Source organism: Daucus carota, chromosome 5 (genome assembly GCF_001625215.2).
Source record: "Daucus carota subsp. sativus chromosome 5, DH1 v3.0, whole genome shotgun sequence".
NCBI classification, from domain to species: Eukaryota; Viridiplantae; Streptophyta; class Magnoliopsida; order Apiales; family Apiaceae; genus Daucus; species Daucus carota.
Window position 1 is genome coordinate 6,789,076 of NC_030385.2, and position 72,089 is coordinate 6,861,164.

Sequence of the window (72,089 nt, forward strand, 5' to 3'; positions counted from 1 at the left end):
TACTGCCGAGTATAACACTAAAAATTATTAATACAAGGACACTCCATTTTATTACTTCAACTTCCTTGCATTATATTACTCATTTATATATCAGTTTTTCATTACTTGTCAAGTATTTTAATATTTTTATAAAATATATTTAAATAAATTTATAAGAATTTCAAAATGCAGGCTAATCTCTCAGTTTCAAAGGCGTACATAAGAGAGAGAGTTTTGTTATATAACTACGGAAGGCCTAAAAAAATTTATTGTGATTTTTTTGAAACTCAACTATATTCTCACTTATCAATGCACTAATTAATGATACATGAGATAAGATACCATCTAACCAACTTTTTTCTTAATATGTGTGTTTATTCCAAAATGGACCTATAAATTGAGACGGAGGGAGTATATAACAAGCACTGATATTTGAAGAGTAATAAATAAATCATTTCGTTATTCTTACAAAAAGTTCATCTGTGCCATTGAAGACTCCTGCTCCTCCGGAAGCAAAACTAACGCCACTAATCAACGCATTCGTTTTATCGGATTTGGATTTCCTTATGGAGAGATATGGTGTGGCTGTTGGCAGTCCAAGTTTTTCAGCTGCATACAAGACAAATGATTAAGAAGTAAATGGACATGCGGTTTCCACAAATAGTCGACAGAAATAATAAAATTATTACCAATAAAATCAGCAGCATTTTTGCCGTTGCAAAAGCGTCCAGTAGCTTTGCCGGTTGGGTAGTCGACGCCGTTATGAGGAAAATTAGCTTTAGCAAGGGAGAGCTCGAGGTGGTTATTGTTTCCCACGTCGACTAAGGAATCACCAAACACGTACATGGCGGTGACTTTACGAGGACTCGTATCTTGAGCCTCGGATAAATATGTGATACTAGTGAAACTGACGAGGACGATGAATAAGAAATATGCGATATTACCTACCATGACTACTACTAGTAGCAGGGTCTAAGCTACAACCTGGTGTATCTCTTTACTTAATTGTGTGGGTTGTGACTAATAAATGCCGCACAACTGGGGTTTTTATAGTGAAATAACCGCGCAAATACACATGGAAAGGAAGTGTGTATGCGTGCCAAGGAGATCTGAGATACTACGTACGTACTACAGGGTGTAAAAGCAAAGTGTGAATGCTAGAAAACATGAAAGCTGAGTTTATGATGATATCTTTGTATATTTCAGCTCCTGTCAATTTGTTAATAAGAATGTGGCCATATGTATCTTACTATCTTACTACTAATATACTTTTGTTTGACCTTCCAGAAAAGAAAAGCTAATTAATCATCAAGGAGAGACTGTTAAACTGTCACTCAAATGTCTGTTGTGTGTTGCATAACCAATCTAAATTATTGGTCTCCTGATAATAATAATAAATAGTGAGGAACGAGTGTGTATGAGTAGCAAGGTTTATCTTACAATCTCCAAGTGCTCAAGTATATTATTAACTGATCTAAGTATGAACCCAGCTCCTAATTTCTTTTTAAAAGGCAAAAGAATATGGTACCTTTATCCTTTTAACTTTAAAACAACGCTGGCGGATGGAATGACGGACACATGCATGTCTTGAGCTGGAATCTTTTTCTTTGGTGTCATCGCATGTACTAGAATATACGGTTATCATGCTCCATGGTTTGATACTTCTGGAACTCCTTCTCTATTCCCAAGTGCTCCTTCATCTTATGGCTTGCCCTGCGAAATCGTTTGTGGACTAGAGACAGAATGATTCAGTGCCATATGAACACCCCTGCAAACTGCCTTCTTTGTAACTCTATGGAATCAATCAACCATCTTTTCTCTGATTGTTCATATTTTGATCTGATTCGCCGAGCCTGCCCCATAAAATTCTCTGAAGATTGGAACCAGTGTCGGAATGGTGACATCTTTAATGCCAACAGACAACAGTACTGATGCTAAACACAGAGCCGTTGGGAGCCTGTATCTTGCTACTGCTGTTTATTTGGTTTGGAAGGAGCGAAATTACCGTCTTCACAACCCTGGCGTGCAACATGCTTCTGGTTCTACTATTTTCAACCTCAAGCGCATTACTCGTGAGAAGTTATATTCATGTATTAAGTTTAAAAATTGGGTGCATCATGACCCATCTCTGATTTGTTATATTTATTGAATTTTCCTGGGATTTGTAGTGTTTTCTGCGTACTGATTTTGTAATGTTCTATCATCCTTGTAATGCCTCTGGTTTGTCAGGGCTTTCAGCTGCTGTTTATTTTCGCGGGGTATGCTAATGCCCCCAGAAGTGTAACTCTTTCTCTCTCTCTCTCTTATAAATACTTTACCTTAGCAAAAAAATTAAATATTTTTACTAAGGGGTTATTTGATAACTCCTGGATGATAGATTTTATGGGCTCATTCAGACATGTCTCGTAAGAGCACCCCCAGCGGGGGTCAGTTTATGTCTCGATGCACGACAAATGACTTGGCTGGTGAAAAATGTCCTTGGACACCACTGGATGAACATCACAGAAATGGTCCAGGGTCACTTCCGTGTCCCCGGCCACTTTACTTTCTTTATTGTTTTTTATTAACAAAAAAAATGTTAAAGCTGCTTTTGTGTGCACTGCTTTAGTAACTGAGTAGTATAGTTCAATGTATACGTTATGTTACCGTTATTAATATTAACGTTGTAATATAACGTATATATTAGCGGTAATATTTATTTCTCCTATAAATACCAATCCCCAAGCTCCTATCATTTTCCTTCTCTAGTTCTAAAAAAAAAAAATTAGCAAAAGATGAATCCAAACAATACCCCATCTTCAAACCAAAATCCAAATTCTCAAAATCTAAACCCCCAATTTCCATATCCATATCCAAATTCATATTTTCCAAACCCACAAAATTTTACCTTTAATTCTCAAAATCCAAATTCTCAATATCAATTTCCACATTCTCAAAATTCTCAATTTCCATTTTTATATCCTCAAAATTCTCCATACCAATTTCCTTTTCCTCCATTTTCAAATCCACAATTTGAAACACAACAAACACCTATCAATATTCAAAATTCTCCGGAAACACAATTCCGGCCTTTGGTCACGAAAATATTATTGATTTAAATGATGATTGTGAAGAAGCCGAAGAGACACGAGAAACGGTTGGTCAGTGGAAGTGGGTTGAAGATAAACTCTTAATAAGTGCATGGTTGAATGTGTCAATTGATCCACTAATCGGTACTGATCAAAAAGCAGAAGCATTTTGGGATCGAATCCGTCAATATTGTGAAGAAGATAATCCCGGTGTCATTAAGAGAGGAGTTATGGCAATGAAAAAAAGGTGGCAACGAATAAATGAAGGTGCTCAGAAATTTGGATCGTGTCATGATGAGGCTCAACGACTAGTCGGGAGCGGTTCAAACTTGGACGACATAATTGAGAAAGCTCATGCACTTCATTTAAAATATTACAAGAAGAAGTCTAACTTTGACAATTATTGGCGTGAGCTTCGTAGACAACTCAAGTGGAGAACTCCTACAACTAGTGCAAGTTCTAAAAGAACTAAATTAAGTAGTTCTGGAGCTTACTCATCGGAGGAAAATAATGATACACCAACATCTGATGAATTTGAACCGATTCGTCCTAAAGGTACAAAAGCAGCCAAAAGGAAAGGAAAGGGAAAGGCAACTAAAAGAGTTTTTCGATGACACTAAAAGAAATCGTCAACTCGAGCTCTTTCATAAAATACATGGACAGAGCTCAACATCCACACCTCGAAGAAATATATACAGAGATCGTGAAGGAGGTCATCACCGCCTAGTAAATGATTATTTTTCACCGAATCCTGTGTATCCAGAAAATATATTTTGACGAAGATTCCGTATGGGAAGACATGTCTTTCTTCGTATTGTGGATGCTGTTTCAAACTTTGATCCATACTTCCAACAGAGGATTGATGCAGTGGGAAGAAAAGGTTTATCACCTTTACAGAAATGTACTGCGGCAATGCGTATGTTGGCATATGGTGTATCTGCTGACGCTGTTGATGATTATGTTCGTATTGGAGAGAGTACTACGGTTGAAGGCTTGAAAAAATTCGTCACAAATGTAGTTACGATATTTGAGGGTGAATACCTACGAAAGCCGAACTCGAATGACATGCAACGTCTACTACAGATGGGTGACGCTCGTGGCTTTCCCGGCATGATGGGCAGCATTGATTGCATGCATTGGCAATGGAAAAATTGTCCAAAAGCATGGAAGGGAATGTTCATGAGTGGTCATAAAGGAGTTGCAACACTAATACTTGAAGCAGTTGCTTCATCCGATCTTTGGATATGGCATGCATTTTTTGGAGTTGCTGGATCAAATAATGACATAAATGTTTTAGATCGGTCACCAGTATTTGATGATGTGCTACAAGGTCGTGATCCAAAGGTAAATTATACTATCAATGGAAACAATTATAATATCGGATATTACTTAACAGATGGAATATATCCTGAGTGGGCAACGTTTGTTAAAACGATACCACGTCCACAAGGTGAGAAAAGAAAATTGTTTTCAAAATATCAAGAAAGCCAAAGAAAAGACGTTGCGCGCTACAGTCCCGTTTTGCAATTGTACGTGGTCCAGCACGCTTTTGGGACAAAGAAGATCTTGGGAGAATCATGAAAGCATGCATCATACTTCATAATATGATTGTTGAAGACGAAAAGGACACATATGCCACTCAATTTGGTCAATTACCAACTTATGATGATGCAACAAATGGCTTATCGGAACCAAATTTAGGCGAGGAACCTTCAATCCCGTATGAGACTTATATTCAAAATAATATGCAGATGCGTGATAGACGGGCACATCGTCAGCTACAAAATGACTTGGTTGAGCATATCTCGCAGTTCCACACCAATCGTTAATTTCTTTTATATTGTAACATTTAAATTTGATGTTTTTAGTGTGTTGTTTTTACTTCATGTTTTTTTAATAATATGATGCATTTTAATTATGAGTCATTTTTAATTTAATAATGTATTCAAATTTTTTAATCACTTTTATTTGATTATTACAATTTTAACACTAGTAACTTAAATTTAAAAATAAATTATATAATATTTTATAACATATATATTATAATAATAATTTATGGGGTACTACAAAATATGGGAAGTGGGCTTATAGCATTGGATGGGTGGGGGTCACTATTTTTAAAAACCCACTTGGGGCAGAGGTGGCAAAAGCGTGTCAGGCGGTAGCAGAGAAATGGCCCCCTGCGTTGTTGTTGCTCTTAAGATCATTTGATATCAATTTATTTGGATTGGACTGGCTGGACGACAAGTAAAAAACGGCTGGACGATACCAATCGTCCAGATAACAAGACCAGTTAGCTATTTGTATGCGTAGTCCCGTAGTTCACACTTTAATCCTAATAACAACTGATTAACTATTATATACACTAGTAATACTCAGATATAAACCTTGTCCAGGCATTAATTTTTGAGCTCGCAAACTTGTGATGGTCAAAAATATCTTTCAATATTCAACTAAATATGATAATATTTTATATTGATAAATAAATAATAAATTTTAATACCTTGATACAAGATAAATATTATTAATCAAATTATAATTTTATAATATTAATCATTTAACATGTTATATTAATTAGTAAATTATTATCGTCCAGATAAATCAGTAGAAACTCAAACAAACAGTATCATTGGTTCAGAAACTCAAATTCACTGACCATCCAGATCATCCAGATTTCCTCTCATTCAGGACCAGAGGTTCAGATTTGACAAATGACCCCTAAATCTTCGTAGCAATCTGATATAAATATGACAATATGAAGTCAACCCTAAACGTTAATTTGTTACAGTATGATGCATTGTGAGTATTTCCATAACAGTACAACAAACTGGGTTATTAACGACGGAAATTAAGCCTTCAACCCGTCGTAGGTTACAAATTTAAGACAGTCAATTTTTGTCATAAGTTGGACATCTTATTATAAAAACTTTCGATCGTATGTAGTTTGTGGACCCATAATTTTATATATTTGGTTTTTCGATATTGCGACCAAAAATTTACGATGGTAATTATCTTATGATTAAATCTACTAACAACATCCGTCGTAAATTATAGGAAATCCGGAACTTACGACATATATATATATATATGTAGTAAGTTTAGATTTATATTTTAAAGCCCCTGCCATTTTCTATATTCCTGCTATTTTATACATATATGGGTCTGAAATTAATCCTAATAATTATTGGATTATAGAAAGTCCAGGTGCGATAAAAGCCTAAGTAAGAAGGCATGGTTTCGTGATCTATCATCCAATATTCATGGCTAGTAAATCGAGGTTATAAAAAGCCCGCTGGACATCCAAGTTTGAGCAACATGGGCTGTCCAACTTCGGCACGAGCCCCCAGCCCCGTCGAGGCCCGAACCTCGAATCCTAGTCTGACTAGGAGTTGGATTGATGAGTCCAGGACTTCAATAATCCTACAGGACTCTGACTTTCAGAGATGACTATCTAGAGTTCTAGAAAACCTCCAACAACTCAAGATAAGGATCAAGGATTAGTCCTATCCTATCTCAAACTCAAACACTTACTTCTACTAGATCTCTAAAACCTGAGATCCGAATTCTAATCAGACTCTAAACCAGATATCAGAAGACAACAACCAAGAGATCCACCATATTACGCTCAGAAGTTCATCCTCCTTCGACCGGAGACAACACCACAACCCAAGATCCACCGTTTTCTCAAGTCAGCGCTGGAACCTCCACCTAGTCGATTTCGCTCTCCATCCATGGGGCAGGAACTTCAAATCCACTCACCACCACACCACCAGTCACGTTGACCCTTACTAACAGTGGCACAACCACCGCCGCTCAAACCTCAGTCCCATTGATCTTCGGCACTGTGCCCCCTGTGACTAGTCTTGCGGCGACAACTACTGATGCTAGGACTCATTCAACAGATGTGACGACCACGAAAGGACCAACGAATGAATACAATTCTTATCTAACGGATTATGACTCCTCTGAAGAGTCGTATAGGGATTATGATATTCCATCACGCAGACGGAGGGACGGAGACCAGGGCCGAGGCACCCAACACCGTTCTAGAAAGAATAACCCCGATCCTCGTGGACCTACAAACGAGGAAAATGAGAACAAGATTCGAGCTTTTAAAGAGCAGATTGCTCTGTTGAGGGGAGATATAGTGGTTGTTGGTCCTCGAATGTATTGTAGAAGGGGGGGTTGAATGCAATACTGATAAATTTAAATCTTAATTCAACAACCAATTAGAGATTTAATTATATCAGCAGAGTGAGATGCAAACTAAGTTATGAACACTTGTAGTTTAACTTCACAAAATAAATGTTTATTTATTTCGCTGTTTTTCTACAACCTCGAAGAATAAATCTCGAGCTTCGTTTCTCAAGGAATACACTTGTGTTTCACTCCCTTGGTGTTCGCTCTATTTGATCTACTCAAGTTGCATTCATTCACACTTGCTCAAGCTTTGGTTCCCATACTTATATCAAAGTTTAACCAAACTTGGGCACCACGGGTTTTGCAAATCTATAAAGTAGGTTTTTGCTTTTGCGGCTCCTTTACAGATTACATCCCATGCGACATTCCTAAAATGCTAATCAACAGTTGTTACCGTGTATGAAAAGCAACCTAGGAACATACTATTTTGAGTACAACAGGAGTGAATGAATAGTGACTTTTCTTCTTTCCAGGTAGCTATCCACGACTTTGTGTACTCTTGAGCTCCAAGTTGTAGACTTGGTAGTTCTGCTACAAAACATCTTTTCTGCAGCTTTCCTAAGGTTGAACATCTTTATCTGCCACATGATTGACTTGAGGTGGAATCACATCTAATCTAATATTTCCAGCGACAGTGACATATGGACATCAGAACTTGCTGTCAAACAATAATTGGAATGATAGTGGCTTCCTGAATATGCTTTAGGTAGGAACGCCATTGTTCTGCTGTCATGCAGACGGAAACTTGTTGTCTGCGGAGCTTCAGCCAATGTTGCTGTCAAATGCAAACTTGTTGTCGTGAACTTGCAACTGTCTGCCTTGTGTAGTACTGCTGTCAACCATCTTGACAGTAGCAGTCTTTCATTTTTGCTGTCATTTATCATCGCGCCTTGGGGCATGAACAATTGTGAATTGAGAGATTTTTATATTAAGAACCTTTCAAGTAAAAATTACTTGGCTGCTTACAAAAAAATGAAGAGCGGAAGCTTACAATATCTTGCTTGCGATCTCTACTGCTTTTCTCTTCAGTTCTCGGTGTTTGGATTCTTTGAAATGAAAATTACAAAGTGAATATATACTACTACAAACAAAACTAGTCTGCAAAAGTATTTTCCTACACAGTTTCTAGCTATTACAAATGTAGAATTTCTTGGACTTGATAGAACATTTGGCAGCTTGAAATTCTTGTTGCTTTGCCATAAATGGTAGGCTTCGAGGTTCTCAATATTTGACTAAACTGCTTTTGGTTTAGCTTCTAAAACTGGTGCAACATCTGTCACATCAACCCATGTGCTTCTTGTCCTTTACTTGACTTGTAACTTTCAACTACTAACCATCAATTGATAAGTTTATCGATTGATAGCATTCTTGAACTAGCGATTGATAGCCTTCCTTGATTAGTCATTGATGAGTTAATGTAGCGATTGATAGACTTGCTATTTTGCCATTAATACTTCATGACTAGCGATCGATCTTCACTTCAAATATTTACAATTATGTCACCCTATCTAATCATCCATTGACAGATCAACTGCTAATCTAAAAGTATGCATTATTAACATATCAACTGCTAAGATGTTCCAGCTTTGTTACAGTACCACATCATCCGTTGATGGGCTACATTTAATTTTATTTTAAGTAGGAATAAAATAATTTTGTATCATCAAGCATCACATATTCTTAACAATTCATATATTAACAATTTATTTAAAAAAAGTTCAAAATAAAATAACAATTTCAATATTTAATAAAACATTGATGTATTTTATAATATTAAATATGAAAATGTTACATAATTGTTAAATATAATATAATAATAAAAACGAATAATAATAAATTAATTTGTAAGCAAAATTATTCAATATGATTTTCAAAAATAATTTTTTTCATTCATATTTGTTTTAGTTTTAAATTTTGGGCTTTCTTATATGAGAAAGGGTACTAATATATTTAAAATATATAAATTTTTTATACTATATCATAATTAATTTATTATTCTAAATTTCAATTTCTTAAAATATTGTTATCACTAAACTTTGTAATATTTTAATAATTAAATTATTATTTTTAAAATTTAGTTCTTATTTTTAAAAAATTTAGAATAGTATTATCAACAATTACTTTGTTATAAATTTTTTTGAATGCAAATAAACTATTACACTTAGTTATTAGCATTAAATAACTATATATAAATAATTATACCTCTCTTTTAATTTTTAATATACACTTACGATTGGTAAATAATTTTGGTATAATAACAAGAAAAAAAAGGTATAAAAAAAAAATGATGAAGAAGCAGCAGCAATTGCATTTAAGCAGCAATGATTAAATTGCGATCCACATCCTGTAATCGGGTAGTGTTGTTAATCGCGGCTGACATTATTAGAACATAGTACAACAGTAGTGAAACCCTTGAATCCACAACTACCATCATCATCTAATTGGAGTTCCCCACAAACAGCGGTGGTGGGGTCCAGTAAATAATAGAGTAGCAGCAAATATTTTGGGCGAGGCGGCGGTGGGGCAAATGGAACCGCCGTCGCTGGTATCAAAAGCAAGGACGGCCTTTCATTCCGCTGCTGCGAAAGCGGAGAAAGTCCTTACGGATATTAATACTAAAAAATCCCATCTCACATCCACCGATCATCCAGGTCTTTTTTCTTTTTCATCTTACTAATTTTAATCTTTCACTATATTTCCTCCTCCTATTCATCTTTTCATATCCATGTCTCTTAGATTCTCATGCTCACTCCGATGATTCTCCTATTCCTCTTGGCACCTCTAAGGTACATGATCCATTCACCTTTTTTTAGGATCTTCGCATTCTTTTATTTTCGATTCTCATTTTATTGCCACATGGATCTCTAATCCATTTCGTCTTCTTTGAATTTTGATATTTGACTTTTTACGAATGCAATCCTATTAGATTAACCGCCAAGTCAAGGACTTGAAGTGGCGACCAGCTCCGATAAAGGCCAAACACGACTGGCAGGAGAGGTTTAAGAAGATAACAACACGAAACAAGGGAGTCGACGATAATTCACCTGACGATTCCGCCATGGCATTTGCCATTTTTGATCAGAATTTGTACCTAGAGAATCCTGGAGATTTTTCTCAACCAAAGGTACGGCATTTATACACTATTCGAGATATTTTCTTTGATGATTCCACTGTATGACGTTATATAAATGATTTGCATACAACTTATTGCTTATTGATAGGCACACAAATATTCAATGCTGATGGATTTATTCTCAAATCTAATTTCTCAACCACTCAGAGAATAAGGGTTTTGTACATTAACGGGGAATACTTATCTAGTAAAGGAAAAAGATATGTTTAATTAATTGTTGTCTTTATAGACTTCCTTTTGGAAACTTATTACATATGGCTGTATTTTTTCAAACGATACCCGGATTTATGAATGTTGCCTGTGTAGAATACTGCTGTTTTACTTTGCTTTGACATGTTGTATTATTTAGAAAATTTATGAGGCTGAAGCTAACCAGGAAGCTTTTAAATGATGAAACCCTCAAATTTCTGTAATAAGAAGTGAAGTCAAGGGCTTTAAAATTAATGAAACTAACTAGTTTTAAAGTCTTCGCCGAAAACCATCAAATTTGGGTAAAAACTGGAGCAGTGATGTTTGAATTACAGAAACTGACATGGGGCCATGAGTCCTTGAATTGACATTTTTGTTATGGTCAATTACATTAATTAGAAATTCCCGAACACATGACTCCACTCAGGCTTCACTCGTTCTCTTATTGCCAAGAGGGAAGGGGTATCTGCCAGGCTAAGTGCAAATTATCTTAATCCAACACTTTTAAGGCTGAATGAAGTATGAAACATAAAGTCTTTTTTAGGTCATGATGAAATTGGTCCTCAGGACTCAGTGTAGCAAAAGCCCACACAAGCCAACCATGTAGCTTTAGTTATTTCTTTTATTTAAACAGTCTACTTTGGAAATCGCCAAGTACGTTAGAACTTTGTGTGAAGGTACATTAGAACTTGGCAATGATATCATTTCAGTTTCAAACTTACCGGTTTGTGTTATAGAAAAGTGCTAGTTTTAGAATTACTCTGACCTATAAGGTAACAAAACTTATTATACCTTTTTTTTCCAGGTTTTAGAAAGTTGTTCCCTTACGGAGAATCCGAAAGTGGTGAATGTAGATATCATTCCCCCGGTTGCCTATATAAAGCAATTGGCTATTGCTATCGAGTAAGTTATTATTGACATTTGGTGTATCATCTCTTATTCTGTTTGTTTTTTTGATAGAATTACTAAATAATTCATTTCTTTTTATTCATTGAAAAGTATATATATACTTGTAATACTTGATCCTTGCAAGTAATCAGTGATGTCCCACTGATTTAAGAAGCTGTATGTAGCATCATTTAACATTTATTGTTTAAATACACCCCCCCTCCCCCGCTGATTTTGTTAGCAACTACCAATTTCCTTTACCCAAAATGTTTTGGCTGTACAATCCCGTTGATTGTGTTAGTCACGTATACGCTTCTGCTCCTAAACATTGCAATGTTTGTTAATCCTTCAGTATACTCTAATTTGATTTTTGGCATCTTCCCGTACTAGGGCTGGGAAGAATTATAAGACAATTAAGGATCTTATGGCATGTTCCACATCTTCGTCCCCTGTCAGAGAGAGGGCTAGTTTGAGCTTCTTGGCAATGAAATCATTAGTGTTAAGGGAAAAAGAAGAGAAGTTTGCCTCTGAGTTTAGTGCTGATACAAAAGCTTTGTCTCTGATCAATATGTTGGTTGATGCAGGTAGCTTTATAACTCAGGATTTGGTAAATTCATGTGGCCTAGTAAAGATTTTTCATTACAATTTTGTGCATTGCCCTTGATGATCTTTCACTTCCGTTGTAATCTCTACAAGACATTTGCAGAAGGACATCACGCGGAGACGGAGTCTGGTTCTGGACATGAAACTGCTGCAAACTCATCATTACCCAAAGAAATTCATGGTGCTCCTCCTGAAAGCTTCATTATTAAGCTTGCTGAGGCAGTCGGAAGCTTGAAAACCCTGAAGAAAATGGCTTTCTTTTGGCTGAGGGTTGTTGCCGAAGTAAGTTCCCTTGCAAAATTTAAACTCATCTGAACCGTGTTAATTACTCATTGTCCACCTATCCTCCAGTTATTGCTGATATGTGGTTTTTTGTAAGTTATATCTTATGATATAATAACAAGGCATCTTTCTGCATTAGTGTACCTCGTGAAAATAATGGCAAATATGGTGTTTGAACAACAGTGGCTATAACCCTGCTTCCAATTCTTAACAAAAAAAAAATTACTGAAGTTTTTTGTGAAAGTGTCCTTCAAAAATGCTTTACTAAAAGGTTGGAATATGAGTATTGATGGTTCTGTGTTTCTGGAAAAAGCTTGCCTAACCATAACTACAATGAAATTGAATTCATGTCCTACGAAGACTTAGTACTCCTTAAATTCCATGGTTTTTTTTATTATTATGAAGTTTGTGTTACAACAGGGTGCTTTTCCTGGATTTGAACTGGATCTGTATTGTTCACTTAAAATTCCTGAAAGTATCAGAAAATTGTAAAATCTGTTTAACTACAATAAAGATTTTGTTAACTCCATGACCTTATAGGATTAACTTATGGATGTGGCAATGCGAAGTTTGTTATTTTACTAGTGAGTCTATGCAGAAACCTTTTCACAATGATTCAGAAAATATGTTGAAGGTTCAATAACCATTCTCTAAGTCCTTCATTAAAGAATTTTCATAAATGTCTGTTCTAGTGCTAGAAATAAAATGTTTTCCTCCCATGAATGTCAGCTCGTTAATTTACTCTCATCTAAGAAGCAGTGATCCAGATCCTTCAATACTAATTTCTAATATGTAGATTGTTAATCAGATGTATTGCAAGGTGTTATCAAATATAATGTTAACCGATAGTTTCCCTATAATTGTCTGACATGCAGCTGAGAAGACTCTGGTCTGAAGGGCTATATATTCCTGGTATACCGGTTGACGAGATTCCGGACTTAAATTCCTGTCTTCTATATCAGCAGTTGCAGGTCATTAACTGTTGTATTTCAAGAAAAAGGCGTCAGTCTATTGCCGCCGAGTCCTTAGATTCTGTCTTATTAATGCAAGCCAGAATAAATGGTGAAGAGTCAACTACTCCCGCAGACGCACTTCCTCTAAACCCTGTTTTTTATGCAAAGATTAGCACTGGGGAACTTGTTCTTAGATTGGGAGCAGATAAACAGTGTGACAATTTAAAAATGCTGGAAACTGGTGAACCTATGTATACCCCTGTTACTCAGGTTTGGCCAAAGTATGCTTTATAACTTAATTAAGTATCACCTTTTTATTTACCCCTAACATCTTAAAAAACATATCTATAAATTGTGTTTGCTAGGAAGGACCTTTGCTCACCGAAGATCTGATTAAAGAAAACGAGGAGTTTGTGCTACGTACAGGCAGGTTTGTGCTATTAGTTAATTGCGGCCCGCATGGTTTCCTTCTGTGTCTATGATTTTTTTATTAGTATACATCAGTACTGATGGTTTTTTGACTTGGGGAATTTGACAACTATATATTGATCATTACTACGGTCAACTTGTGGACTTGTAATTCGCAAAAATAACACTGTCAACTAACTCGTATATTATTTCAGATAGTGTGTTACTGTGTTTCATTGGTTTTTACTTTCTTCTTCTGTGTTGATTAATTGGATGCATATATATATATATATATATATATATATATATATATATATATATATATATATCTGTGTGTGTGTGTGTATTCGTCAGACACACACATATTTAAATATATATAACTTTATATTTGTCATGCACTAAGCTGGGGGTCTTCACGGAAACAGCCTCCTTATTCTTTGTAGGGGTATGGCCTGTGTACAACTTACCCTCTCCAGACCCCGCTCTACGCGGGATATACTGGGTATGTTTGGTTTGTCTGTTTTATACTGTCAAGTAAGTTGTAGGTTGAGCAAAAGCAGTCAATTATTATATAATGATCCCTTTCCACAATGGGAAAATTATAGATTGCACATGCAAGCTTAACATCACATGCACTCAATTATTAAAGGGCTCTTACAAATGCCTATGTTCTGCATTACCTTCGATATGCGACCAGAAAATGATAATGGATCACTACTATACATATGAATGTAGATTCATGTATTCCTAATTTGGGAAGTTAGTATTAATGACGAGTACCAATGCCGTACCCTCAGCTTTCTAACAAATATCATTAATTATAAGAATGTAATTACTCATGCATGTATGTCTCCCAGCCTTTTATTACTATAGAATGTGAAGAAGAAAAGTGTTTGTACAAAATAAGAGATTAAACTTTTTGTCCGGTGTCAAAAAGGATAATTTATCCCTTAAAAAGTTGTGTAATTTATAGCTTCTCTTTGACCACTAGGAATTTTTAAGTATAATTTTGCTACCCCTTGAATACTTTTCTTGCTCTGCCACTTCACCTTACCATATTTAACCATTGTATGTATATGGTGGCATTGACCTAATATAGACGGTTGGAGTATTGATGGCGTACTTTATGACATTTCTTTGACCAATATGATAATGAATCAAATTTAAATCACATCGGTAGCTTCGCCCTGGTTTTTATACTCTGAATAAAGTCATTGCCACGCAAGTACTAAATTTCTCAAGGATAGAGCAAAACTAGAGTCATGGCTAGATTAGATTATAGTGTTGTACTAATAGTTTTAGTGATTTGTGTACTTAATGTTCATATACCTTTCTGTCTGTGCAGTGTCGGTGCTGGTTGTTCTCAACTCCTCTCTGACATGCAGGCATTTAAGGTAAAGTATTTCCAATATCTAAAGTCCATTTCTGCACTCTGCTGTGGTCTGAATGTTATGTTAAACGGATAAATATTAGATGAGGTATAGGGCTTAGTATCCTGTGTTAAAAGCTGGTTATTGTTAGACACGGTCCTGTCTCTAAGCTTTTAAGTCAGTTGTATCTCTATTTTTATTTTCTCTCCGGCGTTATCTTTTGTTAGTTCCTATTTCCTCTTATATATATCTAGTCTTCTTTTTCGCAAAAGATTCCAACAGCATTTCTCTTATTCTGTTTTAGGCAGCAAATCCAGGTTGTATTTTAGAAGATTTCGTAAGATGGCACTCCCCTCCTGATTGGATGGAACCAGAAATTTGTAATGAAGCTAAAGAGTCCCCGGCAGGCACTGATTTACATTCTACCAAGGGTCAACTAAGTGGGAGAATGCAGAAAGAAGGTACATCCTCCTACCCTATGATGTTATAATTATCATATTTTTCGGCTTAAAGCCCCGGTTAAAAAGTGGTTTTGGGTAACATCTAGGTAATTTGTGGCGTGAATTGTGGGAAACTTCAAAACCTGTACCAGCTATCAAACAATCTCCACTCTACGATGAGGATTTATCTGTGTAAGTTAACATATGTAATGTGCTACCGGTTAAATATCAAGTAGGTGACTGACTGCGTCCAAAAAACTCATGTAGGTCACTCATTGCAAATTTGGCTCAAACTGATCATCAATTAACTTAGTTTGATCATTCCTTTAAAGTCGAAAATTGAAATCATCCAAAATTGAATAATGGTAACATAGGAGGGTAGAGCTCGTTTTGGGTTTCAACATGGTTACTAAAACTTGCTATTTGGCTCACAAAATCATGATAAAATCTGGCCTTAATTCTCCTTATTTGAGATTTTGTAGAATCAAAGCCATCTTTTGCCATGATTCCGTGAGCCAAATAGCAAGTTTTAGTAACCATATTGAAGCCCAAAACAAGCTCTAGCCATCTATGTTACCATTTTCCAATTTTGGATAATTTTAATTTTGACTCTAATGGAACGATCGAATTGAGTTAATTGATGATCAGTTTGAGTCAAATTTGCAATTAGTGATCTACTTTTGTGTTTTGGATGCAGTCAGTCACTTACTTGATATTTAACTCAATGTGTGACTCAGCTTTTGTACTAAAATAGTGATCTGATAAAGCTTTCTTGATTCTTCGAGTCTGTAGGGAAGGTATTTTGAATGCATTTGAGGGGATCTCGCCTGCTGAGCTATTTGAACAGTTGTTTGTTTCTCTTGTAAGTTGTCTTGAGATTCTTTCCCTGTAAGGGTGTAACAATCTTCCATTTTTGTATTTTTTTTATTGTTGCTTCTTATGCACACTGAGTATTGTCTTATATATCATGTGTAACCCCAAAATTTTCTTCCACCAATATACTTGTTTTTTATTCTTTCTCTTATTAGCATACTAAATTAGTTTTGTGATTTCAATTTGCTAAGTTACAAATTCTACTTGCTGCTAATATACATGTTCCAATTGCAGCTAGGTGTAGGTTTTATAAATGCTGAGCCTAGACTTGCCGCAAACTCAAGTATCTCAAAGCTGTTCTCTGAGTGCAAAGACTACATTATAGCTGCTTGTCAAGGCAAAATCTGGGTTGAGAAAATTGATGATATATGCCAGGTATGCTTTTGCAGCTGACTAACATGTGTGTACTCATTTAGTTGAGCAGTTGACTGATGGTATCGTTCCTACTGCCTAGGATTAAAATGCATTTACCCTGTGTTAATTATGCAGTAGAGAAGGGTAGTTGGTACCAGTAATGGTCATTACATATGACTGTGTGGGAGGAAAATCTGTGGTGCTTTAACAATTGATATTTAATTCCGAAGAGTCGGTATAATTCCTTCGGGTTATATAGCAATTTGGTCATTGAACTGAAGCTCAATTTACGAGTCGGTCATCTATATTAACAAACTGTAGTCAAGTACCTAAAGCAAAAAGCTTCCATTCCGGTGCATAACGTCAAAAACGTTAACTCACTATGTGGACCAGTAACTCTGCAAAGACTAACGCACAACCCCAACCGGACCCGAACTTCATATTTTAATCCCCTTTTTAACTCGCTTTTTTCCCCCTTCATCTTTACTTAATACAGCTTGTCTATGCTTTTACCAAGATGTATCTATTCCAACTGTGTGTTTATATGTTCAGAATCTAAAATATCATAAAAATAAATGCAAAATTTCGAGTACAATTATGAGTCTAACCAATAAATAAATGCCAAGTTTGAGTACAGTTATGCAAAGTTTGACTATAACATGATAGATGCCAGTATATCTGATTAAAGGAATCTAATCAAAACCATCTGAATGTTAATGCTTTAATGTGTATATAATAATTGGAGAGGGATACATGGAGCTCATCACTATGAGGGTGATCTCTCAAAGATCAAGAATAACTACTCAATCTAAGATCTAATTTACAACATATGTACAAGTGTATCCCTAGACTTCTCATTAACTTTAATGTGGCTGGGGATAACTGGATCTATGATTTACTGAGAAAAGAGTAAGCTAGCCTGGTAGGTTTCTAGATTGGTTTGATTTTTTAAGTTAGAGTGGGTCAAGGGGAGTCAATGAAATTAGCAAAAAAAAAAGAAAAAAAAAAGGGGAGTCAATGTGGAGTTGAGGTGCACCTCATGCAAAGTGGCTGTGCTACATAGCGCTAGTGGGGACTCTAGCCCCCATTAGGGTAGAAAAGATTATGGCCATGTTTGGGAATTAGCTGTTAGCGTATTAAATCAAATGTTTTGACTAGCCGATTGAAGGAGATGTTTTGACTAGCGGATTGAATTAGCTGTTTCTCGTAAAACTGTTTGGTAAATAGCTGATTGGTTAGTTTTTTCTGACACAAACTAAAACCTCTAACCCAAAAAGCTCCTCAAAGTAGTTTTTTCAAATTTAGCTTTTTCGATCCAAACCTCTATTTCAAGCCGCTAACTACCAAACACTAGTTTTAGCAGATTCTAGTGGTCAAACCTCTAATTTTGCCCCAAACCTCTAACTTCCAAACAGGGCCTAGTATTTGATGCCAGATCTTTTTAGCTCCCACTATGGCAAAAGTTAATGGGAGTGTATTATCTTATAAATATTTGTTCAATTAAGCCTCCTCCACAACTATAAATTTCTGTCTCCGCTAATGTATTAATATTTTATGAAAGTTGTCTAAAGCCAACTGGATTTGGCGGCTGTGATTTCTATTGAATATAATATTCTTGTTGCATGTTTATTGGCATTTAGTTACTTAGATGCAAGTTTTTTTTTTTTGTTTGATGACCTACCCGCAAGTCGGGGTTTACTGACTAAATAGCCATTTAACCCCAACGCAGCTTAGTATTCTATAATTTTTGAGAAACAGAAGTCACCACATTTCTGTTAGTTTTTTTTTTACTGTCAGTTTAGTCAGTTTATACAAGACTGTTTGGTGGATCACTTTGAGTGCTTAAAATTCAATGTTGTAGAATTGCTGCAGTCAGCAATTTTTTATCACATCATTTGGTGCTTTATTTCAAAAATCAGACTGAAGCAGTATCCCATCAAATAACACAGCATCTACTGGGGCCATTGCTAAATTTTAGAAGTTCGTAGTTGTATGGAATAGTTGTGTTATGCATCCAGTCTGATCTTTGACTTTCCTGTAATAAATTGTTATTGCAGGTCTATGAAACTGTCGAGTTGATGTTATCTAATCCGGATGAAGTTCTAAATATGTCAAAAAATGCTGATGAGGGTTCAACAGGGGGTGATCAAAAAAGTAAATTCAAGCGGCTTAGCCTCATCTTTGGTGGAAAGGATAGACAGTCGAAAAAAACACCTAAAGACCAGAAGAATTCACAGGAAACCCCTAAACAACAATCTTTTGCATCAATATTTTCAAAGAAGCCTCCTAAGCATGGCAATGCATCATCAGCCGAGAAACCGGTTTCTTCTGTTGATAATGATTTGACAAATGTCTAAACATGCTTGAAATCTCATGCAACTGTAAATCATTTTTTTTTTTTGATATATAAAGTTAGAGAGTTCTGATATTGAAATGGTTTTTTTTCTCCATATATGTGCTAAAATTATGAACGCCTTACTTTAAATCTATGTACTTAAATGAACAGATCACATTGTGAAGATCTCTGAAAATATTTTACCACCGGAGTTGAAACTAATCAGTCTCACACTCCAAAATACCACCAGTAGCCACTAGCCAGTATCTTTAAAACAGGGGAAATATTAGAACCCACAGGCCAAAATAGAAGTAGTCGTCAAATGTCCGGATATTTGTTTGCTCAATCTGTAGAGTCATTTTGTTTTGTTTCTTGGTCTTCATCTGTCTTGTCAGATTGCAGGTCCTTCATGATGAGCTCAGGCACCACAAAATTGGCAATCCAGTACACAAAGAGAAGCCCCGTACTGTGAAAGTCGATAAATATACCTGGTTAATATATAACCCTTGGTCTTGCCACACAGGCAGGAACAATATACCATCTTTTTATTTTTATTATGATGATACAGAGGAAATAATAAGATATCCCCGCTCTACCCGCATATTTATAAATATTATTTTTAAAATATGATACTAATATTTTTATTTATAAAAAAATTAAAAAATAATTTTAAATATAAGTCAAAACCATGAAAAAATACATGAAAAAAAGTTAGACTATTATATTAACAAAGGGAGTATAAAAGACTAGTGAAAAAGATACAGGTGATTTACAGAAGACTGACGTGGTGCGGAGCAATACTTGCAAGTCCCCGGAGTATGCTGCTGCTGGTGATGACGACGACTCTACAGCTACTCCAAGAAGAAGAGAAGAAGCGAGGGCCTTGGTTCTCAATGGTGAAACGGTGTGATGCTGCCTGAGCTCAAACTGCAGCGCATTGTGAAATATAAACGTCTTCTTCATTTGGTGGGTTTGCTTGATGTGTGATATCACGGTTGATAGCGGAAGCTGGGACGCAATGCACGTCATTGCACAGCAGCGGTATTTGTTCGATATTTGGATAATTCTGATTTATCAACCACTTTGCAGTTGGCATACATGAGATGATTGTGGATAATGAAATTCATCGGCTGGGATGGTTTTATTTATCTCACTCTTAACCATATTGGACGGCAGGATAAGTTGAGCCCAAACCGGATAGCCCACACATTCCACCGCTTTGTGCACTAACTGTACTTGACCAGGGGTCAAAAGGCCAAAAATATCATATTTTTCCACTTCCGTTGACATAGATGTCACTAGAATAGATCAAAAATACTCTCCTAATACCCTTCTCAATTAGGGTATCACAAGTTACTCCTTATTAGAATGGTTTTTATATCAAATTGACTGCTCATTTCGTCAAAATTTCTCACTGATCAACTCATTTAATTTTGGACTCATTTAAGCCACTATAAATCAAATATATACTTCCTCCGTCCCATCATTTATATACAAATGGTTTGGACATGGAGACCAAGAAAAAGTGTAAAAAATGAGTAAAGTTAAAAGAAAAGTGGGTAAAGTGGTGAGCCCCATCTATATTTAATGATAGATTTGAGATAGTGGATGAAAGTAGTGGGTGTAATAGTGTTTATATTATTATAGAAAGAAGATAGTGGAAGAAAGTATTAGGTGTAATAGTGTTTTATATTATTAAAGTTACTATTTTTGGAATGTATAGAAATGATAGGACATCCAAAAACGAAACTGTATAGAAATGACGGGGACGGAAGGAGTATCATTTTACCCGCATCACTATTCATATTTCTTCACTTAATCATTTATCAAAATTCAACCGTTTGTTTTTTACTACAAAACCACTTCGAGGAGTTTCATAATTGTCTCTGGTATTTATCAAAATAATTTAGGAATTTAGGAGCATATATAGATTCGAGTAAAGTGATCTGTGTTGTCTGCATATAATTTCCGCGGATGGTTCAAAAAATTTAATAGTGTCTGCAATAAATAAGCGCGGATACCCTTAGAAAAACAGACTATCCGCGGTTATTTTCCGTGGATACAAAAATAAACTCATCTTTTGTTGATCCAACGGCTGGGACATTGATTGTTGGTTAATCGTTCCCTGACAATCAATTGTCAGGGAACAGGACCCTTTATACATTATAAATGGTTTAAGTATCAAGTTGGTCACTAAAGTGAATACCATGTATCACTTCTTTCATTGATCTTTTAGAGGTATTATCTTAATCACTAAAGTCGTATAAAATATCAAACAGATGCCTCGAAAAATGTGTCGGGCAACACTACGCCATAAAAGGCCTTCTGCAACATAAAATTTATGATGCAACAGGGGGCCAATATGTTACTAAAGGCCCATAAAATGGCTAAGGTAACATATTTTTTATGATAGTTTTTTTCATGTTGCCCTAGGGAGTCTAAGGCAACATCTTATTTCCCTAAACCAACGGAAAATATATGTTAGCAAAGTCTATGTAAGCTAACATTCTATTCTCCTAACCCATCATTATTTTTTGTTACCTTAGAGTGTTTGATTTTCTTTTAAAAAAGTGGGGCCCACTGTGGGGCCCACCTGGGGCCACTGTGGGGCCCACCTGGAGGTCCCACCTAGCTGCCACATGGCAATGTGGGGCCGGTTAATTTGGAAACATTTGCACAAGCTACTACAACATTTTGAAGAAACAATTTTTGCAACATTTAAGCTAGCTACTGCAACATTTTACGAATTTTTTTTTGACATAAATGCTCTAAATATACAGTACTTCCCAAAATAAACAATTCGAATAAACCATATTTAAAATCTTTACACCAAACATCCAACATCTAACTACTAAAATATCCAACATCCAACTACTTAAACATCCAACTCACCAACAACTTAAACAAACATCAGATCCATAACAATAAACGTGGCCTTTATTTTATGCCTCCAAAGAAGTCTTGTCAGCTGCCCTATAGCCCGATCAATAGCTTCCCACCCTTTAAATCTAGAAACTACTGCTTTATCATGATATGCATCATCTATGGCCTGCCAAGTCAGGAAAACAGATTCAACATCCACAATAAAAGAACAAGTATGACAATAAATTGATCCATCACCACTCAAGCACATATGATAAAATTTAGCCAGAAAATCAACTAGTTGCTTCAGCAGAATTTTATACGGCAATAATCATGATCAACTAAGAGTAACATAAAGAGTTTATGACAAGAATTTTCAAGTTTGAAGTTCAATTATCCACAGAGAAGGCCAGATATATATCAGTTCAATTATGTGCTCATCTTTTTGTATAGAAGGAAACATGTAGTCGGAAGCTTTAGAAAGCGATCTTACTAGAAGCCATTTAAACATTGTCTGCAGCAGCAGGTTGACTACCACCTCCGGTATCAAAAAGTTCAACTTTCTTATTGCCAAGGTTGCTGATGTATCTATATTATAAACAAAATGAGTTTAATATTTATGTGGATGAAAGTTCAGTTTAATATGGAAGCTTATAGGACTAGTATGAAAACAAGACTGCAACCAATGATGATGGAGAGATATGATAAAAGAATGATAAATATAGATTGTAATTTAATATTTATATGATCACGATTCCTTATACACTAATCCTATCAATTAAAGGGACTCATATATATATATATATATATATATATATATATATATATATATATATATATAGGGGCTTACTCCACCAGAAACTAAATTAGCCTAGAAACTAAAAACTCGTCCCTGACCAATTTTTCATCACTATTCTTAACTACAAAATTCACACATTTGTACATCAGAAATCACTAATTTATATATGCGAAATTTGACAAATATAGAAATATAAATACACATATATACAACGTATATCATCATCATCTTCAATCATACTACATTGATGAAACTCTCGACATCATTATCAACCCCTTCCACTATTGTCGCCTTCACTTACAACCATGTTTTGCCTATTACCGTCTGTCATCATAACTTGCCACTACTAATGACTATCTATCATCACCACACACCTCATCCCGTCATTTGTTACCATCATAGACCTTCTACAACTATAATTGATCATCAATAATCGACCACCAATGTCAATCATAAGTAAGTTTTCTCAATTATTAAAAATAAAAATTGATGAATATACTGTATAAAATAGTGATTAACAGCATAGAAACTAGTGATGTATGTGGTTATAAACAGTGATTCAAGGAATGGTTTCTAGTTTCTAGAATAACATTGGTTTCTATTTGATCACTTGCCTATATATATGTGTATATATATATATATATATATATATATATATATATATATATATATATATATATATATGCGATGTCTACTAATCACCTATCCTCTCCATAATGAAGATTCATTATCAGGAAATAAACATGCCATGAAATAGAAAACCAGCAATGAAAACCAACACAAGTGATAGTAGAAGACTTACGTATGCACATGTTAGTGATGTCATTTTCAGTGACAAGAACAAAATTACAAGCTACTGTGTTCTATCACTCTCCTTATCCCAATCACTCACTGTTTTAGGAGTTTTCGCAGTCCAGTTCTCTAGAATGGTCGGTTTTCCATGTTTTCCATGAACCTTATTATCTGTAAACAATAGGTGCAACATTAATTAGTTTGCTCCAAATACAAAAGAAGTTTCATCTTATTAAAGTAAAAACAGAGTAAACAAATAAACATGCACCATTTGACTTTGTACATGTAATAGACTTTCTATCTGGTTGACTCACATTGATCTTAAAGAAATATATATTAACTTAATCAGTCTACTTTTATTAGAATCAAAGCATCTGATTTTTCAATTAATATAAACAATCCCAGGTCTTCATGAGTCTTTTGCAATAAATTTTCAAAAGAACGGAGTGGGATTTATTTTATAAACAAATGCATAATAGAATTGGGGTAAAAGTAAATGAAACATCAAAATATGGAGAATTTTATTTTAAAATTACAAAGGAACAGAACCGCTCGAATAAAAAATGTAATATAAGTTACCATTTCAATATAGAGCCACATTTTCAAGCCATATATTGGGCCAAGATGCCATAAATTGAATATAAAAACAGAGTGCAAAACTCTAACATAAAATCAAATAATCCAAAATAAACTCCAAAATAAAATTCAAGAAAAAACCACATGTTTTCTGTCCACATAAAATTGAATATATCCAAAAATCTGAAACATATATCCACAAAAAATTAAAAATCAAAGACTCTAAAACTGAAAATACTACAAGCATCCACTCAAAATTGAAATATACTGAGACCTATTGAAAATACTACATGTAAAACAACCCAGCAAATCAAACTAAAGTTGTCCTAAAATCAAATCAAAACTAAGAATATACCTAATTCAAAAAAAGAAGAAGAATAATACCTAATACGAAGTCTTGAAATTCAAATGCCAAGCTAATGAAGCCCTGAAATAAAAGATATAGATCGATTAGACGAAGTTTAAAAGAAGAAATCAAAGTAATTCAACTCAAAATAAAGAATCCCAAATAAAGCCCTAATTAAAAGAACCAAACCCTCCATAAAAGAACCGAGATCCACCTCGACTTGTCAAATTAATATAGCTCTAATTGAACCTCAACCCCTAATTGAATTGCAATTGAGTTCCAGAGATAGAGGTAGGGGTGAGAGCGAGAGAGAAAATGAGACCGAGGTGAGAGGTGAAAGTGAATGTGTAAGTCTGAGTCAAAATTGTAGGCGGGAGAATAGTGAAATATTTGCCGCTCTAATCTTTCACTGAAATTTGTGCAGCTTATAATAAAATATTATTATTTACTTATATATATATATATATATATATAGTATATATATATATATTCATTAATATTTTGAAAATAATAAATCACTCTTTTGAATTTTTTTTATCTTTTTAAAAAATCTGTATAATTATTTATAAATATTTTTAAACACTTATTATATATAATATTTTTTGATTATTTAATATAAATAATTACATTTACTTTCAATTTTATGCAAAAAAAATTAATACTTTAATCTTTCAAAACCCCAAATAATTACTTTTACATAAACTCAATTATTTAATCAAATCATATTAAATACATTTAGTTTTTATAATTATACAATTTTTTATTTTTGGTAAAAATAATTATTTTTAACTTTAATTATATGTAAAAAAATTAGTATATATATCTTATAATAGCCTAAGCTAACATATTTGCCCCAATATTGCAACCTCACACAAGTTCTGGCTAAGGCAGCATGACGTTTGGGGCTAAGCTAACATCAAATACACAATGTTGCGGTAAGGTAAAGGTAGTATAGCTAAGCTAACATAATCTGCTAACAATCACGAGGGTGACGTTGCGGTAGACCTTTTATGGTGTAGTGCAAGTAAATATTTTTTTTCATTAAGTTCTTCACATTTTTTTTCAACGCTACTATAATCAAATGAAAAGTGGTTAATTTTACCATCTTAGATAATATATCTAGATTTTTTAAAAATATTTATTATTTATGTTAAATTTTACAATGATTTAATCTTATTTAATTAAAAATATATAGTAAATATGTGTTTAAAAATCTAAATATATTATCTAAGATATCAGAATTCACCACTTTTCATTTGGTTACAGTAACGTTGAAGAAAAATGTGTAGAATTTAATGAAAAAAATATTTACCTTTTCGACACATTTTTCGAGGTATTTGTTTGATATTTTATACGACCTTAGTGATCAAAATGATACCACTAAAAGATCAATGAAAGAAGTGATACATGACTTTCATTTCAGTGACCAACCTGATACTTAACCTCGTTAGAGCATCTCCAAAAGAACAAAATCCTTAGCTAAATTGTCTACATGGCACTTAGGTGGCATCTAGGTGTCAATTTTTAGAGAATATGTAAAAGTTTTGGACTCCAACCATATTCCCCTTAGCAAAAATTATAGATAATCATATTTCGATTGACTATATTTGCTGAACCAACAAACCTCTTAGATATAATTTTAGCTATTATATTATACATAATATCATTGGAGTGTCTACCCCTTTCTGTTAAGTAAAAATTTACATAATCATTATTTTATTATATTTTAGCTAACCGTTTTTGTTATCAATTTCGAGATGCTCTTGTAAATTATAAATGCTTGCTTATGTTTAAAACATGTAGTGTGTAAAAACTCGGTAGCGAGCGAGATCTCAGTAGAATAAGGAGGCAGCTTTCCTTACAGAAGAAAAGTAAGACTGCATATATATACACACACTTCGCGGTGTTCTCGGAACCCTAACTTTGGATTCCCATCTCACTAAACTCAGGTCTGCTTCTTTGATTCCCACGCTTATAATTATGCTATCTGTCCATTTTGATTTATTTTTTGTTGTGTTGATATGATTTAAGATTAATATATACAGACTGTGTTGTACTTTTGGATCAGATTTATATATACAGACTGTGTTGTACTTTTGGATCAGCCCTACGATGTTCGCTGTTATAAGGCGAAAACTCACCTCTCGCGGCGCCTCCTCTGCGCTGGTACCTTTTGTTTCTGAATTATATAACACTCTACGTGTTTTGTGTGTGTGTTTAGGCTCTGGAAGTCTTAGTATTGATTCAGTTGTTCTTGTGTAGCTTATTGGGAAATCGGTTCGTCCTGCACTCTCTACGCCTAGGCTCAGTAATACCGCTCTTCGCGAGGAGGTACAAATTCATGACATCTTTTACTTATGTTTGATTCTTAAGAGAAATTGATGCTTGTTATATTTGTGCTGCGCATTTGTTTGATATAGATTGTGCTAATTAAAATTAAGTTAGGTTTATGAGTTGTTCCTGTTGTGCTTATGTCACAGACTGCACTTGACCAGCTGCTTGTTGATTTTTTTATATTTTGTTTTCATCTAATCCTTATTGAATTCGGGATCGTAAAATGAAGAGTTTCATAAACAGTAGTATCTGCATTAGGAAACAACTGTAGTATATGGTACAATATCATAATAAAATTGTCACATATTGGTCAGCTGAGATAACACTCACCAATTTAAGATAGACCTCAAATCCGCCAATTTTAGATTAATGCTCAATCATTCTTCTTCCTTTTCACTTCTTCACAAATCTTAAAATACAAATTTTGTACTAACTTGTATGATTTTTACAGTCTACTCTTACATCCTTCTCGCCCCTTTCAATTTTGCGTATATTATCTGACATCATTTCTGCATCATTGCATTCATCCCAACCAAAAGGAGCACAAGTTTGGTCAAGATGATGGTTTCATTGCTTAGAACAAAGAATTTTATGTATATATTCGTTGTATTCAGGTTTCATGGTTGTTGTCACTGTCTTTTGTTTGTATTATTCAGTCTTCAATTTATGCTGTGAAAGAAACATTATTATGTTCAATTTGTTTTATTTACTGATCCACTCATCGGTTGTTTATCTTTTGGTGGTCATCCTAATGATTTATTTACAAGTATTGTACAATTTTTTTTAAATAAATTTGTAATTTTGTATCTAATCATACGTACAGATAGTATCTCTTCCAGAAAGGATTGGAAATGCTCGCCATATCTGTCACTTCATATTTAGCGGTAACTTCTATATAGACCTATTGTTGAATTTCGGGCAGAGTCCTCATACAGTAGGACCTAGATATAACTTTCCACACACACATTAAACCAATCCTATAAACATTTTTCACTGACAGGTTGCAGCACACTAAGTTCCAGGCCAACAAGGTTAGTCTCAGAATACCTATATATATATGGTCAAGAAACTTTAGGATATAGCTGCTATATAGCCTTTTATCTTTAGTATATGATATAATAGTGTTTCATAACCACTGCAAGGACAGGATGCTTGCTTTGTCTAGGTGCAATATGTGCTTTCCCTTGTTAATTTACTTCATAGATCTTGTAGACAACTATAAGCTATTTATCATGATATAGAGAAAATGTTAATGTGAAAGGGTTCTGGTTAAATTTAAGTATATTTCCTTTGCTCTATCTTTATAACCTATAATTTGGTATCTGGGAAGCTGATTTAACCATATATAGACAGGCATGATTTAAAAGATTTTGAAAACAAAATTGCAACCAACTCAGATTAAAACATGAGAGAGCCTCTAATCCCCTAATCAAATTCCGTGGACACGAGAAATATGTAACGAATAATTAACTATAACTTATAAGCATCAATTGTCAAATTATAGTCATATTCTGATGAAATTAAGAATATCGCTGTTTGTGTGGTAGAAGTGCCATTTATTGTAATTCAATAATTAAGGAATGGAGTCTTTTTCAAGATTAATATCTGGAAACAAAAAGCTTCAAGCATCAATGCCTTTGAATTGTAATGAGGTGGGGTTAAATTGAAAAATTCAACTGCAGTATACAGATTGATACTTAAGTGTTAAATTGGTGATCAGTAGATTGGACACCGGCTAATCCATGACAGGATTCTTGCACACCATGCTATCTCGTAGAATTAATGCAGTTTAATCCATTTATCAGCTTCATTTCAGTATTACATATAAAGTAAACGAGGTCGTATTAAAATTCTCTGCATATTGTTGTGCAGGAAACTGATTGGCAGTCTTCAGCCATTCTATGTACAAACATCAAGGATGAAATTTTCTTCTGATAGTGGTGCGTTGTTTGACTGTGTTTATATATTTCCGTATCTTGTCTGCAGTTCTTTATTGCATTCAGTCTTATTATGCACCTGCATGGAATCATGATACATGATATTGGGTTACTTATGCATCACTTACTGTCTATATAACACTGTAAGCAGTTATTACATGGTACTGTTTGGCGTTGCTGTTGCAGACAGCAACAAAAGCTTTTTGCTGAAAAACAGGTGAAAAACTGTTTGGTAAATCTAAAAGTAGCTTTTCTGAACAGCAGCTTTTGGCTGAAAAGCTGCTTTTAGAAAAAGTAGGTCCTCCCATGCTTTTGAAAAAAGATGCTTTTCAGCTTTTGCAGGAAGCTGTTACAGATTTCACTATCAAATCTCACCAAAAACATTACTTTTTTAATATTATAACCAAAATAAGCACATATCAAAAAAATTATCAAACAGTTGTCTGATTTCTACAACAGCACTTTTTTACCAGCACTTTTTCTGACAACACAGCAATTTGTAACATCACTCCCAAACAGACCCTTAGCTGTCCACACTTTCTATTAATTAATTTGCCAATAGTAATTGTTTAAAGATGACCTGCTAGTTTACACACCCAAAAATATATTTTGTATCAGTTTGCTTGTGACCAGAAATATTGTTAGAGTAAATACAACCTATTTTGGGGTTGCCGCCAAATGTACCAGTTCATAGTTGTCGTGGATCAACTGATTGTTATCTAAGTGTGGTTGTGTTCGAAAGCTTAACATTATTAACATGCACCTGCAGTATAGCTTTCAGTATTCTAATACTCTTAATTGTCATTGTTGTTATTCTAAAGTTTGTAACTTAACGTGATGACAGTTCTTTTATCTTGTATACATGTTTATGTAATATAGGCGATCTGGTTGAGGCGGTTGTTCCTTTCATGGGTGAATCAATAAGTGATGGCACACTGGCAACTTTTCTGAAACGTATGCCGTAATTATTGAGTAGGAATTTACTGATAAAGTCTAATTGTCAATGTGAAATTTGAGTGTATGGTTGTTTTGCCTATATTTATTTGGAGCAGAGCCTGGTGATAAAGTAGATGTTGACGAGCCAATTGCTCAAGTTGAAACAGATAAGGTATAACTCAAAGGTAGAAATCCTGTGAAACTAAAGTTTAGTTTAAGACTTTTAACATTCGATTTTCATTTTTTATCAGGTGACAATTGATGTTGCAAGTCCTGAAGCCGGTGTTATCCAAAAGGTATACTTAAAATAAGCTGATTAGGGTGTAATTTATTTTTTGTTTGACCACTTTCAATTTGTAAATCTGAAGCCATGAGCTACCTGTAGTTTGTAGCGAAGGAAGGAGATACTGTGGAACCAGGAACCAAGATTGCTGTTATATCAAAATCAGGTGAAGGTGTGGCTGTATCTAAGAAGCCATCTGATGAAGCTTCTCCTAAGCCTCCTGCCACTGAAACGAAAACAGAGAAGAAACCCGAGTCAACAACTCCACCACCACCTGCTCCAGAGAAGTCTATGGAAAAAACTCCATCGCTACCTCCTCCTAGAACTTCTGCTTCAGAACCTCAACTTCCTCCGAAAGAAAGAGAAAGACGAGTAAGTCTATTTCGTTTATGTTGATAGACTACATGCTATTCAAAAATAATTATGAACGTACTGTTGCAAATAAATGGGTTTATTTCCGTGCGCCAAGACATACTCACACACTCACAAACATATATTTATATATATGTATATATATATATGTATATATATATGTATATATATATATATATATATATATATATATATATATATATATATATATATATATATATATATGAGTGTGTGTGTTCCTAACAACTCTCAGCATATTTTCTGTTGTGATTAAAGGTTCCTATGACTAGGTTGAGAAAGCGAGTTGCTTCACGTTTGAAAGATTCTCAAAACACGTTTGCCTTGTTGACTACATTCAATGAAGTTGATATGTAAGTCAAAGTTCTGTACTTGTACGTTTTCATCCCCCCCCCCCCCCCCCCCCCCCCCCCCCAGAAAAACATTCGGCTTTAGGGCTTGATTAATGTTGTTGATAAAACTTAAGCTCATTGTTATTACACTTATATCGATGACATTCTGTGTATCCAGCCAAGCTGAAGTCGTTTAGTCAATTACATGATACATGCATGCTTTTGAGTCTTTATCCATAAGCCTTTCAACTAAAGTCTTCCTTGTAACTCTCTTTAGAAGAAACCAGAGCCCTTGTTTCTTCGCTATATACTTTATTCTTTTTTTCCTGTAGTAATGTTTTTGATAAAACTTAAGCTCGTTGTTATTACATTTTCATTGATGACATTCTTTGTAACTACCCAAGCTGAAGTCATTTAGTCAATTACATGATACATGCATGCTTTCTAGTCTTTATCCATAATCCTTTCAACTAAAGTCTTCCTTGTAACTCTTTTTAGAAGAAACCAGAGCCCTTGTTTCTTAGCTATATACTTTATCCTTTTTTCCCTGTAGTAATATACATGTGTGTAGGCAATAACCATACCCAACGAAAGAAGGAATCATCGGATAGTAGGTTATGTTGTTAATTACTAGTTTATATTTGTCTTGTGTAGGGGTAAATAGTAAATTTATCTATATGTTTTATATAGGGCTAGTAATCGTTATATAAGAAATTTATATATAATAAACCTAATTGTTTATGGGTCTTACTCCATCATTAGGTCATATTGTTTAGAGTTTCTGTTCCTTGTATAACTATACAAGTTATGTTATCTCCCTTATAGTCGTCAAGCTTTGATTATATAACTTTTCTTAGGAATAGTATTGATTGAATTATTCTATAATATCTATTTGGATTTATGTTTTATCATATCATCTCTGGTTTCTCGTGGATGGTTAATAAATTCTGATTTTATTTTAAGGCCTCGAACACCGAGCCCCAATACCCTTTTGGAGTTTATACGGCTTACAAGTTGTTAAAGTTGTCATAGTTAGTGATCATCACCCCCAGCACACCATTCCCCCAATACCATCACCCCCATCCACACACCAGCCCTCGCCCGCCTTCTTTCCCCACGACCCACAGCCGCTGCCTCCACTCCACTGCCACCACCACCACTCCTGCTCGACTTCCACTAGACTCTGACCCATCCTAGCCCCAGCTCCTCCGCCATCTCCCTCTCCTGTCCCTTTGCTCACCTTCCTCCTCGCTCCCTCCTCCTTCCTTCCCCTTCTGCGGTGACCTCTGTTCTCCTCTTTGGTGATCTTCATCTCTTCGAGGAGCTCATCATTCTTCTTCTCAGTCTATACAATTTTCAAAAAAATTATGCACTTACTAAAATTTTAAATAAATCAATTGCCCCCCCCCCCCCCCCCCCCCAGTTGCAGTAAATCGGAGAAATATGGTGGTTGCCAGAATCAATGATGGTGACCGAAATTAGTGGTGGTGGTGATTGGAGGTTGATTTTTATATATGTATTTGTTTAATTAAAACTACAGATATATAAATGCCCAAGTATGAAGTAACAATCACTAAATATAATTGTTGCAATCACTGATTTGTAGTTAATAGTCTAAGTTTGTTTTCAGTGGATTAGAACCCTACACACACACACAGAGGAAAATTCCTATTTCTCTTCCAGAAATAATTAATTCAAGTACCTCTCTTTTGCCAAAACCTATGGCGGCGACGGTAGTAATAAAGCATTGATGTTACTTGCTACGGGGGTTATAATTGAGAAATGTACATAAAGTGATATATATGTGCGTTTAGATGTGTGTAATGTTGAAAAGGTCAAGTGGATTGAGTTGATTAGAGCCTAGAGGAGAGAAATGTGTGTAATTGTGTAGATGAGACTTAAGTTGCCTTAGAATATGTGTGAATACATTAGTTTCTAGTTTCTATTTGATCATTACCCTATATATAAACATAATCACATTTGATTATGAATATCCATATTAATTATAAATCAAATTTTAATATTTGAACCTGTAACTAATCAAATTCTTATCTTAAGAAAATACAATATATATTAAAATATTATCGTGTAAACAGTATATACATTATAAAAATACTTCACCTATAAGGACTTAATATATCAACAGTACATACGCCCAGCTCAACAGACACACAAGACTATAAGCAGTAGATTATGAGATGCAGAAGTATATCCAATAGATCAGAAGTGACAAATTGGAGAGAAAATAGAAGAACTTAGCAAGTGGGTGAAACTCGGTGATGATTTTAAAGGAAACCATTAACCATTGATCTGTTTGTGTGTTGACTGTTGACTGTTCTCTGAATTTTTTCATTGAGAATTGTGTATATCACCCCAGCTGTCCAGCATCAACATATTATGTCATATCATATAGTTTAATATGATGCTTGTTTCTTTAACATTTTAATTACTATGTATATAATTATCAGCTATATGTTGAGTTGAATTAAATATATAGTATATATTTAATTATCTAAATGTGTATTGTAATAGATATCTTTGCATTTGCATCAACTGTTACGAGTAAATGGTTTAAACTTTTAAGCCAAAAAAATTTTATAGTACGAGGTTATGTAATAATGTTTGTATTTTATAATAATAAAAATCGTCTACTATCATTTTACTTGCATTGTATTTTACTATAGAGTAAAGATTTTAGGGGTCATGTTCAAGAGAGAACCATTAGAGAGAGAACCATAGAACCCTTGCCTTATAAGGCAAGGTTTTGCAGCAGAACTTAAGTATTAGTTAGAGTTCTACAGCAGAACTTCACATGCAAAAAATGTCAATATCTATGTATTATATTTTAAAATTATTTTGGAACACACACAACGATGAAAAAATATGAAAAAAAACATGTATTTAGATTTAGATCCTAAAAATCTATTTAAAATTTAGGGTTCTGCAGCAGAACTTTGGTGGTTCTATGGTTCTATTTTAAGGACTGGTTCTCTCTTGAGCGCGACCCAAGATTTTAGAGTTGTTACCATATATAACTTTCTTCCCCTATCATCTTAAAAATCTTACTAACCATTTCTTTCAACAATCCAACTGTATGGATGAAAAGATAACGCAAAAATTATTGAATTTAGCAGATCTCGTTCTCTTTATTCTTGAAGAGTTTGTTTACCAGAAGCAGAAGCTGCTTCTGGCTTCTGCTTTTCTTGACCCGTTTGTGTAAAGAAGTAGAAGCACTTTTAAGAAGCTGAGAATCCTAGCTTCTCTCTCACAGCTTCTGCTTCTTTTCCAAACACTTTATTCACTTATTTACTTCTCACTTCTGCTCCACTTCTCTAGTTTAAGCAAGAAGTCACTTCTTTTAAGCTTGTCCAAACGGCCCCTACCTCTAGTGAGGTTCGAACATGAGAACTCTATTTATCAGTCAATTAAACAAACAAGTGCTGACAAATATTTGGTTATTCAACTGGGTCAACAATGGTGCACAAAACTAATGTAGTCAGCATGTTTCTTACTGCAGGACTAATTTGATGAAACTCCGATCTGATTACAAAGATGCATTTCTTGAGAAGCATGGAGTAAAGCTAGGTTTTATGTCGGGATTTGTAAAAGTATGTTAGTGTTAGATTATCGTATGATCAACAACAATCGGTTCTCTTGTTTCACCAAAACTTATATAAGTTTCTGTTTCCAATTTCAGGCAGCTGTCAGTGGACTTCAAAATCAGCCTGTTATTAATGCAGTTATTGATGGGGATGATATCATATACAGAGACTATATAGATATCAGTATAGCTGTTGGTACTCCGAAGGTAAGATACACACACACACACACACACACACACACACACTAGCCTGTAACCCGTGCGATGCACAAGAATATTTAAATAGTCAATAATTTTCTTATATGTGTTTAAACTAATAATCTATTCTAATATGTTGTGGAGGGGATTCGGACCTTAGACCCGTAGTAGCAATTTAGTGAATATAGAAAATTCAAGCTGACTATTCTAATCAATTTGACTTAAGTGATCTAATGGTTATAATACACTGTACCAGACGACAGACCAATGACCAAACTTTTGCATGTTTGACTTTAATTATACTAAGTATAGTATAGATTTTAATTCTACACATGTAATGATAAGATGTGAATACATAAGAGAGCATATTTTCATGTATCATGATGCTGCCATTTGAATATGTCCTTTCTGAAAAGTTTAAACTTGTTTGAAGCATTAGGATATAGTACTTGTACTCCTGGTTCGTATTCTTACGTTTTTGTTTTTTATTAGGGTCTTGTTGTTCCAGTTATTCGCGATGCTGATAAGATGAATTTTGCTGAAATAGAGAAAGAGATAAATAACCTTGCTAAAAAGGCAACAGCTGGATCTATATCGATTGATGAGATGGCTGGTGGTACTTTTACGATATCAAATGGTGGGGTTTATGGAAGCCTTTTGAGTACACCCATCATCAATCCCCCTCAGGTGAGCTCTTTGTTTGTTTTTTGTTTCATCCCCTTCCCTCAGGCCACAGCCTTTTTAGCCCTATCTTATTATCAGGGATGACTTTTAAAAACAAATTCTTTTTCTAACCTTTTCCAACTCTATATTTATTATATACGGTTATGACAGTCTGCAATCCTTGGCATGCACTCAATAGTAAACCGGCCTATGGTTGTTGGAGGTAACATCATTGCAAGGCCTATGATGTACATAGCCTTGACATATGATCATAGGCTGATTGATGGAAGAGAGGCAGTGTATTTCCTCAGGCGTATTAAGGATGTGGTTGAAGATCCGAGGAGGTTGCTTCTGGATATATGAATGGCCAGTCCAGTTGTGGACTTGATAACATAAACTCCTGCCTGGAACTAAATATACTCAGTATACAGTGAACTAGAATATAATAATTTTGGTCGTAAACTTTTGTTTATAATTTTATAAATTCTAAGAGAAGATGGGCTGCCTGTTTATAGTTGAAATATGATAATTTTATTGTTGTCTTGTCTGTATAATAAATTTTGCTTTTGCCCTGTTCTGATGACTTTGTTTAAGATTTTGAGGGCACTTTGTCATGAACGCAACAAATAAACGCTGGTCTACTTCGGCTGCTATATATACTTTCAAGCGATATCAGTGTAGTTTATCTATTTTACTGTTATCATGTAAAATTATGTTTATCGGTTACAAGTATGACTTTGGCTTGTATTAATAACATGCTGGCTTTGGTAGTACTGTAGCTGGCTATCCGTCAGTGCTAGGCACTCTCTGTAAAAGAAGCATAATGAAATTGGAAGGCCGATGACATAACACATATAGCCGACATAACACATATAAGCCGGATGGTCTTAATACAGAGAATGAAGCTCTTAAACTCTAGAGCATGTCATTTTTGGACACTGAAATCCCTCTCTGGAGATGAGGAATAGAATTTGTACTTTACGAAACATGTATAGATTTTAGTTCTTGTTCCACTTCCTCTCATCTCGCACGGCTTTGAACATCATGGTTTTGGCCAGTTATGCTTGAGGTTCGGTACAATATTCACATTTATGTGTTGTCCAGTTTTTTATCATATTGAATATTGAGTCATTGATTGATGTATTTCGTAGAGTAATATAAGACTGATTCAACTCTGAAATCTTTGTTTTGTTTCCATAATATATTTAAGTAATTTAAGGTTTGCAGTTTTGAAAGTCGAGCTCCAAAACTAGGATTCTGGCTGCTACTTCTCCGCCTTTCAACATTCATCCTCTTTATTTATTAATCATCTTCGCTATTCTATTTTCTCTCATAAATTATGAGTTTTATAAATAAAATCAAGATCTAACCCTTCTTGGGTAAATTTTTGTTGGGTACCTTGTCATCAAAGTTGTTAGTCGCGTCCATTTTTTTTGAGATGTTTGTGTGTGTTTTGATATTTTTGTGTGTTTTGTTATTGGTTTCGGTAATATTTCTAAGAATAATTTAAGAACATGCATAATAATTATATAATATTGAAATACAACTATTACAAAATTTCTTTTTATATACGCTTTTATTAGATATAAACAATTTATATTATTATTTAGTTTTAGTTTTTATGCTTGTCAATTGTAACACTAAAATTTAATTTCCCTTTTATTATAATAATTGTAAGTTGCTTTGTACTTGTTCAAATATTTTAGCTGAAGCATCCGGACAACTAATCACTTTAAGTGTTTTAGTCTAATTATTATTATATGTACAGCATAATATAGTTTATATATGTAAGTTATGAAGTCAACACATTGTTTATGTTGCCCTAAATTGCAATCTTAACAGTAAACTTTGGCTGACTTTAAGAGTATATATAATTCTGGTTGGCGGAATTGATTCAGATTTGATGCATGTTCTGAGTTTAGTTTTAGCAATGAAAAGTCCAGCTGTCTATGCACATAGACATTACGTAGTATGCAATAGACGTGTATCAAGTGAGCTTCAGGAAGAATTAACTTACTATTTATATCAAGTGAGCTTCAGGTTTAATTGACTTGAATATGATGCATAGTTATTGATTAATAAATACAGCGTTTTCACAATGTTATAAATATATACCCTCTCACTTTGCGCAACTCCGCCGCATTGTGCCGTGTTCTAGTTTCTTTCCAGAGGGCCAACCATTCTAATTAGGGTGCAGGTCCACAGCATATGTATGCTATGGAATTGTTAAAAAATATACAGGTTCCTGGCCGTTGGATGTATATCCAGCGGTCAGGATTAGAACAAAATTTTAATATGTCCAGCGGTTTTTTAGCGCTGGACATATTAAAACTTTGTTTTAATCGGACCGCTGGATATGCATCCAATGACCAGAAACCTGTATATTTTTTAATAGCTCCACAACATATCTGGACCTTCTAATTAAATCTAATTAAGGTGTGATAAATTATGAGTTAAACAGTTAGTAATTCTTAAGTTTGGCTTAATCATGAAATAGTATCTGTATTTTGAAACGTGGCACTTCGCACCCCAAACTTACAAAAACCTTAGGTTGTAACTCTTTCGTTTGTTACAAATTTCTGTTAATAATATGGGGTGTTATTTTAGGGATATTTTTGTTTCATAATGTAATTTTTGATTTTCATCAAAAAACAATTATCTAATAATTTTATTATATGCCTAAATATTTTTTTGTTTACTTTAATACTAATACTCTCAACTATTATTACTTAAAGGAAATTAAATATAAGAATTTCTGTCTCACAAAAATTATCTAAAATATTTTATTTCTTAAATTGTAAATAATCTAATCTTATATTTGATTTCTCTAAGTAAATAATTATAGTTGAGAATACTATTACTAAAATAAAAAAATATATTTTAGATATAAAATCAAGTTTTTAGATTATTTTTTTAGATAAAAATCAAAAATCTCTACATATTTTTTCATATATACGTATCCTTTGGTTGTCGAGTCCGATGTTTGACTTTATAACAAGTATATACACTATGACTTAAATGTAATAAATAAGGACACGTATGAAAAAAATTTATAAAATTTAATTCTTGTCAATATGTTTTTTTTAATATAACAACTAAAAAGATACCTAGAGAATATACGTAAATAAAGAGAATAAGCCTCTGATACTAAGATTAGAATACAATCCTGGTCGCACATGCCCGAGGCTTGAAGCCCTTTTACCATATTTCCAGCGTCAACTCCTACACCTAGATCATCTTATATAAACCCCTCACCCCAACATTTCATTCCCTACACAATCTTCCCAACTACTAACTAATAAAATCAGTTGGCTAGCTCCAAATCTCCTGATTACTCTTTCAAGCTAGCTAATTCCAAGTTAAATCTACCAAAAGTTTGAGTAATCTCCAAAGATATAATAACATCTTGGTAACCATGGCGGCCACGATGATCAAAGTTGTTGTCTGCATGATGGCTATCAGCACCGCACTCACAGTTCTTCTCACCATGAAGGATTCAGGTTTCCATGGAAAGAGTAGCAGCAACATTGATATTTCTTCAAGTTCCGCGAAAGAAACCAACGCTGAAGACGTCCTCGTCACGCCATACAAAAGGGTTAACCGTTTTCTTGCTGAGGAGAGAAACCCAAGGGCCGCTGATCACTGCCACAAAGACTACGAAGTCTGCACTTTGCAAGGCACAAACTCCACTTGCTGCAACAACAAGTGTTTGGATCTAGCAACTGACAAGAAGAACTGCGGAGCATGCAAGAAGAAATGCAAGTACACGGATACATGCTGCAGGGGAGAATGTGTTGATACTACTTACGATAAAAGGCATTGTGGAGAATGCAACAATCGCTGCTCGCCTGGGGGATACTGCATTTACGGTCTCTGCGATTACGCTTAAGATCCGAGCTTAACACATTTCTGTTTATTTATTAGGCGATCGATGAGGTTTGCCAATATTTATTCATACGCACTATCAATAAAGATAAGCCAAAGCTTGTGATTATAAATGATTAATTATATAAGTAAATATGCAAACCTGATTTATATATGAATCCTCGAGGATTTCTACCAAGAGATATTGTAACGTGTTTGGATGACCTTCGCATTAATAAATTTTGTTACTATTGTCGATTATTATTAAATTAATTAAATTTTTAATTATCCCTGATTTATATATGAATCCTCGAGGATTTCTACCAAGAGATATTGTAACGTGTTTGGATGACCTTCGCATTAATAAATTTTGTTACTATTGTCGATTATTATTAAATTAATTAAATTTTTAATTATCTAATTAATCATAAGACTAATTTCTAATTAACGAAATTAATTTTAGTTCCCTGCATTCACTTGAGTCCAGTTGATAAGCTATTCTGAGTAACATTACTCATGACTTGTACAGTAATATCTTTGTCAAAGTCTTGTGATGAAAACTCTAGGTGCAAGTTGAAAATTATATGGATCTGTTTATTATCTCTTGTTTAAGTTGAAAACTATATATGGATTCTGTTTATACGATAAATCTAGACTTAAAATCAATAAAATATGTTGAAAATCAATAAGTCACCGAAGATCGATAAAATATGTTAGATTAGATGTTAGTAGATTATATATTTTGAATAATGTTTATTTAATTTATTCAATAAACTATAAAATCATTATTCAAATTAATGATCCATATCAAAACTATTATCATTTTTTAGTTTTATTAATTTATAAACTAATGGTGATAAAAAAATTTTGAAAAAAATAATGATTACTATAAGTCATGAGTGGTGTTTCTTAAATTCATGCATGCTTAATAACTTAAGCATAATATTTTATTTGTGTTATATGCCCCTTTCCATAAAAAAAATGTGTCAAATATCATTTTTCCTCTTTTAGAAATATTGTTTTGAACATTCTTTTAAAACAATAGTATTGTACTAATTTTGACTAAAATAAAAAGCTTTAATGTTAATTTAATTCACTTAATTAGTAGAGCTAGATAAAGAATTAAAAAATATAACTAACACTTTTTTAAGTATATAAATTTTTAAAATACGTAGATGTCAAGTATTAAATTTTACAAATGAATTGAAACTGCGCTCATTGTTAGCTTGCACACTACGGGCAATATGCATCTAGAGATTGTATGATAAACAATAAGGCAAGCCGTCGGCACTATCTCTATTTATTACGTCAATTAGTTGCTTAATTCAGAACTACAAAAGGAAGACTGGAAGAGCTTAGCTCTGAATCATAGGCGTAGAATTTTGCATGGAAGTCGCATTAACCACATGGACGGTGATCTCTTGTTGATCAGTACATTTTGGAATTTGAGTATGGTCGACGAGTATCTTGGTACGGGCCACGAATTATTCTATTGGATATATTTGATGCTGTACTAAATAGACACGAGCGGGGGCAAATGAATGCGCAAACTGTTAGACATGGCACCTTTTATTATATGATGATAGAATTTTATTAATTTGTCAGACTTATTTTTTTAACGAAGGTGTTAATTTAATAATAAAACGACATAAGACGTCTATATCAATGATCAGGTTGAACAAATAATAAATTGTGATTGTATGTTCTCATGAAGAGATATATAAACCATATTTTGAAGTTAATGTGTATGCAAAGACCAAAACTTACTTCATGCATTCCCGTTAAATTCCTAGTACACTCTTCATCATGCTCTGATGAAGCTACCGTTTGAGATATCGGATAAAACTGCGATTGCAAACAAATTTCTATCACCAAATAAGAATCGTCGCTTACAATTAAGAAGCGAAAACAAACATCTCACCAAAAAAAAAAGAAAACAAAATACAAACCGAAATCTGAAACAAAAGCAAATTGAAAACGAATGAAAATAGAAAGAACTTAGATATGATAGTGGAAGCCACAAGATAAGCGATTAACTCTCGAATTCGATAAACTCCCTTTGAATCGAAGAAAAAATTAAACTGGAAGTTCCGAAGATGTAGATCTAGCTAGAAAACAAACCAAGCTTAATCGAAAGGATAAAAATTCTTCTCCGAAAAGGAAGATTATTGAAGGAAATAAATCAAATAAAACAAATAAATCATATAAAACAAAATCTGAATAGAATATATATGTGAGAAGTGTGGCTTTCAAGACATCATCTAAAGGAAACTGACTATTATTAGTAAAAGATCCACAACTCCGGAAGATAAATCATATTTGAGTCTTTCATCTTACATCGTTTTATATATCACGAACATACAACTCATAAAAACATTTTTACTTTATTCTCATTACGCTTGAAATATACGTATGAACTTTAGAAGGATATACATAATACAAGAATACAAGGTTAGCGAAATAGCCTGTTCAAGGGTAGATATTCAATATGTTGGGGTTAAAGTACAATCTAGGTTTTCTTTTCACAACATTTGACTTCGTCTGTAAGAACCACATATTAACTTTGATAAGACCACGAAGTATCGCGTGGGATGATCAATCGACATCCACTGCTCACGAGATTTCCCGTCCACCATTGCCTAAGATTGAGTTCTTATATTTCCGGAGCCTGTAATCCATCTATGAATCTTCTAGCTAGGGACAGTTCCCCAAGGCCCATATGTTCAAATTTAAGGGATGACCTCACCATTCCCAATAATAACTTCTCCAGTAATTGTCAATGAACCTGCTAGGTTGGAGTATTCAACTGACATACTACTTCCGACCATTGAAAGCCCGAATACATGTTTGAATACCTTCCAAGGAGCAAGAAGTGAAGCCTTCAACTTCCACCCAACACTAATGGATAACACTAATGTAGTATTCATTAACTGGTATAAGCCTTCTTGATGCTTAAAACTGAAAGGATATCTTCGATATATATATATATATATATATATATATATATTCCAGGGAGGTACTCCTTATATGGAGTTACATATTACACCATTGTAAATCATCAATTTTATTATAAATTCTAACATTGAATACATATAAAACGTGATTTTAATATAGAATACTATAACATATATCTATTTTAAGTAATTTAACACTTAAAATTTGATGGAAAAAACTATATTTTTGAAACTGATTCCACAACAGAATAATTCTGGATGATTATTATTCTGTTATGGAATCATGTTGAGATATTGCATAATTTTAGATGATTTTTAGAATAAAAAAATTGTATAACTTCGTTTTAAGTTTAATAATTAAAATTTGTAATTATATTCCATAAAAAATATAATAGAATTTATATTATGATAATTATAATGGTGTGCTACGTAACTCCATATAAGAGGGTATGCCATGGAGTGCTACCATATATATATATATATATATATATATGTGTGTGTGTATATATATATATATATATATATATATATATATATTTGTTATTTGTGACAAACATTAAATTTAAATTCACTTAGTAATGCTCCCTAATAGGTCATTGATTTAATCGATTAATGAAATGTGAAAGTTCTTTTTGGCAAGTATTTTAAAATTTCTTTTTAAAATACATTTGTCTTAAAAAAGAATTTTCATTACAGAATAGTCGTGCTGAGGAGTTTCGTTATTTTTCGATTGCCTCTTTCTTCCTATTGCAACATCAATATTTACATTAGTTTGGATGAAGTATCATCTACATATGATATTCTTTAAATATCTTATGTAACATTATTTTTAAAATATATTTAAATTAATTTATTCCATACTTAAACAATTTATTTTCGTTCGAAATAAATTATTTTTAAAATCTTTCAAAAATCATAGATCCTTCATTTTTCAAAGGTCCTATTTTTTTAAGGAAGGATTTATAATCTTCATATTAATATTTATCTCAAAAATATAATCAAGTAAAGATGAATAAGACCTCTCTTGGACTTAGAGGAGGTGTCTTTGGCCTTGGAGATCTTGGCCAAGCGTGATGCTTCCCGATCAGCCATTTGAGCTCCAAAGAGCCTTGGTGTTGAAAACCTGAAGCTTGAGAGAATTCTAGAGAGATTTTGTGAACTTGTAAAATGAGAAGTGAGAAATAAGAAGTGAGAATGCTCAATTATTTATAGGATGGCCAACAGGTCACCTAATAGGTTCAACATGCCAAATGACCTACTACTACAGGTCAGCTAGTCAAAGCCCAAGAAAAAGCCCATAATCTAGGGGATTTTGGAAGGATCTATATTTTCCTAGAACCTAAAAAATAAATTAAAATACAATATTTATACATATATACATGTATAATATGTGTATAAAGCTCAATAAAACCACTAATCAAAAGATTAGCCTAGAAAGGGCCCCTAAAATCTGGATTAAGGCCTAATCTTTAGCTAAGGTGGACAAGTGATTATCAATCATGATTACACCTAATCGTTGCATAATCCAAATATTAGTTATAACTCTACAAGCTTAATGCATGTTTGGCTTAAAAAAAGCCCAAGAGCGCCCTAAAGCGCCTGAGTGTCGACCTGGGTGCCATTAGCATCCTAAATTAACCTGGGTGAGGTCGAACACCCTAAAGCGCCCGATGAGCGCCCCATCGTCGTCCTGGGTGCCATGAGCACCCTAAATCGACCTATGTGAGGTCGAACGCCCTATAGCTCCCGATGAGCGCCCCAGCGTCGACCTGGGTGCCACGAGCTCCTAAATTGACCTGGGTGAGGTCGAACGCCCTAGAGCGCCCAGAGGACGCCCAAGAGTGCCTGAGGAGCGCCGAAGGAGCTCACCTGATCGACCTAGGCACCCAAAGCACCCTAAATCGACCTTGGTGAGGTCAAACGCCCTATAGCACCCGACGAGGGCCCCAGCGTCGACTTGGGTGCCATGAGCACCCTAAATCGAGCTTGATGAGGTCGAACGCCTTAAAGCGCCCTAGGAACTCCCAGGGAACACCCAAGAGCGCCTGAGGAGCTCACCATGATCGACCAGGGCATCCAAAGAACCCTAAATCAACCTAGGTGAGCTCAATAATCCACTTGGGTGCTAAATAACCCCCAACGCCCGAGGGAGCCCTGAGAGAGTCCTAGAAGCGCCCAATGAGCGCCTCAACGTCGACCTGGGTGCCATGAGCTTCCTAAATTGACTTGGGTGAGGTCGAACGCCCTAGAGCGCTCGAGGAGCGCCCCAGCGTTGACCTGGGTGCCATGAGTACCCTAAATTGACCTGGGTGAGGTCGAACGCCCTAGAGCGTCCGAGAAGCGGCTGAGCAACGCCCCAACATCGACCTGGGAGCCCTGAGCGCCCTAAATCCACCTGGGTGAGCTCGATCGCCCAGAAAGCGCCCGAGGAGGGTTCGGAGAGTTCCCTAAAGCGCTTAATGCGCCCCAGAACACCTCGAATCGAATTGGGAAAGTTCAGAATAGGTCCAGGTGCCTGACTTTGCTCAGAAATGGCTCGAGGAGTAGTCTAAAATTCTCTAAAACTTTAGAAAAGTTTCTATGAAACTTATCCAAAGTTGGAGGGGAAATGATATGGGTCTGAAATTAGCCCTAAAATTTATTGGGTCACTTTGTGCCTGGGTGTGATAAAAGGCCTGAGTAAAAGGCCCGGGTTCATAATTTATCACCCAGAATTCGTAGCTAGCATATTGAGGTTATAAAAATCCCGCTGGGCATCCACGTTTGAAAAACGTTGGCTACCCAATCTGAAGGCACGAGGCCCCAGCCCTGCCAAGGTCTGAAACTCGGATCCTAGTCTAATTAGGAATCAGATTGATGAGTCCAGGACTCCAAGAGTCCTACAAGGATTGTGACTTTCGGAGATAACTATCTAGAGTCCTAGATAACCTCCTGTAAGTCTAAATGTAAAGACAACCCTATCTGTTACATAGGGATGATAACTCAACAATAGAACAGGACAAGTAAATAACACTACGCCTGCACCGGAATCGGAAGATACGAAGACAAAGGTTGAAGAAGCCATCTACAGTCTTGAAGGAATAAGTTCACTGGAAGAAGTTCATTAATATGTTCATGCCTCAGTGAAGAATAAAGATTGAAGTATTCAAGATTGTGGAAGCAATGAAGATGTTGTCCAAGTACTCGAAAGATTTCAGTGCAACCCCTGAAGCAAGATATTTCTATATATCTTGGTTGGTTATTTATAATCAACAAACTGAAGCATAAACTAACCCGGAACCGACTGATCAATGTTTGCTGACAAAGACGGTACAATGTTTAACTTCAGTGTTAGTCGCTTGTGAACCAGACCAGTGCACTAAGCGTCAGCACGTACGGAGCTTTGCAAAGTATTTATCGATCGAAGAATTGATCCAGTCATATCAAGTCATTTGTTCCAAAGCCAAGTCAAGCCAAATGCCAGCTATGCTAAAGCTTATCGCTCAAATGCCATATGTCAAAGCTTCCACAGAAAGTCATATCAGGAAGTGACATTTTATATATGTGTGCACTTATATATTTGTATATGTACAAATATAATTATATATGTATATATGTATATTTAATTAAATATAATATATATAATATATATGTATATATGTTTTTTTTAAACATATGTATATGTATATTTATATGTATATATATATTTAAATAAATATATATGTATATAGTATATATATTTATATTTTACATAAACATTTATATATTTAAGTGTATATATATATATTATATTATGTGCATAAATATGTGTATATTTATATCTATAGATAATTATATATATATCCCTATATATATTTATATTTATATTTACATATAATTTTATGTATATTATATATATTTAAATATATGAGAATATATTTAAATATATGTATATATATATATTACTATATGTTTATATAAATATTATTTATATACATTTATATATATATCTTTATTTATACATATATTTATATAATATTATGAATATAATATAAATATATGGATGGAGCAAACTCAAGTCAATTTCAGTCAAAGGAGTGATAACAAGGAAAACTTTTACTATGTGAGGAGCAACATTTGACCGAAGTCAAAGGCTCTTCCTCACTTTGAAAATACTCTAAGTACCATCTCAAGTGAAGACATGCACTCTTGAGGAGCAAACTTTGACCAAAGTCAAAGTTCGTCCCCAAGTGATGAGAGAGAACAAGGAAGCTATATGAGGAGCAACATTTGACCAAAAGTCAAATGCTCTTCCTCATTTAGAAAATTTTCTAAGTACATCACAATGGAGTATCCACACTCTTGAGGAGCAAACTTTGACCAAGTCAAAGTTCGTCCCCAAGAGATGAGAGAGATCAAGGGAGCATCTTCACTATGGAGCTTGAATTGGACTTAGAATATTTTCTAAGTCACATACATACAACATGGGAGCAACTTCACTTGGAGAGCAAACTTTGACCAAGTCAAAGTTTGCGCCTCCAAGCCATTCCTTCAGTGGTACACTTTGGCTCATCTCTGGAAATTCTACTAAGGCATCTACACTGTACAAAGGCTTGGAGCGCAACATTTGACCCGGTCAAATGTTGCGCCTCCTATTTATCATCCTTGGCGCAAACTCAAAGCTGTACATTTCTGTCTAAGTGGAGTATACAGTGGACACTGTATGGATTGAGTTGGCGCAACTCTTGACTGGTGTGGTCAAAGCGCAAGCTTTGACTCACCTAGTCAAAGCGCTAATTCACTTAGATTTCTTCTAAGTTAAATCACAGTGAACCCCTGTATAGCGCAAGGTTTGACCGCGCAAGGTTTGACTCCCCTCCTGTACACTGGATCAAGCGCAACTTTACAATACATGTATATATATATATGTATATGTAACTGGCGCCAATTCATTACACCTGGGAGTTAGTTTATTTCTGATAAATCGAATCCGTCCCGAACGAACTCAAGTCGTCCAGGACGAACTCGTTAACCATGGTTAGTTTATGAAAGCCTATAAATATGTGACTGTGGTTCTCACAATTAACAACATCCTTCGGGATGGATGGCCAAGTGCTATGCACAAACTCTCTCAAATATACACACACCCTAGCCTAGTTTTGTACCATAAATATTTGTAGTGGATAGGGCTTGTAATATTTAGAGGAGTGGTCATTGTAGCCAACCTTCGGGTTTGGATTTATAGCACCTTCGAGGTATTTATCAATATACAGATATACCTTGGAAAATATTGTGTGTTGGTATAATATTTTCATATCCTCAGAAACCGACCCAATAAATATCCGGAACACGAAACCCATTACAGGACTGCAATTTATTTATCCGCAAGATTCGAAAGAATTTTAAATTGTAGTGAGTATCGTATTCAACCCCCCCTTCTACGATACTTTGGACCTAACAATTGGTATCAGAGCAGGCTGATTGATATACATATCAGGATCCTTATCGTACAGAAAATCAAGAACCTAGCTTTTGATATTTGATTAGGGGAAATGTTCATCCGGTTTGTGTTGCTGAATTTGTCCGTAGGCCTAAGGAATGATTATCTGTCGGATACTGAACTTTGGACCGGGACTTATAAATTTATACTTTAAATTTTAATAAGTTTATTTTATAAATTTGATTTAATTTATTTTAAACTTATTAATTGAGTTTATTATGAATTAATTAAATTTATCTTATAAACTTAATTAAATTTAATTTATAAACTTTACTAAATTTATTTAATAAATTTGCTTAAATTTATTTCAGACTTGTAAAGTTTACTCTTAGACTTTATTAAGTTTATCATAAATTTTTTAAATTTATTATTTAAATTTTTTTTTAGTTTATGATTTAAATTTAAGTTAAAATATAAAATATAAATTTAAGAGGATTTTATTGATTATGGATATAAGTTCAAGTTCAAGGGTTCAATTTGATTTATTCTGGAAGTAGTAATTTAATTGGAGACGAGACACTTGAATATTTTCAAAAATTAAATTTATCTAATAAATTTTAATATATTTACTAAATGAATTTGAAATAAATCTATTCTAAACTTATTCAGTTTATTATGAATTTATTTGAATTTATTTTTAAAATATAATTAAATTTAGTTTATAGATTTGACTAAGTTTATTTTATACTTTATTTTCTTTCATCTTTTAAAACTTATTTTTAAATTTATTTTCTTTATAATTTAAACTTAGTTTAAATAATCAAGTGTCCCGTAACCTTTTTAATTATTCTACTCCAAGACAAATCAGATTGACATTTAGTTGAGACAGATCAGGCTGACAGATTACAAGACAAACACCGGGCTTTCAAATACCAGATTCTCAGAACCGGTAATGGAAATACATTGATGACCCAATCCAATTGATTACTCAAAGGATCATTAGAAGCAGTTTTTCTATGTTCAACAAAGCTGATTGTGATTCGAAGAAGATTCTATTGAAGACTGATTGGACACTACTAACAGTGAATTTTGAAGAAGGTACTTCAGGCCTTGATCTGAGTAATTACTCCGACTTGATTATCAGATCACCAGATCAGGATGGGAATTTGCTACATATGCAGTGAAGCATCTTTCCAGGGCTCGGAATGTCAACTTTGAATGGCACCACTGGTAGTAGGAAAAGAGTAGTTTTTACGGACGAATCTTCAAGGGATTTCAATCTAACTCAGTGATTCAGGGATATACAATTACACAGTGAATTGTATCAATGCTAAATCCATCCAGAATCAACTAAACTAAAGACAGAGAACTGTGGAGGTTTAAGGATATAATCCAAATCAGTTTCGTGCATTAATGTCAGAGCCTTAAGATTGAACAGAAGAGTTTATAGCTGCTGAATTTGAGGAAGCTCAAGTCGACGAAACTTAACACTTTTGAAGAATGTGAGGACAAAACTTCAAGGATTAGCATAACACTGTCTGAGAGGTTTAGTCATGTCAGATTCAGATGGAATCCATTGGTTTCAAGTGGAGACTCTTCGGGGTTCAGTTCGACAGGTTGTTTGAAAACTGAGTTGGTCAGTACACACAATATTGTTTGGTATCTTTAGCAAAGAAGGGTTGCTATATATATTGAAGCCTCGACAAACAAGGATGACAGGGCTTGTCTGAAATTCAAGTGGATGTTTTGAAAGAAGCATCACAACAAGTTCTTATGCTACATAAGGAAAGGTGTGAGATGGATCAATTGCTAATGAGAAGGATGATTATGGTTATCTGGCTATCCTAGCATTCTCTGAAGATGACTCACCTCGCACTTCTCAAGTACAAATTCTTTCTAACTATGCAATACTTATTTCTTTATATTTAAAGCATGTTATAAATCTCTGAGTAGAATTGTTTAACACAAGCACAAGCATGATAGCATCACAATAGATAATGTTGAACTAGTATGCTAGATCACTGTTCTGGTAACTAGGATTGATGATAATCTTGTGCATGTGTCTTTAGCAGATTCTTAACATGTGTATGAATATTTAGTATTTGATTATTTGCAATGATGAGATTAGAAGCTTTCCTTTGGAACACGACTCTTAGTTTTAGGGGTTATGATCCTAGCATATATAACTTTGTTAAAACATTTACTTTCAGATTCCCTAGTACAATTAGATTTGCTTATCTAATCTGAATTGTTTGTTAAGGAATTTATTTGTTCTATGATGGAATGTCTACCTTGTGTCAGTAGAACTTTTAGGAACTTCATGTTAGATCTAAAACTGACTTAGGTAATAGAGATAGTATAATGCCATATAACAACAGATTGGAATCAGATTCTTATGCTCTTAGAAGATTATTAAATATATGTAATTCTACTTGATACCTGTTGCACTTGTGTTAATTGGTTTAAGTAGAGAGTACTGAATCGTCTGAATTACATAACTGCCTGTCTTGCTCTTGTCTTATCTTTGACTGTTTGCCATGTGTACTCAACATCATGTCTGCTTATTTTCATGTCATGAATGCATGTCTTTGTACTTGCATTGATTTTAGAAAAGCATGTTTGAGAATCACATTAGGGCAATGTCTAAATAAGAATTAGCATGTTAAGGTTGATTCTGTTGTTACCACTGTTAAAGAAAAATCTCTAATTCGTCCGGACCCAGTTATGATTGGGGACCATAGAACTCTTTCCATTTGTGATTGCAGGTTACATATATTCCATATGATTTTTGGTGCACTCTGTTTGCTGAGTAGCTGAAATCATATGAATCACCAAAAGTACCCTGTTAGCAAATGTGATCATGTGAGCAGTTCCGCCAATAATCTTTGAAAGATGACAACAAAGATTCTCTTGCGGGACATGCCTGTTTTCCTGGAATGTCATCATGGAAGCATATCTTTCTTGGAAGAGTCAAAGCACACAAATTCCTAGTATCAGACTGTTCTCTAACAAATGACAGTATGTTAGTTCATGGAATAAGTGTTTTATCTCAAATCAGGAAGGATGTGAGTTTTGCTCGTAGCTAATATAGAACTTCTACTGAAGATGGAGTGAGCTGTTTTGATAGTGAAGCCTCATCAGATGAGTATTAGCTATGGCACTTGAAGCTCTCAAACTTGTATGTCAAAACAAGGAGCTCTTTTTATTAGTAAGAAGAGATTTGGTGAGAGGACTACCTCATCTGGAATTCATTATGGATGAAGATTATGAGGTATGTCAATAGGGAAGTCGAAGGAGCATCGCATAGAAGCAAAGATATGATCAATATTACTGAGCCGCTTCAGATGATACGTATGGATTTCTACGGATCAGTTAATGTTATATCTACAACAAAGCCTGATATCTTTTTGCGATGATCATTGACTACTCTAGATTCTTTCGTGTTGTTCGTATGTGTTCGAAGGACGAGACGTCACAAATGAAGGTTGATCAAGATGAACCCTGATCATTGATAAATCCAGAAAGACACCATTCTTGCCAGTGGCCAATCAGAAGCAAACACTAACTCTTGGTATGTGTTTGGAGGAAAATGCCTCTTTGAAAGTCTTGCATTTGAAGATCAAAGAATACTTTCCTCGGCTACTCTATGGAGTCTACAGTCTACAGGGTGATTGTGATTAATCAACAGAAGGTGATTGTAAGTCTGGACAGGACATTGAACGACACTTTGCTCCAAGCTGTTAAAGGTGATATTATTGGTATAATAATGATTCAGATCCAAGCAGAATCTCTTTGCAAGGATAAGGATTATTAAGGAAATCCCAGCAACAGCTTAGGGGGAGCATTTCGTGGATCCACTAGTCAAACTCAACACCACATTGAAGATGAATAGAACATATGAAGAATGTATCTGCTTCGACAAAGGGTTTGAAGTCAATATCATTCTCGGGTTCTAGTTCTTATATGTTCCTAATGGTGAAGTGAAGACTGGGAGAGCTATTGTGAAAGGATGTTATTTCTTTGAGTTTCAATCTGAAGTGAAACTTGGGAAGATTTAGAAGCTCTTAAAGGGATCCAGATTGAGTGATTGCACAGCAAGATGATCTCAATCAGTTTGAAAGCAGATTGTGCGGAGTCTGATACCCTGACCTAATGACAATTCGGTACCTAGTACTTGTCGGGTATTCAGATTCCAACTGGATAATTTTTGCTCTGTTACGAGGGACAAGCCAATTTGGTTGCTTAGAGTAACTTCAAAGAGAAGGTTATGAAGATGATGGAAACAGAATCTTCAAGTTCAGGACTCTACATCTTAGGGGACTCAACGACCTTCATGATTGAACTAAAGCACCATTGACGAGACTCGGGTTCAGGATATTACAGTGAGCTAGAAGATGAAGCTTCATGCAACATTTCAAGGACTTTGCAGTTGCAGATCCAACGGAATTTGTATTCTCATTCTTCACCAGCTCTCTATGAGTTGTTATCCAACACCTGATGATCGTCACAAACATGGTATGACTTCTGACTAGCATATTATTTTAATATCTGTTTGCTAGAATCATATTTGGTATCCAAATTGTTACCTCTCATGATACAAGGCACACACAATACAACTATCTGTGCTGTGATACCATGATTATATTATATGTGGACTAACATCACTTGTGCAAGATAATTGCTAAGTGAATGCAGATTAGTGATATGATGAGTAATTTGTTGGAAAGTTGCAATTCTTTATGGTCTACTAGTTAGCCTAAAGAATGATGGCAATAAGAGGAAGTCAAGGATCTTTTGAATATGCGCATTTTGGAAGATTCTAGACCTGCCAAGACTTAAGCCAACAACCACTGAACTTGATCAGTACAAGAAAGGTACATCAACTGAAATGTCAAGTCTCAGAGGTATTCAACTTATCACTTTACTTAACTGCAAGTAGATCACATACTATATTTTCTATAAGGTGTTACTTCTTTCATGAGCATGTCTATCGTATTTCTGGAATGAATTCATAAGTATTAAATTGTCTATACATAGGACTTGTGAATTTATTTAAAATCCAGTATCTCGTGCTTTGTGCTACTATATATGATTGCCATGATGATATGTTATATGCTTAGATGGTAATAATGTGTTTTAGCATGAGTGTTTGTTATTTCAATTATTTAAATTATGGTGCATGACAATTAAGTAACTTATTTGTTCATGATTTAAATGATTAGAGATGACATGAAGCATGACTTAATTATGTTATTTTTCTTGATCTATACCTCTTCAACAATTGGTATCTAGTAGAGAACTTTGTCATAATGTGGTCGTGATATATCTGTACTTGTGAACATACTTAGGATTATTTTCTAGGTTGAATTCACTTTTATAGGTATAAAATCTGAAGCATGACTTATTTGTTTCTAGACTTGTGACTTGTATCAGTAATTGGTATGTGGTTAGAATCTAGTTAGAATTTAGTCATGATATACTAGTATTCGTGGAGTTACTTAGATTCTCTTTAGGCTGAATCCATTTATATTAGTGTATATATGTGAAGCATAGCTATTTGTGTTAGATATTTGATGATTTATTAATTGGTATTTTATTTCATGTCTAACTGCATATAGGTGTGATACTTTTAGTGTTAGTGATATTTTGCATGCTTATATGTAGATCACTAATATTAATTGTTAATATTTTCTGCGAGGAGTTGTGTGAGTTTACTTGTACTCAATGCTTACATGTATAGGACTTGTAAACTTTTCTTCAACTTTCCCTCGGGCTTGCGAATATCTTTGTATGATTGTCATGATTTTAGTTGTCATATGCTGATCTGATAATTATATGATATTGCGTAGGTAATTATTATTTTATCTTAGTTAAATTGTGATCCATGACAATTATATGCTTATTTGTTTCATGATTGACTTTGATAGAATAATAGAAGCATGATAAATTCATCTTTGAAATATTTAATTGGTATCTCTTTTTTTGATGCTTTATTGATGTTTTATTTGTGAATTGATTGTGATGTATTGGCACTGGTGAAATATTGTTGCATATTTCTTAAAAGCACTGGTGCTAATATATTTTAGGTGTTTAATATTCTGAGTACAAGGGAGACAACATAATCTTTATTCTGTCTCATATTTATGTTCTGGAGTGGTGAGTTTCTTCAAAGAAATTTTCTTATCAATTGATTTCAACAATTGGTATCCACTACTCTATTTCATAAATATTTTTTAGAATATTTTGCATCTATACATGTAGCGTCATAGGACGAGACATTGATTATCTTGTATTTGTGTACTTGGTGATCTTTGTCACTTGCAGCGTCTGTTTTGACGATGTGCTAGTATGAGGCCTTTTCACTAATTAGTGTGGCGAGTGCTTTATACACTGTAGCGCATAAATTTTCTTGTTTCCTTTTTAAAATTGTAGTGAGAAACAAGAGTCTGTGTCTTTTTCAAAAACAAGTTCATTTAAACCTTTTATGCATAGATTCAGACTCTCGTACTCAAACCAGTTTTTAATGGAAAACTTCGATTCTTTCATCGGTTTTGATTGTCATTCTTTATGAAAATCATTTTACAGTCACAACTGATTCATTTTTCTCAAAAGATTAAATGCAATTGCTTTCATTCAAAATCAAAGATTTTCTAAAGTGCATTTATATCTCATTCTGTTCTTCGGAACTTAATCAGCCTCTTGGCTTTCCTAGATAGTCATAAGGTTGAAAACCAACAATCTTTATCCCAGACTATAAAACCAAATTCAGAACACATCCCAACTTTTCCCCTGGAGTAATAAGGAACTTTTTAGACTAGAGGTCAATGAGGGAGAAACTGTACTCGTTACAGCAAATAAGGATGTGAGGGATATAGTGTACCCACAGCTCTACCTCTCAAGAAGAAAAGGTGTTTTCAAACTTGAGGTAACTGTTGCTCATCTGTATTCTCCCAAAAGAATATAGAGCTGAAAAGGCAATAAAACAGTCTCTGGAATCATTCTCTCAACAGGATGAGTCCATTGAAATTCGCTCGTCAGCCAGAGCATCTTGTATTGAGTCAAGCACATTATCAGTATTCACTCTGATGAAGAGCCTAAACAAAAATCATATGGACACAATACAAGAAAGTGTACAGTAAGGTTAAAGGTTTTGTTCCAGAAGCAACTTCTTCATTTACCATTTTACGGTAAATAAGATGGTTGATGCCTTTACAGGTGTAAGGAGGAAACGAGGATCTCAATTGCCAAATCTTCAGGATTCTCGTCTCCCTCCCCGGATAAGAACAGATCTGGATCCAATCGGAATGGATTTCCTATTTATAGGAGATCGGCAACTCTCTGACTATGAGTCAATTTATTGATGAGTCAGTTGAGGATTGGGGATTTACGAAACACCATTGCACCGCCAGTGACCTCTCTTGAAGGGGCTATGGTGATTTTCTCATGCAGGTACAGAAGACCATACTTTGAGTGCTGAGAGAAACACTATGAGCCAAACACTGAGAGCTAAACACTTGGTGCGATTCTGAGAAGAACCAGTGAGATATCAGAATGAGAAATATGTGAGCATGAGTGAGTGCAAACACATAGGATTTTGAGAAGAGTGAAACACTTGTGAGGTACATATAATAATAATTGGTATTGAAAGCTCACAAGTTGTTGAAAGAATTGACGGAAGCAACTACGGTTCATTCCATTTCACGTTGTGAACTTATGGTTGATGATTCTCTTGAATCAAGTGTCTTCACAGACATTGAGGAGGACTTAGGCCTTTGCCATAATTAAGCCTTTGTCTAACCTCCCAGAGCAAACAACTCTGGATCCTTAATTGGATAAGCCACTTAGTGGTTGGCAACTTGTGGACCATGATTCGGATTTATCTGATGAGTCTACAGGGACTGGGAATTATGAACTCCCATTGCACCACCGGTGACCCCCTTTAAGGGTGGCTAAGGTGATTTTCTTGCGGGTACTCAGCATTTTGGAAGCTCAGTATTTGTGTGGTGGGATACACTTACAGAACTCGTGAGTGACACCCTTACCCAAAAACCGAGAGAAAATTGAGTGTTGAGTGATACACCTGCAGAACATTTTAGTGAGACACCTACTAATTACCAAATTTATACGTAAAGACAAAGTGGATGTTGTTACTGGAATGTCAGTTTTACTCATTACTTTTCCGTTTGGAACCTATTCTTTCAGCATAGGGACCAACCCAATCAAAGTAAACCCTTCTTCTGAGCTCTTTCTTCGACCCCAGCTTTAGCGTTGTTTAGTTCTCTACGGGGATATTATCTTTTGGTACAGGATGTATTGGACACGTTCCTTGACCATATTTGATACCACATATCCTCGGAGGATTCCACAACTAAGGGGGAGAATATATTTAGGGGGAGAATATATGAAAGGGGGAAGAAAAAGTAAGTTAGCTTTCTTCTGCTGTCTACAACTAAGGGGGAGTAAACTACTCTTTAGTGGTTTACTACTGAGGGAGATTCATCTTTCAACTAAGGAGGAGGATTGATCTTTCATCAAAGGAAGATAGCTACTTATAACTGAGGGGAACCTGATCAAGGTAACGGGAGGAGATGTATAAGGTGATACATCTATTCTTCAGTAAGTGGTAGACAGGAACTTATTTATTACCACTGAAGAATTCAATGAAGCTGCTGATTGTTCTTTGCATAATGGAATGTTTTGAATTCTCTTCAAGACAGACTATGAGGATTATCTGGCAGGTAAGCAAGAACCAGAGAAATAAAGGTGATATGCACATTTGTTATTTCTGTTCATGAAATCTGGAAATGTACTATATGATCCAGAAACTTTGTAGCATTATTTATTAGTCCAGGACTTTACTTTTTCTAGTGTTAGTTGAGTTATCCTCCAGAGGATTTGCTTGTTATGATTAACAAACAAATAGGGGAGATTGTAAGTCTAAATGTAAAGACAACCCTATCTGTTACATAGGGATGATAACTCAACAATAGAACATGACAAGTAAATAACACTACGCCTGCACCGGAATCGGAAGATACGAAGACAAAGGTTGAAGAAGCCATCTACAGTCTTGAAGGAATAAGTTCACTGGAAGAAGTTCATTAATATGTTCATGCCTCAGTGAAGAATAAAGATTGAAGTATTCAAGATTGTGGAAGCAATGAAGATGTTGTCCAAGTACTCGAAAGATTTCAGTGCAACCCCTGAAGCAAGATATTTCTATATATCTTGGTTGGTTATTTATAATCAACAAACTGAAGCATAAACTAACCCGGAACCGACTGATCAATGTTTGCTGACAAAGACGGTACAATGTTTAACTTCAGTGTTAGTCGCTTGTGAACCAGACCAGTGCACTAAGCGTCAGCACGTACGGAGCTTTGCAAAGTATTTATCGATCGAAGAATTGATCCAGTCATATCAAGTCATTTGTTCCAAAGCCAAGTCAAGCCAAATGCCAGCTATGCTAAAGCTTATCGCTCAAATGCCATATGTCAAAGCTTCCACAGAAAGTCATATCAGGAAGTGACATTTTATATATGTGTGCACTTATATATTTGTATATGTACAAATATAATTATATATGTATATATGTATATTTAATTAAATATAATATATATAATATATATGTATATATGTTTTTTTTAAACATATGTATATGTATATTTATATGTATATATATATTTAAATAAATATATATGTATATAGTATATATATTTATATTTTACATAAATATTTATATATTTAAGTGTATATATATATATTATATTATGTGCATAAATATGTGTATATTTATATCTATAGATAATTATATATATATCCCTATATATATTTATATTTATATTTACATATAATTTTATGTATATTATATATATTTAAATATATGAGAATATATTTAAATATATGTATATATAGATATTACTATATGTTTATATATATATTATTTATATACATTTATATATATATCTTTATTTATACATATATTTATATAATATTATGAATATAATATAAATATATGGATGGAGCAAACTCAAGTCAATCTCAGTCAAAGGAGTGATAACAAGGAAAGCTTTTACTATGTGAGGAGCAACATTTGACCGAAGTCAAAGGCTCTTCCTCACTTTGAAAATACTCTAAGTACCATCTCAAGTGAAGACATGCACTCTTGAGGAGCAAACTTTGACCAAAGTCAAAGTTCGTCCCCAAGTGATGAGAGAGAACAAGGAAGCTATATGAGGAGCAACATTTGACCAAAAGTCAAATGCTCTTCCTCATTTAGAAAATTTTCTAAGTACATCACAATGGAGTATCCACACTCTTGAGGAGCAAACTTTGACCAAGTCAAAGTTCGTCCCCAAGAGATGAGAGAGATCAAGGGAGCATCTTCACTATGGAGCTTGAATTGGACTTAGAATATTTTCTAAGTCACATACATACAACATGGGAGCAACTTCACTTGGAGAGCAAACTGTGGTTCTCACAATTAACAACATCCTTCGGGATGGATGGCCAAGTGCTATGCACAAACTCTCTCAAATATACACACACCCTAGCCTAGTTTTGTACCATAAATATTTGTAGTGGATAGGGCTTGTAATATTTAGAGGAGTGGTCATTGTAGCCAACCTTCGGGTTTGGATTTATAGCACCTTCGAGGTATTTATCAATATACAGATATACCTTGGAAAATATTGTGTGTTGGTATAATATTTTCATATCCTCAGAAACCGACCCAATAAATATCCGGAACACGAAACCCATTACAGGACTGCAATTTATTTATCCGCAAGATTCGAAAGAATTTTAAATTGTAGTGAGTATCGTATTCAACCCCCCCTTCTACGATACTTTGGACCTAACACCTCCAGTAGCTCAAGATAAGGATCAAGGATCATATCCTATCTCTGACCCAAACACCTACTTCTACTAGGTCTCTAACACCAGGGATCTTACTTCTAATCATTCTCTAACTCTGAGACATCTATATAAAGGGCTCTACCATGATATGGGTCTGAAATTGGCCTTAGAAATTATTGGGTTATTTTGAGTCCGGGTGTGATGAAAGGCCTGAGTATAAGGCCCGGGTTATGGGTTTATCACCCAGAATTCGTAGCTAGAAAATTGAGGTTATAAAAAGCCCGATGGGCATCCATGTTTGAAAAACGTGGGCTACCCAATCTCAAGGCACGAGCCCCCAGCCCGGCCAAGGCATAAAACTCGAATCCTAGTCCTACTAGGAATCTGAATGATGAGTCCAGGACTCCAAGAGTCCTACAAGAACTCTGACTTTCGGAGATAACTATCTAGAGTCCTAGATAACCTCCAGCAGCTCGAAATAAGGATCAAGGATCAATCATATCCTATCTCTGACCCAAACACCTACTTCTACCTGGACTCTAACACCAGGGATCCTACTTCTAGTCAGTCTCTAACCCTGAGACATCTATATAAAGGGCTCTACCTCTCCAAACTAGAACTACGTTTTTGACTTGATTCTTCACCCGGCTGAAGATACGTAGGCATCTCAACCCCGAGAACAGTCAAAAAAGCACGAAGCTCACCCCTTTATTTTTGATCCATAACATTTGGCTCCTTCTGTGGAAAGAAGACAACAACCATGGTATCCACCAGATTTCGCTCAGAAGTTCATGCTCCTTCAACCGGAGACAACACCGCAACCCAAAATCCACCCTTTTCTCAGGTCACCGCTGGAACCTCAAATCCCATCACCACCACACCACCAGTTACGTTGACCCTTGCTTGCAGTGGCACAACCTCCACTGCTCAAACTTCAGTTCCTTTGATTTTCGGCACGGTGCCCCCTATGACTAGTGTTGTGGCAACAACAATCGATTTTGGGACTCATTACTCACCAGTCGTGATGACCACAAGAGGACCGATAGATGAGTATGTAGTTTATACGGACGACTCTTCTGAAGATTCAGAGAGGAACTATGATATTCCCCCACGAAGAAGGAGACACGGAAACTAGAGCCGACGCTCCCAGCACAACTCTAGGCAGAGCAACTGCCGGAGCCTCGACCATGGACAGAGAACCCTCAAAACTCAGGTATAAATAGATTTCACTTGTTGTCTGTAAGTGATCTTGATAACCCAATCCCCCCATTCACCGAGGAGATCATGGCAACAAGGATTTATCGGAAGTTCAAATTGCCCACTATTAAGGCCTATGATGGAACTGGTGACCCCGCAAATCATGTACGAACCTTCATGAATGCATTGATGCTGCAACCAGTCACGGAGGCCATCAAGTGTCGAGCCTTTCCCCAAACCTGGAGCGGGATGGTACAACACTGGTATAGTCGACTACCCCTAACTCTATATCCTTATTTGGTGATCTGAACCGAGCCATCATAGGCCAGTTTATTGGGAGTAAGACCCACGCTAAGAGTTCAGCCTCGTAGATGAACCTTCACCAAGGCAGGAACGAATCCCTTCGAGACTATATGAATAGGTTCACCAAGGAGGGGCTCAAGGTCCCAGATTTAGACCATAAAGTAGCAATGATTATGTTATTTTACACTAACTATAAGAAAGATTGTCGAAGGGGGGGGGTTGAATACAATCTTTTAAAAACTTAAAAGATTCAAGAACAAATAACACTTATAATAATAGACTGGAAAAACACCAAGTATTAAAAATACGGGTGGATTGAATGATCCACCTGTGAGATTTTATATAGAAGAATCTGTGGGTTGCGGTGTTGTCTCCGGTTGAAGGAGCATGAACTTCTGAGCTAAATCTGGTGGATACCATGGTTGTTGTATTCTTTCCACAGACGGTGCCAAATGTTATGGATCAAAAATCGAGGGGTGAGCTTCGTGCTTTTTTGACTATTCTCGGGGTCGAGATGCCTACGTATCTTCAGCCCGGTGAAGAATCAAGTCAAAAATGTAGTTCTAGTTTGGAGGGGTAGAGCCCTTTATATAGATGTCTCAGGGTTAGAGACTGAGTAGAAGCAGGATCCCTGGTGTTAGAGTCCTGGTAGAATTAGGTGTTTGGGTCAGAGATAGGATAAGACTGATCCCTAATCCTTATTTCGAGCTGCTAGAGGTTATCTAGTACTCTAGATAGTTATCTCAGAAAGTCAGAGTTCTTGCAGGACTCTTGGAGTCCTGGACTCATCAGTGAGACTCCTAGTAGGACTAGGATTCGAGTTTTGGGCCCTGGCCGGGCTGGGGGCTCGTGCCTTGAGATTGGGCAGCCCACGTTTCTCAAACATGGATGCCCATCGGGCTTTTTATAAACTCAATTTGCTAGCTACGAATTTTGGGTCATAAACCCATAATCAGGCCTTTCTTCACACCCGGGCTCAAAATAACCCAATAATTTTTAGGGCCAATTTCAGACCCATATCAACTCCGTTGAAACCATAGATCGGCATGTTAGATGGTGTCAACTGTGAATTAGCATACCCATCTTTTGATAAGCATCATAGAAGAGGATGTCTATAGAAACTCCATTATCTACAAGAACTCTCTTAATAGATGAGTTTCCTATAACGGGAGTTATGACCAACGGATCGTCAAGGGGGAACTTCACCCCTTCCAGATCAGAATCATCAAAGGTTAACACAACCTCGGTCTTGGCCCTCTTCGGGCGTTCTCCAACAATACACATCACTTTTCTAGCATAAGCCTTCCGTGAGTTACTAGACATGCCTCCAGCAGTCGAACCTCCAGTGATTATTTTGATCATAAGCCTTCGAGGCTCGGTTTTCCTATCACGATCATCATTGTCCCTGTTGCGACTATCATTGTCTCGGGATTCCTATTTTCGTCCTTGGTATACCTGGATAACTTGAAAGATATTATTAGAATTTCTAAAACATGTTTCTATTTTAAGTTAAAATAGTAGTTTAAATAATAATAATAAATTGAACTAACAAAATTCACATTTTTTCTAAATCAGATGCACGAAAAATATGATAATTACATATGAAAGACAAATGTAAGTTTTTAATTAGTTATAATTTAGTTAATAAAAAAAGAAGTCTCCTGCTCTTCACATTAATATCTTTAATTATCATTCAAAATGTCATATAATTGATATTAAGTTATTTTATAACAAATTCTATATCAAATTAAAAATGATATAACATTACTCTGGCATATTGTAATTGTCATATCCTATAAATTATAATTTATAATTTAATTGGTGGAATAAAAATTACATTTTCACTTGAATTTGGGAAAACTGGAATCCACCTTATTTCATTTGAGAAATTGAAAAAGTTGAAATAGGAAAAAGAGCACAGTACCCGCCTCCTGCCTCTCTTCTTATCTGTAAGAAAACCCCTGTTAGTGTTTCCTAAAACCCTGAGCTACAATGAACACTCCCACACTAGAAACTCGTCATTTCATAAATGATTTCGGCCAAACTACATTCTTACGCAACTACAAGCCAAGCAATAAGAAACATAGTCCCCCTCCCTTTGTTGGTTTCACTCGCAAGAAATACTACTGGAGGTGTGCAGGCAGTAAGTCACCACGACAACCTAGGCCAAAGAAATCAGAGCCTGATGATAGTAAAGGGGTTGACCCAGTTGGTTTCCTTGCTAAATTTAACATTTCAGACAAACCCTTTGCTCAATTCCTCCGAGAAAGGTATTTAAATATTCATTCGCACATTTCAGCAAATACTTAGTATTGTGCTTTTTAATGATTTGTTACTTTTGACAGGCATAAGTTGTTGAAGGATTTAAAAGATGAAATTCTCAAACGCCACATGAATTTAAGTGAGATGGTTACTGGGTTAGTCTTACCTTGACTATGTTTATTACATTGTGGATGTTATATCATTGCTTATACTGTTTGTGCCAACTTACCCGGCTGAATTCTAGTGTCATTACTGGTTTAAGTTATATCATGTCAACTTTTATATTTTATTTCCCCTTCCCATGTTTAGATATCAGATATTGGGAATGCACCGGAATGTTCATCATCGGGTGGATTTTATGGAATGGGCTCCAGGTTTGGCTTAGTACTTTACTATAAGATAAATTAAACCAATAAATTAAACTATAAGATGATATGGAAGCCAAGTCTTTGGGGTTTTGAGGGTATCCTGTACATGTCTGACTTCGTTTTCTTTTTCTGCCTGGCCAGATTAAACACGTATGTTGTGTTTAGTTGGGGTGAATGATTCCGGAAGGAATGGAATGAAAAATGAACTATATTATGGACAATTGTTAACAAATTTCATTCCTTCCTCCATTCCATTCCTTACATTATGTGCTAAAGATCATACCTTCAATTTGAAATGGAATGCTCCATTCTCTCCTACCCCCAATTTCTTCTCAAATCTCAACATAGCAATTTTGCCTCACTTACATTTATTCCAAAACTTCCCTCCTATCTCTATTAGTTCCAAATAATTTTACTCATTCCATTCCATTCACTCCAACCAAACACAACATTAGGTATATAATTAATATTTAATTATGTGATTTAAGCAATTTTCTGCAAGAAAGTTTCCTTTATTTGTGTATCAAATGTGCATGATACCAGGTGCTCGGTACTGTGCCATTGTCGGTGATTTTAATGAGTGGTCGCCAACAGAGAATTCTGCAAGAGAGGGTCATTTTGGGCATGATGATTATGGATATTGGTTTATCATTCTTGAAGATAAATTAAGGGAAGGAGAAGAACCTGATGAAGTGTACTTTCAACAGTACAACTATATAGATGACTATGATAAAGGTGACAGTGGAGTTACTGTTGAAGAATTATTCAAGAAAGCAAATGATGAATATTGGGAACCTGGAGAGGATCGATTTGTAAATTCACGTTATGAAGTGGCATCTAAGCTATATGAGCAAATATTTGGGCCAAATGGGCCACAAACAGAAGAAGAAATGAAGGAATTGGAAGACATACCTGATGCTCAAACAAGATATAATACGTGGAAAGAGGAGCACAAAGATGATCTACCAAGTGATTTACCATCATATGATGTGATAGACAGTGGAAAAGAATATGACATTTTTAATATTGTGGATGATCCTGTTTCGCGAGAAAAGTTTCGTAATAAAAAGCCCCCTCTTCCATACTGGTTAGAGTCTCGCAAAGGAAGAAAGGCATGGTTGAAGAAGTATATACCTGGTATTCCTCATGGCAGCAAATACAGAGTGTATTTTAACACCCCTAGTGGACCTATTGAAAGGGTTCCTGCTTGGGCTACTTACGTGCTTCCAGGTAACATTAAGAGCTAATAATGCTTTATTAGTCATTTAACATAATATATTTTATGAATCTCACTGATAGTATCGTACCTGTTATTAGTAAGGGATTTTTTCCTCGAACATCTTTTAATTTCATATTAGTGTTTTGTAGAAGAAGCAGTGTTAGTTTCGGTTTAACCATGTAAATTGAAAAAGCTACGTTAACCCTGACAAAAAAAAATGAAATAAAGAAAAAGCCACTTTTCCTTTGTTTAATAGTCAATTTACAAGCCAGGAGAAGGTCTTTACCTAAACGTTGACTTATGAGTGAATGTGAATCCTTATAAATTAACTTCGAAATCCAACTGTTCATATAAATTGTTTAGAAGACTTCTATTGTATTTATAGCACTGCATATTGGTGTCTATATACAGATGCAGATGGAAACCAAGCGTATGCAGTCCACTGGGAACCGTCTCCTGAGTGTGCATATAGTTGGAAACACGAACATCCCAAAGCACCAAAAGCTTTGCGTATCTACGAGTGTCATGTCGGAATTAGTGGGCAGGAGCCAAAAGTTGCCTCTTTCAATGATTTTATTGAGGATGTAATTGGCTGTTACCTTCTGTTTTGTCCATCTGTTGAGCTGTAGATTTGTTGTTTTTGCCAGCGCCTACTTACTTTTTGTGCCCTTTATTATTGCCATATTGAGTGGAAAAAGTTTCAGGTCATACTTTGTTTTGATTGTAGGTCCTCCCCCACATTAAAGAAGCTGGATACAATGCAATTCAGTTGTTTGGAGTTGTTGAGCACAAAGATTATTTTACTCTTGGATACAGGGTGATTTGGATTACAAGATGTTTCTTTCTTTACTTTGTTCATGGATTTAGTGTAATAAATCACACACTTTACAACATTCGCTCTGAACAACAGTTAGTTGTTATATTTCCTTTTGGAGATATAATTTTTTATATGAAAAGTGTTTGCCATCGAGTTTCAGACAGGAAACCCTTCTGCATAAACTTTTTATCTCTTAAAACAGTCAAATGTAGCTTCTATGATAGCTTTAACTAATATTCTTCTAAAAGCACGTATATTGATCACTTGATCATGTATGTATGGTTTATTTAGCAGTTCCTAAATTCAATATTTATTCAAAACTATAATGTCCACAGTCACACTGACTGCCAAGTATTTTCCTCAGTGTGAACAATTCTTTGTATATGTGATATTAAATTAATTTAATATATAATAATTCTACTGCTACTTCAGGTGACAAATTTATATGCTGTTAGCAGCCGCTATGGCACACCTGACGACTTCAAGCATTTGGTGGATGAAGCACATGGTTATTCTTTCTTAGTCATATTCTTATTTGAATAGAATTTTAATGATTCTCATTTCTCATATACAACTTTGTGATGTATTGCATCAAGGTGGATTTGCTTAGTTAGTTCTTTTTGCAGGTCTTGGACTGCTTGTATTTCTAGACATTGTTCATTCGTACTCCGCTGCTGACGAGATGGTTGGATTGTCCCTGTTTGATGGTTCAAATGACTGCTACTTTCATACTGGTAACTGCCTTCAGATTTCAGATGTAGATTTCACTGTCTTTAAGTCTAAGTTTTCAGTAGCGCCATGTTTTCTCAAGTCATACACCAAACTAATTTCACTCAGTTCTCTTAGAAGGACTTTCTAAATGTAAACTATGATGTTTCCACCTTCTCTGGTGTGTTACAAATTCCAAGTCCAAGGGGGTGTGAGCCTATAAGGTTCTTATCAACTGTGTTTGACCACATAGTTAATTCACGTAGATTGAGCACAAGTTTTGTAGATAATTAATGTATAATTCATTAAGAGGGTAATATTGTGTCTTTATTCCGATAATTTAGTCTGAAAAACAAATTATGAGATGCAATGTAACTTTCCCCCATGTTTATAGTTTGTGCTTCTCGACATACTTTAAATATCTGAACTATAAATACTTTTCACTCTTGTGGAGAAGATATGTTATGGAATTACAGAACCATTGTAAGTCTGTAACATAATGACACTGGCTTTTGTTAATGAAATCAGGAATGGGCGATTAAGGATGCAAAGTTTCTTAACTGGAGGTGTTTTTTTGTCAAAGTTATTAAGTAGTTGTGATTCTAGACGTACTAATTCTGCAGGTTACATATACTTCATATCTACTTGGTAAGAAGAATTGAACAAAAATATTGTATGTTTTATACATCAACCAATTCTAGTTATTTGTAGTAACATGATGAAAATAGTTCTTCATGAAAATATTGGGGTTGGTTTTTTTTTTGGGGGGGGGGGGGGGGGGGTGTCTGAGGTTGGATGCAGATGTTTTCGTTTTCGCTGGGGGTGTTTTTGTCTTGGTACATTTTAGTATATTATTTGTTTAAAAAAATTTGCAACTCTATAATATAGAAAGGCTGAAGGCTGACCTCTGTCTGACTTGAGTGTGTAGCCTAGAAGGCACCCTTAATGTGCAACATGTTCTTTTCTACCCTTCATTATACATTACTGTATCTTAAGTTCTTAGCTTCCTTTGCAGATTCGTAATTAAAGCCAGAAACTAACTTTTCTGTTTCTGTATTTCTTAATATGCTATCCCTTGTATTTCTGTAGCTGTAAATTTAAGAGGATTGAACAATTTTCATGATAGGCTATTGTGATTGAGCTTATTTTGTTTCCTTACTCAGAGGATTGTTTACTTTGGTCTTACTTTAAAAAGTCATTCATTCATAGGTAAACGAGGCTATCACAAATACTGGGGAACGAGAATGTTTAAATATGGAGACCTCGAAGTGCTTCATTTTCTACTCTCAAATCTTAATTGGTACATGAAGCTCTTTAATTTCTGAAATTTGTGTATAACTACATACTTTTTTTCCCCATTTTCTTCCTAATCACATTTGCTATCTAACTTTCACTATTTTTGCTTATATATCTGTTTTGGTGTTGATAACAGGTGGGTAGAGGAATACCATATAGATGGATTTCATTTTCACTCCCTGCCCTCAATGATGTACAGTCACAATGGTTTTGCTTCGTTTACTGGTGATATGGAGGAGTAAGAATATGTGACCTAAAATATTGTTATCATGTGTGCAATGCTTTAAGCTTTGTGGCTTGTTTGACTGCAAGCCATATGTTTCTCCTCCTTTATATGGTGAAAACCTGGACATTTTATTTCGAAGAATGGACGAGATGCTTGTCCCAATTATTAATGCAACCCTTTACTTCAGACAAATTGCACTTTATTATCTACGGTCTTTCTAATGTGTGCCCAAGGGCACACAATAAGCACCAACTTTTATGAAATTGGCTTCTTTTGATTGGTAGAATTGGTGTAAATGCCCGGGGGGGGGGGGGGGGGGGGGGGGGGGGGCGGGGGGGCGCTCTATTAACATTTATTATCCATTCACCAATCAAAAGTTAGTATTTTCATGGGAGTTAGGGACTAGTGTGTGCCCATGGGCACACCATAGAAAATTCGTATTATCTATAAATTAGATAATTGCTTAATGCATCTCTCAACAGGTTTCAGCGCCGCATTATGAACCCTTTTGGCCTATTTCAATCTATTTTGACCTATCATTGTGTAAATTGAAAGGGTGAGATAGACTTGATAATTAACTAAAATGTATTGTTATAGGTTCATGTCTATTTTATCCTTTTAATTTAGCATAGTGATAGATCAAAATCGACGAAAATAGGTCAAAAGGGTACAACATGTGACACTAATATATGTTAAGGGATGCGCTGTGCAATTATCTAAAGTTTGGGTAATAAAGTGCAGTTGGTCCAAACCAAAGGGATGCGCTGTTTGATTTTTCACCTCCTCCATTCGGAACGTTTTGCTGAGATTCTGTAAAACTTAACTTAAACTGATTCTAAAGGTAAGTTTTAGTATGATTTTGAGACAGTAGGGTAATCTAGTTATTAGGACATTATCTTATGCTAGACTCTTTGAGTTTGTTTCTTTCTGATTGGGAATTTACCTTTTGTTGTAGGTACTATAATCAATATGTTGACAAGGATGCCTTGCTATACTTGATATTGGCAAATGAGATACTGCATGTTCTTCATCCCAATATAATAACAATTGCGGAAGATGTAAGTAAAGTCCAAGTTTTTTTTTTTTTGGTCAGGGTGCTGATTAGTACTAATGCAATGTCCTTGCCCTATCTATACCATTGAATTCTTACACAATGGTATTAATAAAATCGTGTTGTCTTTTCTGCATTCTTAATTAATAATATGTCTATCTTCATGGAGACCTAAGAATGAAAAGTCTGCACTGTGCAGTCTCTTGCATTTAGTTTCGTATTGTAACATACTATTCGGCTTATTAAAAGATACAATCTGATGACTACTTGCAATGCTTGCACTTATTGGCGCAGGCAACAAACTATCCAGGACTATGTGAGCCAACTTCTCAAGGTGGTTTGGGATTCGATTACTTTGTCAATATTTCAGCATCAGAGATGTGGTTATGGTTTCTCGAGAATGTTCCTGACCATGAATGGAGCATGAGTAAGGTTACAACACATATGCATCAGAAGTTGTGGCATTTGTTCGAATTCATTTAGTTCCATCGAAGTAGACTCTAAATTTCACTTTTTACCCTTGCAGATTGTAAATACTTTAATGGTAAACAAACAAACTGCGAGTAAGATGCTTCAATATGCTGAGAATCACAACCAGGTAAGAGTGTAGATTCATCTGTCAGCATCTAAATTCTGATTCTTCATATCATCATCTAAGTACAATTAAACTGCGCTAAATAAATGCGCTAGGGACCAGAGAATTATATTCATTTATTATGTTAAAAAAATACCGTCTCTATTATGCCAAGACTGGAAAATTTTATTTATTTGACAAGATCTATCGTTTATGTAATATTCATTAATCGAGATTCCCCTGTAGGTACATAAGTACTAAGAGTTTGCATCTTGTTTTTGCAGTCCATATCAGGAGGGCAATCATTTGCAGAAATTTTGTTTGGTCAAAGTATGCAGCAGCCATCTGTATCAAAGGACTTGCTGATAAGGGGTTGTTCGTTGCATAAGGTATGTTTATCAGCATTATTATAAACTTGTCTGTTGCATAAGGTATGTTTATCAGCTTTATTATACATTTGGAAAAGTTGGGTTATCAGCTTAATTTTCAGTTGGATAGTATCTGTTCTTTCTCTATAACAATCAGCACTACTAAAGCTCTCTGTACAGCAGACTTAATTATGAGTAATAAAAAAGATGTGTTTTATTGGACATGGTGAACAAGGTTTTCTTTAAAATGATGTGTGTGCATGTGTATTTTTTTAACTCTTCATTTACCTCTTTAATTTAGATGATCAGGTTAATAACGTGTACGTGTGCTGGTCGTGCTTACCTTAACTTTATGGGTAATGAATTCGGGCACCCTGGTGTAAGCTCTCTTTTCCTCCCACAGTCATCAGATCCAAATAATATTATTTGTCCTGTCACTAAATCTTTTTTTGTGCCAGAGGGTAGAGTTTCCGGTGGCAAGTAACACGTTTTCATTTTCATTTGCTAATCGCCACTGGGATCTGTTGACAAATGGAGTTCATCATCAATTATTTTTATTTGATAAGGTACTAAATTCATTTTTCCAGTGTTAATGACGTTTTTTTTTTGGAGTTACTGAATTGGGTGATTGGAAAAGAAATACTTTCATGTCCTTTATTCATCTCTCTTTCTGATACAGTAAAGATATGTATAGACATGCAGGTTATTGTGGAGGCAAGAAGATCTGTTATCTATACTTTTACTTTGTACCTGTACATATACCAAAAATTAGAAGTCACAATGCTATTTAAACACTTGTTTTCATTATTAGAAATTTGACACCTTTTGAGAACACTTATTTAAGTAGATACTAACTTTCAAGTTCTACCTTTATTTTAAATATAGTTGCAACTTGTAATATGGCTCGTTGTCCAATAGGTCTTTTAACAACTTATTTCCAAGATGTGGTTGGCAGATATTGCGTAATAATTTGAATACAGAATAAAATTTCCTTTTCCAATCAGGACATGATGAAATTGGATGAAAATGAGAGAGTACTTGTAAGAGGTGTCTCTAATATCCACCATGTCGACGACAATACTAAGGTATATATAGTTACGTATTTAATATTCTATAATGTGTACAATGTTGATAAGCATGCTTTTCTGTTGATGCTCTACTGTTGGTGTGGTTTGAGGTCAAAACTTGCGTCACAGGGCAAGCTAAATATGTGACTTCTCCTTACTGGTGGCACTCTGCTTAATTTGCATAACATACACATTATCACCTTATTTAGTAGATCGTGCAGACAAGGATGTTTCTTATTATTTTAATGTTGCATTGCAGGTCATTTCTTACCTGAGAGGCCCGCTTCTTTTCATATTCAACTTCCATCCATCAAATTCATATGAAAAATACAGTGTAGGCGTGGAAGAAGCCGGAGAGTATCAAGTAGGCAAAATGTTCTTCTATCTACCTAAAATTATGTTAAAGATCTAATGCTCAATTTCGTGGACAACTCCCACAGGTTATTCTGAACACGGATGAAAAGTTGTATGGTGGGGAAGGACTGATTGGGCATGACAAATATCTTCAGAAAACTACTAGTAGAAGGTAGGTAACCAGTTTCTTGGGCTTCACTGACATGTCCCTGTATTCTTAGTCACGTCTTGTTGTTTGTTCATGTAATTGTATAATGTCGATTGAGCACTTGTTCTTTTATTCAGACTTGACGGGTTAAGAAACTGCCTGGAAGTATCACTGCCACGAAGAACTGCTCAGGTAATTAAAATATACAACAGAATTGCAGTCACACTTTAGAATGTAGATAAAAGTGCTAATTACAGTTTGATTGGTGCAGGTGTACAAGTTAACAAGAATATTGAGAAAATGAAGGAGTTATTTGTGGTTTTATATTCGGGGAGGGTGCTTACAGCCGATCTAGTTAATTTTGATAACTTATGTTTTTGTCTTTTTCCCAGAACTTGGCTTCGTGCCTGCCATGTTAATAGAATTATCTGGGTGTAAGGTAGTACTACCTCCATCCCAAATTAGATGAGCTAGTTGACTTTGGGCACGTAACTTTAGGTGCATTGACCGTGTACTTCTGAAATATATTTTTTTGTTTTTTCTTTTGTAAATAAAAATTTCATATTTTATTTTTTATTTGCAAAAATAAAATTTTAAAAATAAGTCATGTAGCTATGCGGTCAATGAATCTTAAATTGTGTGCCCAAAGTCAACGAAGTCATCTAATTTGGGATGGAGGGAGTATTATGCAAGTGCATTGTCAAATTAGTGTAATGAGTGTGTTTATTTTTATTTTTGACAGATTAATGGGCTGTATCTGACCTTCATTTTAATACTCCTTATGGTTTAAGAATCATTATTGAATTTCAAAAGATTATATTTGTTATGTACAAATATTATGTGGATGCCTTCTTGTAACCTTTTAGTTACCTAACTATTTAGCTTACTCACCTTTGGCTTTCTCAACTTTTGGCCTTTCAGTTCACTTGTAACTCATGTTATTTGGCCTATATATAAGGAGGTGCTTGTATGATATTTGATAGATGTGAAATAAGAAGTTTAGTCTCTACAATCTCTTTGTTTATTTCTCCGTTATATAACACGTTATCAGCACAAGAGGAAAAGAAGAGTTATAGGTATGTGGCTAGCTATTCTGAAAATTTGTGTATCTGCCTTCAAGCATCTAAAACACTGTAAGCATTTGATATTTGCAGTATTAATATGATAATTTGTGCCTCTATTCGTCGCTAGATTTTATATGCCAGAAACTCCAGTACCATGCATGCATATTAGAACAACTGTTAATTTCTATCGTAGTAATAAGCATATGTAAGGGTCTGACTACTTTACGTGTCTTTAAATATATTTCTTGATTTAGTATGGAGACATGTATTTATGTGCTTGCGGCAAATGAAAACTGCCAGCTTACTTTCTTGATTTTATATTACCTTAAAACAATATTGAAGTCGCAAAAGAGATTTTTCTTAAAAAACCCTAGCCGTCGTCCTCTTGTTTTCTCTCAAAGATAGTCCAGGGGCTTTCACTGGATTTTTCTAGTGGAAAGCCCCAAATACTTGTTTTTCTCTCGTTTTCATTGAATTCTGTTTAATAAGAACCCAATCTTTTGGCTGTTTATGTGTCTCTTCTTTTGGAGTGTTCGTCTGTCTCTCCTTTTGGAGTGTTTAGTTATGTCATTGCTTAACTGTATTTGGATTTGTTCGGTGTTGGTTCTTATGAGAATGATTCCGTTGATATCTTTTGGAATCTAGAAAGTTTGCATTGAAACCAAGGCGATGGTGATTGTTGCAAGAGCTCACCTTTCACAATTAAAGATTGTTCATCTTTACGGATTTTTCACTTTCGGCATGTCTATAGCTGTTATCCGGCAAGTAGATAGCTGGGGTATTGTCGCTCTGACCTCAGTTTATGTAATCGAGGTTTCTGAAAACTGGGCTACCAATAGTATTTACGTGATACGGTCAATTGTGATGCTG

At 34.9% G+C, this 72,089-nt stretch overlaps 5 protein-coding genes and 1 long non-coding RNA gene across 10 annotated transcripts in view; 4 read left to right on the forward strand and 2 right to left on the reverse strand.

The window, feature by feature from the left end:
• LOC108220793 (GDSL esterase/lipase At5g55050) overlaps positions 1-1,019 on the reverse strand; it is a 3,086-nt gene extending 2,067 nt beyond the window's left edge. Inside the window, exons 1-2 of the mRNA XM_017394654.2 lie at positions 669-1,019; positions 449-588 (exon numbers count right to left, since the gene is read on the reverse strand). Of these exons, the coding sequence (XP_017250143.1) occupies positions 449-588; positions 669-930 (402 nt within the window). The 5' untranslated portion in view covers positions 931-1,019. The remainder of the gene's footprint in view (positions 1-448; positions 589-668) is intronic.
• An 8,531-nt stretch (positions 1,020-9,550) lies between these two features.
• LOC108223595 (uncharacterized) lies at positions 9,551-19,190 on the forward strand. Its single transcript, XM_017397918.2, has 14 exons — positions 9,551-9,898; positions 9,984-10,033; positions 10,174-10,371; positions 11,375-11,472; positions 11,848-12,041; positions 12,164-12,342; positions 13,218-13,565; positions 13,661-13,725; positions 15,049-15,097; positions 15,378-15,534; positions 15,621-15,705; positions 16,306-16,375; positions 16,621-16,761; positions 18,798-19,190. The coding sequence occupies exons 1-14, from the start codon at positions 9,775-9,777 to the stop codon at positions 19,095-19,097; spliced, it is 2,058 nt and encodes a 685-aa protein (XP_017253407.1). The 5' UTR covers positions 9,551-9,774; the 3' UTR covers positions 19,098-19,190.
• A 2,668-nt stretch (positions 19,191-21,858) lies between these two features.
• On the reverse strand, positions 21,859-24,825 carry LOC108222004 (uncharacterized). 2 transcript variants are annotated; one of them, XR_001806901.2, is made up of 5 exons: positions 24,665-24,825; positions 24,489-24,531; positions 23,539-23,699; positions 22,431-22,525; positions 21,859-22,124 (listed from the first exon to the last, which is right to left on the reverse strand). It is a non-coding gene; the product is annotated as an uncharacterized LOC108222004 (long non-coding RNA). The 2 variants fall into 2 exon arrangements; XR_001806900.2 differs by having other exon boundaries at positions 24,640-24,825.
• A 1,407-nt stretch (positions 24,826-26,232) lies between these two features.
• Positions 26,233-35,794, forward strand: LOC108223950 (dihydrolipoyllysine-residue succinyltransferase component of 2-oxoglutarate dehydrogenase complex 1, mitochondrial). 4 transcript variants are annotated; one of them, XM_017398428.2, is made up of 15 exons: positions 26,233-26,399; positions 26,519-26,616; positions 26,713-26,781; positions 27,608-27,668; positions 27,785-27,815; positions 28,657-28,724; positions 29,601-29,675; positions 29,774-29,829; positions 29,909-29,953; positions 30,043-30,312; positions 30,589-30,683; positions 34,180-34,270; positions 34,360-34,470; positions 34,954-35,148; positions 35,296-35,794. In XM_017398428.2, exons 2-15 carry the CDS (start codon positions 26,563-26,565, stop codon positions 35,485-35,487), a joined length of 1,413 nt encoding a protein of 470 aa, XP_017253917.1. In that variant the 5' UTR covers positions 26,233-26,399; positions 26,519-26,562; the 3' UTR covers positions 35,488-35,794. The 4 variants fall into 4 exon arrangements, with proteins under 4 accessions (XP_017253917.1, XP_063949837.1, XP_017253918.1 ...); XM_064093767.1 differs by having other exon boundaries at positions 26,257-26,399; positions 26,556-26,616; XM_017398429.2 differs by having other exon boundaries at positions 26,259-26,399; positions 26,496-26,616.
• A 2,616-nt stretch (positions 35,795-38,410) lies between these two features.
• LOC108221235 (stigma-specific STIG1-like protein 1) lies at positions 38,411-39,246 on the forward strand. Its single transcript, XM_064094602.1, has one exon. It carries the CDS (start codon positions 38,540-38,542, stop codon positions 39,011-39,013), a length of 474 nt encoding a protein of 157 aa, XP_063950672.1. The 5' UTR covers positions 38,411-38,539; the 3' UTR covers positions 39,014-39,246.
• Positions 39,247-61,590: 22,344 nt separating this feature from the next.
• On the forward strand, positions 61,591-71,000 carry LOC108223876 (1,4-alpha-glucan-branching enzyme 3, chloroplastic/amyloplastic). Its single transcript, XM_017398329.2, has 21 exons — positions 61,591-61,967; positions 62,043-62,114; positions 62,269-62,333; positions 62,871-63,557; positions 63,958-64,130; positions 64,274-64,363; positions 64,796-64,871; positions 64,990-65,097; positions 66,281-66,371; positions 66,504-66,605; positions 67,549-67,651; positions 67,939-68,076; positions 68,171-68,242; positions 68,503-68,607; positions 68,888-68,965; positions 69,045-69,152; positions 69,591-69,671; positions 69,913-70,017; positions 70,094-70,179; positions 70,293-70,347; positions 70,427-71,000. The coding sequence occupies exons 1-21, from the start codon at positions 61,690-61,692 to the stop codon at positions 70,457-70,459; spliced, it is 2,706 nt and encodes a 901-aa protein (XP_017253818.1). The 5' UTR covers positions 61,591-61,689; the 3' UTR covers positions 70,460-71,000.
• The last annotated feature ends 1,089 nt before the right edge of the window (positions 71,001-72,089 follow it).

Bases quoted from the DNA above. Each gene is read 5' to 3' on its own strand.
- LOC108223595 (XM_017397918.2), top strand. From the start codon at position 9,775: ATGGAACCGCCGTCGCTGGTATCAAAAGCAAGGACGGCCTTTCATTCC. The intron at 15,535-15,620 runs GTACATCCTCCT...GGTAACATCTAG, and splicing joins TGGGAGAATGCAGAAAGAAG to GTAATTTGTGGCGTGAATTG. The intron at 16,762-18,797 runs GTATGCTTTTGC...TTGTTATTGCAG, and splicing joins AAATTGATGATATATGCCAG to GTCTATGAAACTGTCGAGTT.
- LOC108223950 (XM_017398428.2), top strand. From the start codon at position 26,563: ATGTTCGCTGTTATAAGGCGAAAACTCACCTCTCGCGGCGCCTCCTCT. The intron at 27,669-27,784 runs GTAACTTCTATA...TTTCACTGACAG, and splicing joins CTGTCACTTCATATTTAGCG to GTTGCAGCACACTAAGTTCC. The intron at 29,676-29,773 runs GTATGCCGTAAT...TATTTGGAGCAG, and splicing joins ACTGGCAACTTTTCTGAAAC to AGCCTGGTGATAAAGTAGAT.
- LOC108221235 (XM_064094602.1), top strand. From the start codon at position 38,540: ATGGCGGCCACGATGATCAAAGTTGTTGTCTGCATGATGGCTATCAGC.
- LOC108223876 (XM_017398329.2), top strand. From the start codon at position 61,690: ATGAACACTCCCACACTAGAAACTCGTCATTTCATAAATGATTTCGGC. The intron at 62,115-62,268 runs GTTAGTCTTACC...TCCCATGTTTAG, and splicing joins TTAAGTGAGATGGTTACTGG to ATATCAGATATTGGGAATGC. The intron at 70,348-70,426 runs GTAATTAAAATA...TGATTGGTGCAG, and splicing joins TGCCACGAAGAACTGCTCAG to GTGTACAAGTTAACAAGAAT.